The following is a 72,089-nucleotide window of genomic DNA, read 5'->3' on the forward strand; positions in this document are numbered from 1 at the left end:
GGAAAGGAAGTGGAAGAAATGAGAAAAGAAGGGAAGGAGGAGCAGTTTGAGGAGAAAGGACAGTACGATGGAGTTGAAAGGAAAGGGGAAGAGGAGTGGAGGGGTAAAAGGGAGAGGAGAGGGAAGACAGAAGAAGAGGGGGAAGGAAGGAGAAAGAGGAAAGGGGAAGAGGAGTGAAAGGATAAAAGGAAGAGGAAAGAGAGAAGAAGAGGGGGAAGGAAGGAGAAAGGGAAGATAGCAGGAGGGGGAAGGAAGAGGGGAGGGGAGGGGAGGAGAACGGAGGTAAGGATAGGAGAGGGGGAGGTAAGGGGAGGGGAGGGGGGTAGTATATGAGTGTGGGTGGAGTAAAGGAGGTGAAGTTACTCTCCCGGGAACCGATATTGAAAACGTGTGTCGCTCTAAGAGGCCCATGACACCACCCTGATTTAGGTGTGTGGGTGGGTGGGGGTGGGATGGGGCTGGAGTGGTTGGGTGGATGGATTCGGGTGGGGTGGTGCTGGGGTGAGGGTGGGTAGGGTGTAGGTGGGGTTAGGACTGGTATGAGAGTGGAGGGTGTGGGTGGGGTTACGGGGAGTGGTGTGGGTGGAGGATCTTTGAGGGTGGGGTGAGCTGACTAAGTAGGTGGAGCGAAGGTAGCGTAAGGGTGGAGGGCAATGAGTGGGATAAAAAAGAAAAAAAAAAACACGTAGATTTACTCTTACCTAACGCGAAAATCAAACAAAATAATCAAAGCTGGAAACAAATAAGAAAAATAACCATACACAAAAAGAGGCCGGGCATAAAAAGACCCAAATTGCCGAACACGAAAACAAAACGACACAAATAACAAAGGAATAAAACCCAAATAAATAATCAGACACAACAGGTGACAAAAACAGAACATTAAAAGAGAGAAAATCCAGACACAAACACCCTTCACTCGCGCAAATAATTCAACAGGGAGTGTGTAGCGGTGGGGAATAATTCAATGGTCAAAATTACAGTGCGGGTACAGGATTTACGTAAAAGTTATGGTGCGTATACGGGAATTATTTAACTTTTAGTACAGGTGACTTGGTGGTGGAGAGAGACGCCTTCACGTGTTGGCACTAATGTAACTGGGAGGATCGTCTGCCTGGCTGCACAAACGTCCCTCAACTCCCCCTACCTAATCTAAGACGGCAGTCCACTGGGTTCATAACCATATAAGCTTGGGGTTGCAATTGTCAATATCATACGCTGTCTTGCTATTCAGCTCGAGAGAGAGAGAGAGGGGGGGGGGGAACGTCACTTTATTGAAAGGACGCAAGATAAATAATAGAATTCTCGTCTAGTATTTTCCAGAATGTGCAGGCAACACCAAATTCATCCCAGCTTAACCACCCTAAAATCACCCCAGCCCAACCACCCTACCACAAAGCATTTTACTGAGAATTATTCGGAACAAATTACAGCGTGCAGAGCAGCGACGTCTAACCTTTTCTTGATCGTGAACACCACACCCAGTTTATTCCTAATCGTGTACTCAAAGGTTTTATTTGCTGAGAGAAAATGGAAAAGACTTTTACTTGTATTTGTAAACTCACTTTCAGTGCTTATGATGATGATGCAGGTAATGATGATGATGGTGGTGATGAATATGAAACAGGTAGTGGTGATGATTATGATTCAGTTATTGGTGGTTGTGGTGGTGGTGGTGATGGTGCAGGTGGTGGTGGTGGTGGTGGTGGTGGTGATGCAGGTGGTGGTGGAATGGGTCACACATCCATTTCCTCATCATTCAGGTTTTCAAAATTGTCGGCTTTAATTCACAGGCCAAACGATCCAAACAATAACACACTGATTACTAGCTGTCATAAAAGGGCCATTTTATCTACTAAAAAAAAAAAAAAAAAAAAAAAAAATGTGATGACGGTCCCTATGCATTTTTCACCCACCCATTACTATACACCTTCACTTCTGTAGCATTAACTCCCACACCTTGCTTACTGACCCCCACATTTACCATAGCCATCCATCTTCTTGGCCTTCTATGCCTTTCTCTGCCCTCACACTTATTTAGCAGTACGAGTATACCTTCTTCACCACCCTACTTACAGTACATCCCACCTATATTATCATAACATCTAGTCTCTTCTAACCTAAGACGAAGAAACTGTGTTCAATAATCCCTTCACAATGAGAGGGCCGTCTCAGTTGAATAATATCGTCTGGCTGTAACAATAAAATTACATCAGGGCCATGCTGCGGAAGGGTTCAACTACTCCTTTGAAGACGTGTGAAATCCTATGTATTGCGTTCCTACTATTGTTACATTGTATTATTGTGTTCCTACTATTGTTACATTACATTATTGTGTTCCTACTATTGTTACATTATATTATTGCGTTCCTACTATTGTTACATTGTATTATTGCGTTCCTACTATTGTTACATTATATTATTGCGTTCCTACTATTGTTACATTACATTATTGCGTTCCTACTATTGTTACATTACATTATTGTGTTCCTACTATTGTTACATTACATTATTGTGTTCCTACTATTGTTACATTATATTAAACTTAGAAGTGGCTGTTGGCCCTCTGTGGGTTATAAACAAGCTCTATGTAAACAGTGATACAACAAAAGCTCTTCAAAATCTGAAATAATTTAAATGCTCTATCCTTGCTATCGCATTTTTTTTTTTTTACTTTATTCTCTTCAGGTTAGAGTTGCTTCCCACACTCCAAAGGTTATACCACGCAAAATTACAACGTGTTCACGTTACATACACCCCTGGTCATTGAAACACACAGCTGACTCTAACCTACCTGCACGTGTAATTTTACTCTACCTCCTGTTTATCTTCCTCGACAAGCATGCCTAACACAATACTATTAACTTTTCTACTCTATCAGTCCCATTACATTTACTTCTTGACACCTTTTCAATATTTCCTGACCATCACAAAACAATTTTCTTCACCACAGGAGTAACAGCCCATCCTCTAAGGGTTAAACTTAATAAAAATGACTAAATAAAAATAACGTCCCCTCGTGCTGGAGACGTATTCCCCCATGCAGTACCACTGATATGACCACGTGGCTCAATGACCTGGTTATACCAATGTTCCTCAACTACTCTATCCCCCAAAAGGAGGATGGTGGACCGAAGGAGAATGGCAATTTAAGCCTACAGTCCACTTGATTCACATTTCAGGTAAGCCTGGGGTTACGTCAACAATTAGAAATCACTTAGAGAGAGCATCCATCAACCCCAGTAAGCCCTGCATCCGGATCCGGGTCCACCCCAAAATCAAATCCACTCTTCCTTGACCCACTGCTCAGCTATCCACTAAAATTCACTTATCCAATAACAACTTTTTGAAACACACACTGCCAAACATGCAGACACGGGTGAATACAAAGCCTCCTCCAACTTCACTGGTAGAGGTAACAACATGTATTTCCCATCACTGGCACACTAACACTGGTGACTTTAACCTCCCTCTGATTATACCCTCCCTTCACCCTGTTTTCTGCTGCTGTCACTCACCTAACACACACTGACCTTCTATCTTAACTCCTGAAAATAACAGGCATATCACACACACGTGGCATTTACACTTCAGATCTCCTCTGCCATTTACCTAACTCTTCCTATATAAAAAAAAATAAATAAAAATAAAAAATAAACCACACTCTTTCAACTCTCACCTATACTCTTTTTCTCTCAATTATTCTCTTTTTACTCTCATCTATACCTTTTTCTTTCTCATCTGACCTAAAACTGCCATCGCTGCATCGTGAAGTCTGAGTTGTAACTATATTTACCTAACTCTTCTTATACAAAAAAAAAATTTAGCTGTATTCATTTTACTCTAACTTGGCCTAAAATTGACTTCTCTGCTTCTTGAGAACGAGCTGTAATAACAGGCAAACACTTGAAAATGATGTCAGTCACGAAGAAGTGCTATGGTATGGAAGACAAGCCGTGGAGAGGATGCAAAGCAGTAGAATTCTCTTTTTGCCACTGAGTAAAAAAGAAAAATAAGAAAAAAGAAAGAAAAAAAAAAGGGTTACCAAAGGACGAATACCTGGCCCCAGTTAACGTAAAAAAATTGTAAAATAAAAATATCTGGGCCTGGTTAGGGTGAACGATATATAAAAGGAAGAATATGGGCCAAGATGAAAAAACAAAAACAAAAAAAAAAATCTGCGCTAAGTTGAAAGAACTATAAAAATAATGGTAACAATTAACCCCTTATTACCATCTCTCAAGCGTAGGGGCCCATGTCTAGGCTCACAGTAGAAAATATTTAACCCTTTCAATCTGGTGATACTGAGACGAGTATTGCGATGGGGTAATTACTAGGTCAGTCTTAGTACTGTGGCAGAGTAATTAAAAGAATCTTAGTACTGTGACAGGGTAACTAAGAGGTCAATCTCTGTACTGTGATAGGGTAATTAAAAGGTCAGTCTTAGTACTGTGAAAGGGTAATTAAAAGGTCAATTTTGACTGACAGGGTAATTACAAGGTCATTCTTAGTACTGTGATCGGGTAATTAAGAGGTCGATCTCTATACTGTGATAGGGTAATTAAAAGGTCAATTTCGACTGATGGGTAATTACAGGGTCAATCTTAGTACTGTGACAGGGTAATTACAAGGTCAGTCTTAGTACTGTGATAGGGTAATTAAAAGAATCTTAGTACTGTGATAAGGAAATTAATCTTAGTACAGTGAGAGGGTAATTACAAGACTGGTTGAGTGATAAATTGCCTCTTATACCATTATTCCCTAATTAATCACGGGGCCTATTAATAAGCTAATTACACGACTAATGAACCCGGCCTAGTTGCGCTAATGTAATCCCCAGTGGGCCGTGGTGCTGGTGTCGGCTGGGGTAATTAATTCTTGGCCGCGGCGTAATGAGGTAATTAAGGCCAATTTACACCCCCCCCACATCAACAAATTCATAACAAGTGAACGACCAACAAAGACAAAGTGAATTATGGGTCACCTCCGCCATTTTGGTACCGGATATAACCAAGATATTTTCCGGGATCAACAGGGAGTGGTATATTCAGCACCTTGCCCTTCCTATAAAGAAAATAAATAAATCGTTTTCTCGTTCGTATCCTTTACAAAGGCTCCAACATGCCTGTATACATTAGTCTTGGTCACCTAACTGCGGCTCTCCACGCTGCTCGATCTCTGGCAGCTTCCCTATTCAGTCCCTTATCCCAAGTATTTCTCGATCTGCTTTTCACAACCCTACCCCCGACATTCACACTTCTCACTTTCTGATGTTAATCTATTGTTATATCTTAGCATTTAACAATAATGTAATCAGAAACTGGAGAGAGAGAGAGAGAGAGAGAGAGAGAGGAGGGGGGGGAAGGGAAGGAATATTATTCAAGTGAGACGGAAGGGGAGGGGGGGGGAGAAAGGCGATATAAACACGCCGGGGGGTGGGGGTGATGGAGGGGAGGGGACGGGGGTATGTAACTTAATTCAGCGTGGTTCGGTGGTCAGTGTTTGGGAAGCAGGGATGGATCTGTTCCCGGGTTCTGTTTTACATTAAGGAAGGGGAGAATCTCATAACCCTTCAGTAAACTCTATATAGGGGGGACAGCCTCACCCTCACCAACCTTTCATCAAATTTACCATTCTCTCTCTCTCTCTCTCTCCTTTAACAGCGCCCCTACTTTCTTTAGACTATTACACGCACCCCCTCTTCCTCTATGCTTTACATCTTTCCCTCTTCCCCTTTCCTATGTTACTTCTTCCTTTGCAAAGTGTGTTTTCATTCGTACATAAACAAAGAGAATTCTAAACTAAACTAAAAACCTTACTCAACAAGTTATGTATTGCTACAGTGTTGTGGTGGTGTCCTCAAGATTTTTCTCCCTTCCTCTCTCCCTCCATTACTTTATTCCATGACTCGCCTCTTCCCTCAGTACTTTCAGCTCTACTCCCATTACCCCCTCACTCCCCCTTATCATTTCCGCACTCTCCCAATTCTCCCTTCCTCCCTTAATCAATTACTTTACTCCCTTACTTTCCTCTCCCCTTAACCCTTTCTACCCTTTTCCATTCCTCCTCCTCATTTAGCATTCCTTCCCACCCTTCTCCTGTCCCACCCTCCTCTTTAACATTGCCTCCCTTCCTCTCTCCCTCCCTCCCCCTTAGCATTCCCTGCCTTCCTCCCTCCATCCCTCCTCTCATCACTCCCTCTCTGTCTGCCATAACTCAGTGTCCCCTCAACCCTAACAGGCGGGTGGACATAACAGGGTCAAATTAACCATCATCTGGTTGGTTACGTCTGCCACTAACAGGGAGGAAGGATGGCCACACCTCTCATCCACTTACTACCACCTCACACTCTTACCCAATTGAATACTCTTTCCACATCCTGCCCTCCTCCACATCCCACCGTCCACTTCGTCCCTTCCTCCTCCCTCCTCCCCTCTCGTACTCTCCATCCCTCCCTTCCTTCCCTCTCGTTAACTCCATCCTTCCCTCCTCCCCTCTCGTACACTCCCTCCCTCCCTCCCCCTCCTCTCGTTTACTTCATCCATACCTCCTACTCTCACCTCTCCCCCCCCCCTTTCCTCATTCCCTGTCCCCTCATCTCTCTCTTCCCTTCCTCTCCTTTTCTCAACACAAGTGATACCCGTAAAAATTTGCACCATTTGGCCAGCACATTAATACACAAGACGGATTCCGGAAAAGCCACACACACATGTCTTTACCCTTACTGCCTTTCTTCCCTTTAAAGCCTTAACTCCATACCTTCCACTAGTATCATTTCAACCACCTTTTACAGGCCATTTTCTTTTCCTTCCGTCTCTATTGCTATTGTAAACACAGGTCAAATATTACCATAATGCCGTTATTTCAAACATTAATGGCAGACACTAGGAAAAACATCAATATAAACATCACTTCACAGTCACTTATACACGAATGTAAGGAGTAACGAATCCTTTTCACCTCTAACTTGAGTAAATGATCGTTTTCGTACTCACGTGAGATGAACCATCCTGTCAATCTAAAGTTACCCCAGATTTGTGCAAGCCAAGACAACTTACCCTGAAAAAGGGAAAGAAAAAATAGGTTAGTACTATAATTATAAGTTTTTGGCTTTTGATTTTTCTCTCTCTCTCTCTCTCTCTCTCTCTCTCTCTCCAACCAAGCTCACCACCATCACCACAAAATTCACACGATCTGCCTTCCATCCTGACTCCATGTAGCAACAAATCCTCCATGCATCCTAACTCTACCAATTCTTTGTTCCAATCCTAACCAGTTCCACCCCATCCCAGTGTCACCCAAACCCAATCCTATCCTACCCCACCTTAATCTCATCCAATTTCCTAGCCAGTCCTTCTGCAATTACCCACCCCAATCCAACCCAGCCCCCTGTGCAAGCCTACCCAATCCAAATCCTACACAACACCCTGTCAAGTCCAAACCATTCCTTGTTCAGTCTTATCAAAACTTACCCAATCTCAGATTACCTATCAAATCCTACCCAATACTCTATCCAATTCTCCCTAATATTGTCCAATCCTACTCAATGCTCAATCCACTCCTACCTTATTCCAATCCCACCCAATACTCAGTGCAGTCCTCCATCCCAGTTTCACCCAATAATCCAATCCTACCCAACACCCAATGCAGTCGTCCTCTACCTCAGTCCCATCCAGTAATCCAGTCCTACCCAACACTCAGTTCAGTCCTACTCCACCCCAGTCCTGACCAATACTCAGTCCAGTCCAACCTAATTCCAATCCCACCCAATCCCCAGTGGCCAAGTGATGGAAGCTATGGCGTGTGAGGCATTTGGTCGCCCTGCTGATGGCGTTTCGGTCACTGGAGTTTAATTGTCTGTACATTTCACCCCTAGTGCCTCCAGTCCCCTGTTTCCTCTTTGGGGGAAACAACAACAAAACAACCATCACCACCTCTACAATCAGAATCAATATCACCACCACCAACCAGAACAAAAACACCAGCACCACAACCACCACTATCACCAACCACAACAAACACACCAACACCACAACTACCACTATCACCAACTACAACAAAAACATCATCACAACCACCACTAACATCAGCCACAACAAACACACCACCACCACAACCACCAACAAAAACACCATTACAACCACCACTATCACCAACCACAACAAACACTAACACCACAACCACCACCATCTTTACCACCACTATCACCACCATCCCACACTGCTTTACACTTTCTTTTTTACACCTTCCCATGTTCTCCCTCTTCCTTGCATCCACTGTTCCATACTCTCTCTCATTTACACTTCCCTATTTTACTGTTTCCTCCTCACTTATGATAAGGGATACAGCAGTGGCAGAACCATGCATTACAGTACTTAGACAGGTCTTCATGGTAATATACTTCATTCTTTTTCTGTCCCTGCCCTCCTCTCTTCCTATTTCTCCCATCTTTCCTGTCACTTCTTATTGTTTTTCTTTCCTTTACAGGTGGCTTTACATTGAGTGACAAGCCAAATGGTTTCCTGTAAGCCAAGAAACCATTTACAACGTTGGGTAGTAACCATATACGTGCTCCCTATGTGTTAACAAGTGGGTTGGTGGAGGGTTAGTGCCCCTCCCTGTAAAACAAATAACTCCGAGTCAAATGGCCACCCCTTACGGGATTATGGCATCTGGCAATAGATAGATAGACTTACTGTGAGGTGGCAGTGGGGATGATCGTTGCTGCCGCAGTGGTACTTGCAGCAGGGGCAGTGGTGGTGGTGTTCCTGTGTTACAACTTGAAGTGAAGTCCACAAATAAACTTCACACAACAGCGCCATTTATGCATGCTGTGAAAATATTTGGTATTAGTAAAGCTGGTATTCATCATCATCATCTAATCCTGAGTTAGGTTATTAGTATCTATTATTATTAGTGTATGAGGACCTCAGATTAGTGCAAATGCATTATATTTACAGGTACTTCCTAACACTTCATGATTCTTTTTATATGGCAAGTTTAAAAAGTCATTACTTCATAACCTTGCTAAATACGAAAGGACATTAACACAATAAAGGATTAAAAAGAAAAAAGAAAAAGTATTTCTGGTCGCACATGCCTATAGCACCTTCCAGCCAAAAGGTTGCTTCATATCCCCCCCAAGAGGAGGATGGCGAAGGCATCACTTTAAGATGTTACCAGACCTCTACTTAATATTACCATGTATTTACATCACCAACCTCCAAGTAACGTCAACAAATACCTGTCAGCAAACCTCCACCTGTCAATAAGCACCTCTTTGTCACCAAGCATAAGCCTAATTATAATGCCACCGAGCAAATCCACTAAGAAAATAATCTAATGTCATCATTCCATCCATCATCCAATCCTGTCGCCCCATAGAAGTGCGTAGGAACCCGGGGCTAGGCATGTTGGTCTTGACATTTAAGATGTGACCAGCCTCACTCATCCCTGAGAGGCATAACATGAATAAACCTCAGCCACACCTTGGATATAAACTTACACAGGCGTCATCCCATTGGAGAACCTTAATTACTCACTAAACCACCAGGCGCCATAATTTGCGTATATGTTACTACCCAGCGTAGTAAATGGTTTCCTAGGGTGGCTTGTCACTCAGTGTAGAGTCACCACAAGCAGAAGGAAGAGGAAAGAATGAAGGAAAGACAGAAGAGGGAGTGTAACGTCACCCGTAGGCAGGAGAAAGATGAAAGAATGAAGGAAAGACTGAAGAGGAAGGATGGAAGAGAGGAAAGGGTAGACAGCCAAAGTAACACTACAGTACATTGAGTGGATGGTTAGCGCCTCCACCTACCACGTGTGAAAAGACTATAAAAATGAAACATGATTAAATACAAAGGTCTGCATCGTCCACGTACGGTAAATCTGTCAAGTTTAGTGACGGGAATATGGAGTTGACTGAAAACAAGTAGCTGAATATGAAGTGTAAAAAAAATGCATCATTCGTGAATGTCTGGGTCGAGTTAAGATGAAAAGACCATGGAAACGAGGTTATTGGATATAAGGGATAAAGCAGTCAACCTATGGCACACCTGGGAATTGATAGTTGTGAAAATGAGCGAAAAAATACACCATCCAGTATGACGATTAACGAGATTTCGAGTCGTAATAATTACAAAGAACGATATTTGCACACAATTACAGGGTACCCCATATATGACAATGCTTCATCCGTGATTTGGAATGATACGGACGGTAAGATGGCAAATACTCTTTAAGGTTCAGTATATACACAATGCAGTATCTTCCTGTCGATACTGTAAATGATAAAGACGCTGAGACTATTGAGAATTAAAACTAATATTCCAATATCTTTGTCCCACTTTCACATTCCTGATTTTTTTTTTCTTAAATAGTTCTCCCTCTTATTGGTCCCCCCCCCCTTTTTTTCTAAATACTTGAGCCAGACATCCTCCCTCCTTCCCATCTTTCCTCTGCTCATTTCTTACCTTCACCTTGTGTCCTCTTCTCTCCAAACTGTCAAACTCCTTCCCCCCTCCCCTTTTTTCCCTTCCCTCTCCCCACCCCATCCATTATGCTTCTTTCTTCAATCTCCTACCCTCATTTCTTTCCCTTTTCTCGCTTCTTTTCACTCGTTCCTTCCCTCCCATTTCTACCTTCTCTTCCGTTCCCCCACAGAACACTTCAGAATGAAACCTACATCCTCCTCCAGTACATCATAATAAATCATCCGTTTTCTTCCTGTCCCCTCCTCACTCCTTACCTTCTCTCCCTCTGTGATCCAGCCTACACTAAAGCGGTTAACGATATAGATCCTAAAAGGAAACTCTGAATGTTCTGCCATATGCTCCATTTCCGTAACCTTTCTCATTACTCATACGTTATTCACCCTTCCAAATACTCCCCTTACGTCCTTTCATATTCATTTTGCCTGTATTTTCCTTTTTCCTCATGCATGGGCGTCCGGAGGGGGCAGTCCCCCCCCCCCGGAATTCTACGGCTTCAGTTCTTGTATAAGGATGATCGAATCGTTTCATGCATTTGATGTAACTCACTTAAGTATACGCCTATGCCCATTTGGAGTTTCAGTATAACCGCACATATTTTATTCCCTCCCCCCCCCCTTTACAAAAAAAATCCTGCGGATTGCCCTATCCTCATGCTAACTCCATTTATTTCTTCCATCCTAATACTGTACCTGCTTCTAGTTATTCCTGGTCTTTTGTTATTCTTCCTTTTCTAACAAATTTCTGCCTTTCCCGTTCCGTTAACCCCTCCCTTACCCTCACTTCCTTTCAATTTCACACCTTCCCTCCCCTCTAATATCCATTACCCACTCCCCCTCCCGCTACACATCAATTTGTCTTCCCTCTGCCCCTGTCTGGTTTTCCACTGCTCGCTCTATCCCCTCTACTGTTCCCTTATCTCTGCTACCCCTCCCCCCTTCCCTCCAACTCCCACCCATTCTTCCCTATAGCTCCCCCCACCCCAACTCCTTTCTCTCCACCTCATTCATCCCTCATTAACATTTGCTTGGAGTGCAATTTTCTGGTTTTCAAATAGGGACAGACCGCTTCCTAGGCCTCCTGGGGGAACGAGCTTAATCTGTACAGGATGGCGGACCCCAACTGCAAGCCCCTCTTCCCGCCTTACCGTTAACCCTAACCCCTTTGCCTCTTCTTCCCTCCCTCATCCTCACCATGCACGAGAAGACAACAGCAGAGGCTACCACAAGTAATACTAATGGCGACATAACTAATCTTCATAAACCACTTTAAACTTACCCCTACTGCTGGGATCCGAACCCAACTTGCAGGGCAAACATCATGTGTACAGTACCCACAACAGCTCCATTAACTAATTCTTTGATCTTGTGCTTGTTTGAAGATGTGCGTCTGAAATGCGAACTCATTGCACAGCAACGCAAAAATTGATATATCAACAAACTTTAGCGCAAAAGCTGATCCTTTGGGGGGGGGGTTGAATCTCCTATGAACAGACGAAAACAAATATCATGCTTCTATCAATAATGATACACGGCACAGTACTGTATGTCAAACACTCTTTCCTACTCTGCACCTGTCATATCCTTCCAACCCTTATACCACGTTAATAGCGGCCAACCTACAATACCCACCTTCACTGGGCATATTACCTCCCTGCAACTTCAACACCCACCAATATTCTTGTCAGCAACAACCACTTAGTCCTTCTTACCCCACCCTTTCACACAAAATTCTAAGCCTTTAACATTCCTGCTGCACTCAACACCCTCATACGCCACTCTTCCTTGTGCATATTTAACTATATGCAGAAACACACTGGGTATTTAGTTACACATATATGCAACATTTCCATTATTAAGCCATCTATTCTATGCCTTTATCAAATACATAATGCGTGTTTGTCTGCACTGATGTTTTATACAACACAATACAGTTTCTCCTGTAGATGTTAAACATTGTAGTAAAGCAGAGTACAGTATTTTCTTTCATACCGCACTGAAACATTACAGATAATCATCATCATCCGCATCTCCTTTCCCACCCTAGGGCAGGGTGAGTAGCAGCAACATCCAGACAGCCCAGGCTTGCCCAATCAAATGAGCCTGTTCCCATTTACTCATCATTAAAGTCCCCAGAATCCTGGCCTTTTGATATGCCAAAAACTTCCACCACATTCTGCAGCTTCTCATACAAGTAACCGAATGAGTAAATCCAGTAAGACTTTAAAAATAGGTGCCAAATCCCTAACACACACTTCTCACAACATTCATCCAGCCAGCTCGATCTCTTAAGTCCCCGAGCCTTACCGACTTCCATAACTCTCTTCCTCACACACCATATCCCTTCAGCTTTTCCTCAGTCTACCTTGCCCTTTCCCCCCTTCAAATTCACTCAGATATACCTTTTTCACCACTCTATTGTTATCCATTCTCTCCACATGACCATACCATCTCAGCACACACTCTCCAATTGTGGTGTCCACAGACTTCCTCACTCTGTACCTTTCACGAATCATTATTTTGTGTCCCATCAACTCTCTCTACTCCACATACATTCCTCAGCAGTCCCATCTCCACTGCTTTCACACTTGACTTTTCATTTTCATACAACACCATATCCTCACATCCATATGGAAGCTTGCCCTAACACTCCATATAAGCCTCAGGCACCTGCAACACTTGGGCATCTTGTTTCTTAAGGCCTTCATAGTGCCAGCTACCTTCCTTGTGTCACCCTACTTCCCACTGTTTTGGCAAATTTTCCTCTCTTCTATCATAGTACCCAGGTACTTGAACTCTCACCCATTCCAGTCTCTCTCCATTCACTGTAACATCACTCTGGGAGTCACCTTCTCTCTCGATTACCATCACTTTACTCTTTTCTGTATTTACTCTCAAGGCACAACGCTCACATACACAGTAAAACTCTGCACTAGTCTACCAAGCACTTGCCCGGTATCTGCATGCAGCATTGCATCATCAGCATAAAACAAATTTCAGATATTCATCACCATTACCAACGCCATCCTTCTCTCCATTACTCACGTTTTTACTTATCACCCCATCCATGTATATATACTGAACAACCACGGGGACATCACACAACCTTGTCACACACCCACACTGATCGTGAACCATTCACTTACATGCCCATTTACCCTTACACATGCCTCACTACCATCATAAAAACTCTTGATGGCAGTAATATTGTAATTTCATTTGTCTAACATTTTTAGGTAATTTATGTCAGAATAAATGTTATAGTCAAATTTAGGATTTTCATGGCATTTCTTTTAGGTGGATAAATAAAACTCCCACTCTACTCAACAAGAAAGTACTGAAGAGGGATGCCTTCACACAGTGGTACCATTATGACTGGGTGGCTCCTCTGCCCAGTGACTGAACATCCCTCAACTCCTTATCCCACAAAGGGATGACGGTGGACTCCAGAAAGACAACTAAAGCCTGCAGTCCAGCAGGTGTATGTACAAATAAGCCTGGGGTAATACCAACTCTTACACACTGTCCTCTTCACAGTACAGTACAATATATTTCGACTACTTTCTGAAAGCCAATTTCCCATTAATTTAGTCCTTAGGCTACTACTATAAACCCCATCTACACCTAAAAGATACATATCTCCATTTACAACTTTATTTACTAATGAAACTTCAATATTCTGGCTATTAATTTACATAAGACATGCACGGTCTACCTCCTAAACACCAATATCTTATTATACATCTAAATCCCACAACCAGGAGCCCACCTGAAACTACACAATACACAGAAGTACAGTACATACATTATTCTATTGTACTTTTAAGACCATTTTACAATGACATTTACAAATGGTTTTCATTCCAAAGCAGAAGTGATTTCAAGCTGTTTTTTGATGCATACAATTTTATTACCTTATCACTGCACTCTGGTCTTAAATCATTACTATGGTACACAGTACTTCACTTTGGTGTAATTTTCAAGTCACAATTTACCAGGGCATATTAATAGACCACATCTAATTTTATATATTCTACAATGTCACTTGTTCTATCTACAGTAATCAACCAATTCTTTTAAATAACCATAATATTCATACCTATCGACTAACCATCTGAAAAACAAATTTATTACCACAAACAGTATCAACCGTGACAATGATTACTAAGGGACTGTGTATAGACTATTATAGTACAATATGAGCAATAACCTAAACAGTACACTATACGTCCAAATGGAATAAACGTTTTTTTTTATTTCTCATGGTGATCACGTAACGGTTTATATTACTGTACTGTCCTCTCCCCCATCAGTCTGATAATTTACAAATTCCATAATGTCTAAAGACAGATTCTATCCTTACCAATGTAAATGAAATGACTCGTGTGTTTTCATGAAAGTTACCTCTTTTATCTATCAGTTACATATAATTCAAGTATCATTAAAAAATGCTCTGTCATTTCTGTACTTTCACTCCATTTCAATCACCGGTCACAAGATTTCAGTCGGGGTAAGTGCACCGTGTCTGACACGACTGAATCATGTGACTGGGAGTGCAAAAGTTGTGAGGTGACACACAGGCCTTATCATTAAACTAAGTGCACAAAGGCATCAGCAAGCCCCTACTCACATTTCAGAACACCTGTGATGATAGAAAAATGGTCAGACAGCATCCCACTTTGCATAATGCAATCAGCTATGAGGCAAAAGGAGCAACCCCCGCCTCCACTTTTCTTCATCATGTTCTGCCAAAATGTCTGATTTAGAATGTTTATCTTCCCCTTTGCCATCTTACGACTGATAGTAAGTCCATCAAAAACTGGGTGTTTGTTTTATCACTCTGATAAAATGTCCATCTATCACTTGAGAGTTACTGGGGTCACAACACTGTGATTTAGGGACGGGAGGAGTAGGTTCTTAAGGCGAATCAGGAGGTGGTAGACAAGGCAGAAGGTAAAGAGGAGGAACTCTATCACCGTGATGAGACTGCATCCCAGAAACAGGCCCATATAGCCTCCAACATCACCTGTTCAGGACCTCAGTGTAAGTTTTGAGTCGTATTATGTACAACAGACGAGTTCACAACATGACGACTCAATACGAGATACGTTGGACAGTGCAGTACAGGGATGTGACAAAGACATGCTCACAATAATTTTACATATAAAAAAAGAAAAAAGAAAAAAAGAAACATTTACAATTAACCCGTGGACTATGAGCCACAGCTCAGGCTGGGTAGCGTCGCGTTGCGAGTCACAGCTCAGGCTGTCCATCACTGTTATCTATTCCACCCCTACACAAACTTACGCATGGCGCTACGCAAAGACGGAGAGAGAGATTTTTTTTTTCTTTTCACCAGATGATGCTCTGGATGTTTATCTTCAAGTTTATTATTAAAAAAAAAAAAATAAATAAATAACTACTTCCCTATGTAAACCACGCATGGCTCTACGCAAAGACGGAGAGAGATTATTATTATTATTATTTTTTTTCCACCAAATGATACCCTGCATGTTTATCTTCAAGTTTATACATATTATCTTATTTATGCGCACCACGGGATGGGGGGAAGGTAACTGTGCAATCCACGGGTTAATAAAAACAAATAAATAAATGAAGCAAGAAGTTTTGTTCACAACAATGAGTTTACAACAGCAGTCTGGTCCAAGAGGTGTTAAATGGTGCAGAACATAATTAGCAATAACACAACACTTGTATTAATAATTCAACAGACGATTTATAACAGGAAGCAAAATACTGTTAATATGGATAAAAGCAGACGACGCAATACTTTGGTCAGAGACAGCCAGTATATTAGATGATGTGGCACAGGATTCAGAGTAACAAGATACTATTAGTTAGTGTGAAGATAAATTATATACAAATAACATACAAATAAATAAGCAGGGCATTAAAAATAAAGGGAGGTGGGACCACAAGAAGCCACAACATGAAACCATCAAACTAAACATAAACATACTCAATATACATAAACTAACCAGGTAAAAACACAAAAAACTACACCAGACAACTCTATATTCTCCTTAACCCCTTCAGTCTGATATTTAATTTCTACTTTGGCCAATGTCAGAGTATTTAATCAGGCTTCAGAGCAATCCAATGAGTGAAGGGGATAAAGCAAAATACAACTAAACATGATAATATACCAGACATCCAAAGGTCAACAAACTACTGCCAGTGAAATATTAAACACACTACAACATGCACACTATACAAGCCACTACAACATACAGTAGTTCCAATGTAAAACCCTCTTTTAAATATCTTGCACATTTGAAAACCTAATCCCTTTTGTTACATGGCTGTTTTACCACAAAGAAATTGCATCCAATAACTGCCCCAACCTGTACTGCATAGTGTTTAGTGAGAAGACCATCTCAACAATGCCAAAAGTTGATGACATGAGGCACTAACGCTCAAATGTACTGATCATTATTTTGGAATATGTATGGAGGAGCACATGGCAAGGTCCAGCACCCCTTTATTCACTTGATAAGGCAGGTGCATATGACGTATATCTGTGAAGAAATGCCACCACCCATTCAACTCCCATGAGTTTCAATTTGTCTGAATGACTGTCTGGCCCAATTTACTAGTCATACTGTTGGTAACTTCTCCCACTTTCATAATCTTTCGTTGTTCCTTGATCCTGCCTTGTCTCATCTTCAGATTGGTAAAAAGTACAGGATTATGATTATGATGTAAGACACTGACCCCCAAAAGCATTATGGAAAATTAAGAACATACATGTACCTAACCTATCTCATGACAAGAGCCCCCAGTAGAAAAATCTATTATGCAGAGCTGCAGTGCAAGCCTCAATCTCCTCTATCATGTATGGCACACCTGGCAGGAGTCACCCCATGGCCACCCAACTTTATCAAGAAACAGTGATCTCACCCTTGTTTAACATGGGGACACTCCACAACAATGTGGTGAGGCACAGATCACTACCTCACCCCCCCACCCCACCCCATGATTAAGGCAGAGAAAAAGTCTGCCTCACAACTCATCTTATTATGGATAAGTTTTAACAAAAGCCTTGAGGTTCCTTTCAAGGAAACTCCTCTTTGCACTTATAAATTAATATCATGTAAAAACCTATTGCTTAAATTCATACCGGCACTACCTGCCAGGCAGTTTTCTCTAACACTTACCTATCACTTATACTTTGGGCAATGTCAAGATGGTCAGAAAACTAATCACTACAGATGAGGCTGTAGTCAGTGGATGTGTTGTTTATAATACAGTTAGGTCCAAATAATACAGTCCACTAAGAAAGCTCATGTAATAAAAGATTTTTTTTCATCATATCATTTAAAATAACTTATCATTTAAAATAACTTAAGCATTTTTAAGAAAACTTTAATAATCTGGTATATGAATGAAATTAAATAAAAAGATTACAGCCATATGGCAACAACATAAATAGTCCTGTACTCACTGATAAGATGGAGCATGGAATCTTTGTAGAGCTTCACAGCATTGTAGGTGTAGGAGGGAAAGAACACTGTCACCAATGCCACACTGCTGTTCCTGTTTACAGAAAAATACCATAGCTATCACTGTAAGTTCAGACAAAGAGAATGTTATCATCAATGCCCCACTGGTAATCTTGTTTGTGGAATATTAACACCAAATTTTGGCTAAGAGAGTATCGCCACCATTACTCCACTACTGTTTTGTGTATATCAGCTTCATCACAACCAAGCTATCAATAAAGAGCACACACACCCCTTACACCACAGTTAACAGTTAATACCAGTTACCATGTAACAGTTCATGATGGCCAAGACACATTACTGTGCATAAACTCAACTAACACAACAATTATCAGTCCACACCAGTTACCAAAGTCCAGCTATCAATATCACTTTAAGACACACCATCTTCATGAGATAACAACTCTGCTTTATATTTATATATACTGTATATTGATATGCCCATCCATCATCCAATCCCATCCTGTCCCCATCACAATTCATCCATCCATCCATCACCCAGTACCTTGTTGACTCAATCACAATCCATCATCCAAATCTTTGTTGCCCTAATGGGAACACACAAGTCCAGGGGCAGACTACTCAGTCCGACAAGGTGAGGGGACCTAGTACACACTGCTGAGCAGTACTGGGTGAGCAAGACTTACCACCCTTGGGAGTTAACTCGCTGGCCACATCCAGCTGGACCACCACAACCCATCAGACTTCCAGGCATCCTGCTGTCATATGTCATATGGTTGCCAATAAACATAGCAGGATTACTTACACAAAATTTACAATAGCAATTCATATCTGATAGTGCCAGGATTACAACCAATACAAAAATAATTTAGTAGTAACATACCTACGATTTAACTGTAGGTCATGGTACAAGTCTTGAAGGAAGGCTGGGCGCAGGGTACTGACTGTGCTGGTATAAGAATATGTCAGCTCCTCACACACATCTTTACACCTGCTTAGCTCTGTGGTGGAAGGAAAGCCAGTGTTACGGGTATGATCAATACAAAATTAACGGAAAGAAAAAAATGTGTATAAGGATGTATGGGTGGGAATGCTCAGAGAGGTGAGGGGCTTAGTCTCAGACCCTTCAATTCCAGGATGTTATCTTTACTAGCACCACCACCACCACCAACTCTTTCTTCCTACCCAAATAAGGAGTGGGGTAGTTAGGTCCAAACAGCAATAAGAGAAACACAGTATGAAACAGCAGCATATTATTCACACCAGGACTCCAGGAGGCTTTAAAACTGAATGGGTTATACTTGGCTTTCACTAAGCCTCTAGCACAAGTCATTTCTAAATTGAATGAAATCACCTGAAGGTATCAAGAATAAACTCAAACAAGATCTCCCTGGAATGAAATTTATAAGACAGCAGGGGTACATGAGGGAAGAACTGTACACAATTCACTGCTGACTAAAAAAAGATGCTGAGATCTCAAGCAGCATGTGGAAAAATGATAAATGAATGTACCAGCATCTGTTCAATTTCCAAACCTACTTCTGATATTAGTCTTACAAATCCCAATTTTAAAAAGTACGTGATTCTGTTTACCAGTTTACAATAATGTACAAGAATTCACCACTTGTATAAAAAAATAAAAAATAAATAAAAAGTACAGTATTTCTAGATCAATGGATTCTTTTGTACTGGTGCCACTGGACTGTTCAAAGAAAAATGTCTGTGACTCTGATAAGTAAATCAGTTATATTTGGTTCTCTATTATGAAAGTTCCTCACTCGCCGCTGACCTACCAGCCATAACCTTTTAATTTCACTTGAATTCATTACTGCCTGTACATCAACAACCTTTAAAACATACAGATCACTGGATATTTTGGTAAATACCAGCTGTAACTGGAATATTAAGATGTGATGCCTTATCCACCAAGGTAAAATCAAATCTCAACTTTTTCTTTTGTCATATTCTACTCTCTGTTTTGAAAGTTTCTGTTGTTTTCTTAACCTTCCAGCAATGTCCTTTTACTTTCATTCCTAAGTGGGCTACTGGGCCCCCCAAAAAAATCATGGACTGGTCCAAAAACATAGTTGTTATAATTTGGCAGAAAAATATTACACTGACCACAGACCAGCAGAACTGCTTCTTTAAATCCATTCACTATGATGACATATTTTGTTCTATTTCTAAAGGCGATTCAACTTAGGAAAGACCTGGGGTTAGCAAATGGAGTATGCAGCACCCTTAGACCCTATGCAGCACACAAGAAACATAAATAAGCTCTTCTCAAGTTTTGCAAAACTGCAGTAGCTAATATACATGTAACCAGGAAATAATCATGTCAAATATTTCCCCTATTCATATGGTGTGGAGCAGTACAAAGGATTTTTGGGGCGATAAAAACGGGGACATAAACCAAAAACAGTTCCAGGTACAATACCCCTTTCATCGTCCAGTAGGGTATAAGAGTACATACTATACAAGTGCCTCGCGGCAGGACCCCTATATCTGTGCTACAAACAAAAATTTCTAGACACCCTATCCCACCCCTCTAGTCACTGGAAGTATTATGCCATATATAGACTATGTGCTTACTGCTCTTTCTTCCCTATTCCCTTGGAGAAATCAAAATACTGGGTGCTAGAACAGAAGGGTCTAGTACAGAAAATTCTCACTAGATGTAATATGTGTTCCACGATATCACAACTTTTTCAAAATATTTGGTACTGTTAATTGTGCAAACTGGAAAATCAGTTTCACAGGTTCCAATACAACCTTGATAGGCAACTTTTCTCTTAGTTATTGTGGACTGTGGTGGGGGGGGGGGGAAACACACACACACACACACAGTCACATGCATCAATGGTTAACATACCTTCGATAAGACAAGTCGAGGCTAGCCGAGCAAAAGTAGTATTCTGTGTACTTAGAGTGACAGAAGGAAGTCTGGCCATTCTGCTGAACTGCTGGTAGATCTGCCCAAAGCACATCACAGTCTTGTTCAAGGTGCACATCTGTCCAATTGCTGCACAACATACAAAAATTTATGACAACACCATTACCAGTATCACCATCATGGTTCTTTTCCCATCTACAAAAGGGGTGCAGTAAAGTACAGAAACCAAGGAAAGTGAGTGGGAAAACTATCAACAGTATGCCCAATGAAATAAGCCATTCAACTACACATAACAGAAGCCCCCAGAATCCCAGCTACATCTCACAAGTCTAACCATCGGCATAAATTTTTGGTATCATTTGTTACAGATACATATCACATAACCAGTTGGAGCAATTAACTGTCATAATACATGGTGACAACAGGTGACATCACACTGAAAACAGCAGTACATACTGTGCTGTACAATGATTCACAGAGCTTTCATTTCGTTTCGTTTTTGTAGGCTCCAACATGCTTGCATGCATCAGCCTTGGTCACCTAATGGCGGCTCTCCATGCTGCTCGATTTATGGCAGCCTCCCTGTTCAGTCCCATAACCCTGGGGTCTCACTCAATACCCTCATCCCACGTCTTGCTTGGTCTACCCCTTGCAACCCCACTTCCAATATTAAACACTTCTCACCTTCTGCACCCAATTCTCATCCCCCATCATCTCCACATGCCCAAACCATCTCAATCTACCTCTCCTAATCACAACACCAATACACTCCAGTCCCATCCTACCTCTCACCTCTTCCATCATAAACCCAGCCCTCCCAGGCCTTGCATGCAGGGACGCATTGCACATCCCCCTAATCATTGTCATATTTGTACATTTGAGCCTGCGAATATTCTCTTCCTTTACTGCCCAGGTCTCACTACCATACAGCATCACACTCCTAATACATGCTGCATACAAAGACCCCTTAGCATGAAGGGAGAGTCCTCTCAATGTCAGGAGAGGCAAAAGCTCCTGAACTTTTTCCAACCACTTCTCACCCTAGCCACAGAGCTAGCTCCAGCCCCACCTCCAGGAGAGGCAAAAGCTCCTGAACTTTTTCCAACCACTTCTCACCCTAGCCACAGAGCTAGCTCCAGCCCCACCTCCAGCACATATCTCCCAAATAACAAAACTCTTCCACACATTCATGAGACTCACCAGCAAGTTCAATCCTTTCACATCTGACAATCTCCACCTGCTCTCCCTGACACACCGCACACATAAAATCAGCATTTTCTCCCAGTCTACCTCTAATACCATTATATCTCTTGTGAATCCATTTATCACAAACACTGCACAAGATGGAATTACTTCCCAAGCCCTTGTGGCAAATTGCACATGGCCACTCTCCCTCTACTCTAACTGTACTGCCACCAACCCTAAATATCATCACTTTTGTTTTATCTGCATTTACCCTTAAGCCCTTGTGCCCCATACCACCTCTCCACTTCCTAAATCTTTCCTCCACCTCCCTTTCATTCTCTGCAATCAACACCAAATCACCAGCATATAACATCTCCCATGGAAGTCCATTTCTGAAGTCACGTGAGAGGGCTTCAAGTACGATGGTAAACAACAAGGGACTCATACGGACCTCTGATGCACACAAACATTCATGGAAAACTCATCACTCAAATTTCCATTCACTCTTACCTGGGTGCATGCCATAACCACCCTAACCAGCCATTCCTCCAACCCAAGCTTTCTCATTGCCCACTTCACCACCTCTCTAGGGACTCTGTCAAAGGCCTTTGCCAAATTAACAAAAACAAAATCCAGATCCCTTTTCTTTCCAATATGTTTTTCCTGAAGCTGTCGAACAATGAATATGGCATTTTGTTCCCCTTGCCTGGCATAAACCCAAATTGCATCTCACCAATATTCACTCTTTCTCTAACCATACCTTCTAGAACTCTCTCCATTACCTTCATTATCTATTCTTCAACAGAGAAATTAGTTGGAAAAGAACAGGGAGGCTTTAGGAAGGGAAGAGGTTGTGTAGATCAGATATTCATTCTTAGATCTTTAGTGGAAAAGTTTCTAGAGAAGGGAAAGAAGTTGTATGCGGCTTTCATGGATTTGGAGAAAGCATATGACAGGGTGGATAGACAAGGATTGTGGAAAGTGTTAAGAATATATGGAGTAGATGGGAAGTTGTTGAATGCTGTGAAGAGTATGTACGATGGTGCGAAGGCTGCAGTGCGTGTGGATGGTGAACTAAGTGAATTTTTCTCTGTGAAAGTTGGTTTGAAACAGGGATGTGTCATGTCTCCATGGTTGTTCAATCTGTACATGGATGGGGTAATAAAAGAGGTACAAGGTAGGGTAGTGGATGTTGGAGTGGCCCTGGTGAGAGAGGATAGTGTTTGGAAACTCCCTGTACTGTTGTTTGCAGATGATACTGTGTTGTTGAGTGAAGACGAAGGGGAGCTGCAAGGCTTGGTGGATGAGTTTGAGAGAGTGTGTAAGAAACGGAACCTAAAGGTGAATGTAGGGAAGAGTAAAGTGATAGTCTTTGAGAGAGGTGAAGTCAGTGAATGTACAGCAAGGTTGGATGGTGAGGAATTGGAAAATGTGAGTACGTTTAAGTATTTGGGTAGTGTGATGAGTAAGGATGGAGGTTTGGAGGGTGAAGTGCTTGAAAGGGTACAGCAGGGAAGAAAGGTTGCTGGTTCCTTAAAAGCAGTGATAAGAAACAGGGAAGTGAGCATGGAAGTAAAAAAGTTACTACATGACAGTATTGTGATACCAACTCTAACGTACGGAAGTGAAGCTTGGACATTGTTGGAAGGACACAAGTCAAGAGTGAGAGCAGTAGAAATGAGTTATTTAAGAGGAGCCTGTGGAGTCACGTGGAGAGACAGGCTGACGAATGAGGATATAAAGGAGCGTTGTGGTGTGGATGTGGATGTGATAGGAAGCGTTGTGAGGAACACACTGAGGTGGTTTGGCCATGTGGAGAGGATGGAGGGTGAAAGACTGACGAAGAGAGTGTATGTGAGTGAGGTGGAGGGTGGAAGAGGGAGGGGGAGACCGAGGATGAGATGGAGGGATGGGGTGGAGAGGTATATGAGAGAGGGGGGTGTGAGTTGGGAGCAGGGCAGTGAAATGGCGGGGGACAGGGCGACTTGGAGGCGATTTGTTTGTGGCCACCCCAAACGGGATTGAGGCGTCTGGCAATAGATAGATAGATAGATCTATTCTAAAAGCTTTATACCTCTATAATTTCCTCCTTCCAGGGCATCACCCTTCTCTTTGTACACATTTACAATTACACTCTCAGCCAATCATCTGGGACAACAAACTCATATACAATCTTATTTATCAGGTCAGTAACTAACCTCACCCCTATAACTCCTGAGGCCTTCAACATTTCAGCAGTCAACCCAGACACACCTGCTGCCTTCCCCACCTGCATCCTGCCAATTGCCTCATTCACAGCAGTAGCATCAATTAAAGGCCAAGGGCCAAACACTGGATCTGCTGGCTACAAACCTTCCCTGTCCCAGTCAAACTCCTCATTCAACAACCGGCTATAATGCTCTCTCCACGCATCTTTAATATCTACACTGTTCACCACTACCCTTCCTTCATCATTCTTCACACACTGCTCACCTATAATATAACAATTATCCCTCTTCATCTGATTTGCCACCTTAAATATCATAGTTTTCCTTTCCTCATGATTAAGGTTTTCAAGTAAAAGTCTCTGTGACTCAAACTTCACCCTGTATACCTCTCTTCTAGCCCTACACTTGGCAGCCAAGTATTCTTCCTTGTTACCACCCTTCTTCCACTCCTGAAAAAGCCTTCTTTTCTCCTTACCTGCAGCTTCTACACCCTCATCCCACCATTAAGTTACTTTATGTCTTGGTGGGCCTCTTGTCCAACAGCATATTGCATCAGTAACTCCCAAGAGGTTGTTCTTGAGGGCTCTGTACGGTTCATTAACGCCTCTGTCTACGTCTCCCTGTTCAGCCACCACTCTCCTCATCTCGCTATAGAAGGTAACCCTTACTACTTGGTTTTCCAGCTTCCATATTTTCCTCCTAGGTACATAAGTCCTCTTTTTCATCACTCGTTCTTTAAGCACCAAGTAACAAATTAATAGTTTGTGCTGCTGCACACACTCCTCGCTTCCTATAACTTTAACATCCCTCACTAACCTCCTATCAGCCCTTATATATATATATATATATATATATATATATAAATAACTCCCTCTTCTGTCTTTCTTTCCTTCATTCTTACCATTTCCTTCAGCCTGTGGGTGACTCTACACTGAGTGACAAGCCAAATGGTTTCCTGTGCACCAGGAAACCATTTACTACACTGGGTGGTAACCATATAACCAAATTTTGGCGCCTGGTGGTTTAGTGGGTAATTACCGCACTCCAATCGGATTGACCCGGTGAAGGTTTATATCCAAAGGGTGGTTGGAGCTTATTGCTCATATAATGCCACTCAGGGATGAGTAAGGCTGGTCACTCTCATCTTAAATGTTGGGACCAACTGCCTAGCCCTGGGCTCCTATGCTCCTCATGGGGCAATGTAAGACTGGATGATGATATAGATATATATATATAGATATATAGATAGACAGATATATCTATTTATCTATCTATCTATCTATATATATATATATATACCTATATATATCTATATGTGTGTGTGTATATATATATATATATATATATATATATATATATATATATATATATATATGTGGGGGGGGGGCTTCCCTCACCCTTACCCAACAAAAACATGCAGGCAAGCACAGATGGAGGCAGTGGAGGGACCACCACAACATAGCTATCAGACAAGGTAAGGTACCACTAGGTTTGAAAAAATATTGTACAAACTGCCCTTAACTACTGTCATCTCTAACACCTGTCTCCCTCCTGGGAACACCCCAACATATGGCCACAACAGAACTGCCTTCAAAATAATTTACCCTAAAATACCTCTCTCATACTAAGAAACTCCTCTTCCTTCACTCTTGATGTACTGTTTCATACTATAATTATGATCTGTTTCATCCAACATTAACCTCACTCTCAAAGAATGTGTCTGACAACTTATGCGCATTCTTTGCATAAGTTCAAACCATTTTAATGTATTTTCTTCAACTCAGTAATTCCACCTCTCATATCACCATTCTGTCCATTTCAAAATCCTTCTAGTATAATACTGTACATACATCATCAATCATCCTTCTGCCTCCAGGTGTTCTGAAAAAGGCTATTTCTACAGCCAGATCCTAAAACGATGTCATTCCCTGCTCATATTTCACTCCCAAACAAGTTTCTACAGACACATATTTCCAAGCAGCAATCCAAATGTGAAAACTTCTCAAGTGACCAGTTCTCCACTGCACAGCCTTAGTATGTATGAGTGATGATATACCTGCTGTAAAGTTTCACATTATGGCATTTACTCTTATTTCATATTTTGACATCAGCCACTCTCTCATAACCACAAATTCATTTTTCTCAACTCCTCCTTCATCCTCATTTACCTTCCCTATTTTTCTACGTCTAATAGTATCACCATTCTAAAACAGCTAATCCCATCGCCCCTCCCCATTAAGTGTAGGGGGTGAGACTATGTATCCTTCTCAAAAACATTTAAGAGCAGACAACCAGCCTACTCCCTTTGATGGCATTACTTATTCAAAACTACAGTAGGGCTGATATATGCAAACATTTTGAGGTCTTTATAAATGAAACAATGAAGATTCCCCAGTCACCTCTCAGGGATCAAATCTATACAGTGCATGGCAAGGCATTCCAATTGGAACATTGTTACCATTAAACCACCAAGACTTGTTCCACTGAACCTTACCTTGCATTGTATACATTATTCCATAGAAGTAGCAGTCACACAGTTTGAAAATACACTTGGTTATGGCTCCATCCATACAATTACAGGAAGTGGAGAGGAACGAGTCACTGAAGAACTGGAGGCTGGCATCACTTGGCTTCAGGCAAGGTTGTGTATACATGTCTATGAAGGTCTTAAGGCCCTCTTTGTTGACCTGTCAATGAAGGTTAAGAAGAGATATTAAGCAGAGAAGGGGTGGAAGGGAAATGGATTGTGGAAGTTTACATCAGAAATGAAATACAGCTACCATGGAGTCGATCATGATGAAATGTAGTTATGGTATTTAGCAATGGATTAATTGTGACCCTCCCAGTTTGAAAAGTCTCCCCTGGAATAAAAAACTGGAGATAGCAAGAATAAACTTAACTATTATATTCAATATGCCAACAGACTGACGGGCTTAACAGAGCAGTGGCAATGACTACACCACCTTCCTGTACTTGCTATAAACACCTGACTGAGTACTTGATGCTGATCAACCTATCTGTCTGGCCAAGTAGACCTGTCAACCACAGGCAAGCAACTGCCCCTGCAGGGCCATCCCATGCAGTGAACCAATGTTCCCCCACGACTGACACTGCCTTGCCGCAGCAAAGAATGGGGAAAAGTATGGAGGCTTATTTCCTGGGCGGATGCTGCATTAGCATATTGCCACTCAATTAACAGGGACACCATAGCAGATTCCACTTAACCCTGTGATCTAGTTATCTGGTTCCCACCCAGAACTGTAAATGTTTCCTGACTCAGAGGTAACCAAGACTTGGCACTCAGTGCAGAGCCACCTGAAGTGGAAAAACATATAATAAAGTGATCTCTTACTCTAAGAGCCTATTATTTCATTCAGATTTTTATTATTATTATTATTATTTATTTATTTATTTTTTTTTTTTTTTTTTTTTAAGAAAAGCATGAAACAGGAAGAAATTCTGTATTGCAACAGCAAGTCCAGTAACACAATTACTCAAGCTTGTGGAATGAGTTGCATCTCACAGGCCTAACCATCTGTACTTTTTTGTTCTTGTAATTTTCTTTATAGATGTACCTCACACATATCTACCAGAAAGAATCAAATGAATATCATGCTATAAACAGGATGCCAAACCTTTGGTACATATTCCCCAGATGAAATTCATCCAACTAACTCAATCCTTTCAACGTCCCATTCTCATTCAGCTTCACACCTTTCTTCTCCACACAAACTTACGATGTTCATCCCCCTTCTTGGCATACCATGCTTCCTCTCACCTTCAAACTCATTCATGCATTATCTTTTAACAACCAAACTTACACTGCCAACAGTACCCCTTGTAGCTAGTGCTGTTAGCTACAAAACTGCTGGCCTGTTAGCACCAGTTTTTAAATCCAGGTGCACACTGCAGGCAGCACTCAACTCAGTCATCCACACTTTGTGGATTGGTACCTTAGGTAACACCTAGGGGAGATTTGTTTGGTAATCTCGATGATGCAGTGGCCTTGGATCCTAGGACAATGGATGAAGAATGTACGACAGGTCTGAAGGTCTACGTTACAGAGATGACCGCAGCTAAAATCCACATAAAACGTACCACCACCTTTACGTACACACATTCTCTCCATATGACCCTACAACCTAAGTACACTCTCCTCAACCCTATAAACCACAGGCTTCTTTACTTGACAGTCTCATATACATACATTCTTTCATGCATCATCTAATCCACTGTTGCCCCATAAGGAGCATAGGAGCCTGGGACTAGGATAGTTGGTCCTGACATTTGAGTGATCAGCCTCACTCATCCCTGATTGACATTACATGAGCAATAAACCCCAATTACCCCTAGGATATAAACCTCCACTGGCTCAATCCAACTGAGTGCCTTAATTACCCACCAAACCACCAGGTGCCAATATTTGGTTATATGGTTACCACCCATCACAGTAGATTGTCACTCAGTGTAGTCACCATAGATAAATGGAAGAGGAAAGAATGATAGATGGATACACAGAAGAGGAAGTAAGAAAAGAAGGGCAAGCAACTGACAGCAGCAGTATATCGAGTGAGAGGATGCTGAGTGCCCCCGCCTACCACTCAAATACATACATAATCATATATACACAAAATATAAAATTATCCTATTCACTTTACCTACTTCAAACACATTCCTTAATAATCCCACTTCAACTGTCCTTACTCCTGACTTATTCTCAAGCCACACAAATGTAGGCACTATAACAACTTCCTACACTTCTCTTGCAGCCTCCAAAATATAAGTTATGTTTATGGTGATACCTTAGTTAGTAAGACTGGAATGGAAGTAACAGCATTTTCAGTGAGAAGGGTGCCCCGGCCAGTGACTAGGAGGCTGGGGTAGGTGAGGTTGCTGGTCACAGTCACTTGCATCTCAGACTTCACCATGCGTGATACATCAACCAACTGTGGGTATAACTCTGAAAAGGAAGGGATTAATAATATTTGCTGGATCTGTTATTCAATACCACGATTTAAACTCCCAAGTAAGGAGGAGTTAGGTATCCCCATAAGCATGACATGTTGCCAATGTGCATTTTAAAATACAAACCACATTCATCAATGGCTCTGGTTCTACCCTCACCCCAGACTACATACCCTTTCATCATCTCAATTTAAGGGGGTGGGTGGGGGGGATGGGTGGGAAGCATCAACATAACCATTACTATGACCCTAAACTCGTGTTACACTACCTGGAGAAGACCTGCATGAACATGCCACAGTTCAAATCACAGATGGCGTAAGGTTAATCCATCAAGTCATCCTTGATGGGGAACATGGGGCAGTCCCCTACAGCTAAAATCATTTGAACTGCCGTCTCCTAGCCTTATACCATCCTACAGTACATCACAGGCTGTTCAGCACCCATAAGGGGCAGTTACTCCCCCACCCCCCAAAAAAAAAATGCTAATAATCACAAAAGTTTGAGAAATTTTACCTGTCAGCACATCAGCAAAGTATAATCATTCATCATGTAATCTAGTGTTGCCCCATGAGAAGCATAGGAGCCTGGGGCTAGGCAAGCTGGTCCTGACATTTAAGATAAGAGTGACCAGCCTCACTCATCCCTGAATGACAATATGTGAGCAATGAATCACAACCATCCCTTGGATGTAAACCTGTACTGGCTCAATCCGACTGGAGCACCTTAATTACCCACTCAACCACCAAGCGCCACAATCTGGTAATAGGCTTACCACCTAGCGCAGTAAATGGTTTCCTGGTGTACAGGAAACCATATGGCTTGTCACTCTGTACATACACCCACAGACAGAAGTAAGAGGGTAGAATGATGGAAAGAAAGACAGAAATGGAAGGAATGGAGGAAGAGTGGAAAGGCCAGGCACCCGAGAGCAAGACTACATCACGAGAGTGGATGGTGAGCTCCTCTACCTACCACTAGCAGAGTATAATGTTGATTAAATAGCCGAGTACCATTACATAAACACCAATAAGCAAAAAGCTCAAAAATAACTGTCTTTATCCCTGAGGGTATGTGAAAGATTACTGTACCCATGTACTTTCTGTTCTGAATAAAATGGGCATATCCCTATTCTAATTTTCATTATCAGATGATACCCCACATACAGGGGACATTCATAACAACCATTTCGACTCCACTGTTTTCTGAAACCTCTCCTGTCACTCCTCTTACTTCTCTTTCATTAATATTCACTTTTTCCCATACCAAATATGGTTTTATCCCATCCTATATTACCACCAGTTTTTCTTTGGCACCTAAGCTACTGTATAAGTAGTCTCTGAACTTGTCCAAGTTATATCAATGTATCTATCAATTTTGTATTATATCAATGTACAGTCTCTATCAATTTTATATTCTACACCTCACTCCTACAGCAACTTCAAAATGTGCATCCATCCTGCTCGTTCTTAAAGCTTCTCTAAAATAGATAATTTCTAAACCTATAACCTTCAAAGCTATCAATCACTGCCCAAGTTTCACTCCGGCACAAGACCATCTAAAGTACCATAATACACAAACACAGGATCCCCCTCACCTATCTTCCCCTACAGATAATTGCCATGGTATTCATTTTTCTTTATTTTCACTTTTTTCTTTTTAATACAGAAAACATGGTTACTATTTCTGCAGCCTTATTTCAATCAATCTAAGAAGGTACTTACCAACAAAGTCATTTTGGGGCATCCTAATGTATAGAGTAATGCCATGGTATTCTCCCATCATGGTCTGACGCTCCTGGTCACTGGTTATCCATGAGAAGCAGAGGCCGCTGGTGGTGGCGATGGGGGTGACACGCTGGCAACACTCACTACTCTCATATGACTGCAGCCCAAATGAACACTTCAGTAAAAGCTCCTCACAGCTGCACAATGAAAAATCAAGCAAACATTACCCTACTGGGATCTGATAGTCATTTACATTCAATGAAACCCCTTCAACCCAGTGATGTTATCAGTTTATTCATGCTACTGCCAGACCAGTTATTCATGCTACGCCAAATCATTGTGTTAGGTTAGGTAGATCTTTTATTGTTAGAGTAAATGAAGACTATATCTAACCTCTTTAGTTTGAAAAGCCTAAAAAGAAAAAACAATCTGGATAGCAAGAATAAATCAAATTAGATCAAACTGATGAGGTTAAAGAATTTCACATCAACTATACCATACAATTAGTTTAGTTTCTCATAAAGAATTCATCTTGAAATGTGATGGGATGAGAGTTAAATTATGTGACATCCAGTAACCAGAAAGTAAGTCAAGAGTAATGTGTAATTCAACTCCCCAAAGGAGGTGGTGCCAAATATGGTCTCCTCACAAACATAAATAAGTGCTATATTAATGATAAATGGACTGCATTTCCATACATGGCAAACACTCAAGTAACTGGAATAAACAGTATCATAATCTCTTTCACTAGTACAACAGTGCCATATAAGATGCAAAAATACCAGTTTTTCACACTAAAATCTGCCATACTCTTACCTGTCTATAACTCTTCCAAACTAAATGGTGCTAAGAAATCGCTCATACCAGCAACAGTGTAAGTAAACAGACTAATTACTCTACATATTTTTAGTTTAGATACTGATGGGGGGGACTAATACTAAAGCCACCTCTCCTGCTTACCTGTAAGACATAGCCTGTATCAGCTGAGGGATGGTGAAATTCCGTTCATTCAATATTGCTGACACTTGCCGTACTGCGTGCTCGGCCAGCTTCTGAACTTTTGGTGAATTTAGGTTGGCAAAGCGCACTAACCCTGGGCTGATCATGCCTACGAGAAAGGTTGCTGTTTTGCTGTCCATGCCTAATTCTGAAAAATAAGGACACCTTGTCATAATATGACATGTGACAAATACTTTAATTACTTAACACCTTGTTAATGTTAACATATAATTTATAAGCCCCACATAATCTTTCATTCAGATTGCCAATAATGTACATTTCAATATTGTATTTACTGTATATACCTGGGAATAAGGAAGACAATACTGTCCATGTATTGCTTTCTCTGCTTTTCAAACAAGTGATAAAAGTAGTGATGTGACCAGAATACCCATTACCCCCAAACTGGAATACAGAAACCTCGGACTTTGATCTCTGGAACAGTTAGGCTGACTTAATTGTAGGCATGTGTCGGTTCGGACTCTGTAGCAAGGATACAATATATGGATTTTACAGTCTGAACAGTTAAGGAGCCTGTACATGATGCCACGTGTACCCTGGGTGAAGCGAAGCAGCTGCAGCGTCCACCCAGAACCTAACCTCCTCATCTTCCCTGCACCTTGCTGTGGGAAGGACCCTAGCCCAACCTTAGCACAGTTTACCACAACGGGTTGAAGCAATTGCAGTTTTTAATCTATCTATTGCCAGACGCCTTAATCCAGTAAGTGGTGACCACAAACAAATCGCCTCCATGTCGCCCTGTTCCTCGCCATTTCATTGCCCTTCTCCTAGCCCACACCCCATTCTCTCATATACCTCTCCACTCCATCCCTCAATCTCATCCTTGGCCTCCCCCTCCCTCTCCCCCACTCCACCTCAATCACATACACTCTCTCACTCTCCACATAGCCAAACCACCTCAATGTGCTTCTCCTAACACTTCCTATCACATCCACATCCACACCACAATGCTCCTTCACTTCATTTTTCAGTCTGTCTTTCCATGTAACTCCACAAGCTCCTCTCAAATAACTCATTTCCACTGCTCTCACTCTTGACTTCTGTCCCTTCAACAACGTTCAAGCTTCCCTTTCATGTGTTAGAGTTGGTATAACAATATTGTCATGTAGTAACTTTTACACTTCCCTGTTTCTCATCACTGCTTTCAAGCAACCAGTAACCTTTCTTCCTTGCTGTACCCTTTCAAGCACTTCACCCTCTAAACTTCCATCCTTACTCATCACACTACCCAAGAACTTAAATGCACTCACATTTTCCATTTCCTCCTCATCCAACCTCACTATACATTCACCAACTTCACTTCTCTCGAGGACCATAACTTTACTCTTCCCTACATTCACCTTTAGATTCCGTTTCTTACACACACTCCCAAACTCATCCACCAAGCCTTGCAGCACCCCTTCATCTTCACTTAACATAGTATCATTTAAAAACAACAGTACAGGGAGTTTCCAAACACTGCCCTCTCTCATTAGGGCCCGCTTGAACATCCACTGCCCTACCTTGTATCTCCTATAATCTATATACAGATTGAACAACCATGGAGACATGACACATCCTTGCTTCAATCCAACCTTCAAATACAAAAATTCAGTTCTCTATCCACACACACTGCAGCCTTGCACCCTCATAAATACTCTTCACGGCCTTCAGTAACTTCCCATCTATTCCATATAATCTTAATACTTGCCACACTCCTTGTCTATCCACCCTGTCATATCCTTTCTCCAAATCCATGAAGGCCACATACAACTTCTTTCCCTTCTATAGAAACATTTCCACCAAAGACCTAAGAATGAATATCTGATCTACACAACCTCTTCCCTTCCTAAAACCTCCCTGTTCTTCTCCAACTAATTCCTCTGTTGCTTCCATAACTCTGTCAATATGTATCCTACCATATACTTTTCCTATTACACTAAGAAGACAAATACCCCTATGATTACCACACACTTCTTTTTCCCCTTTTTCTTTGTACAGGAGAATAATTATACCTGACTTCCAATCCTCCGGGACTCTCCTCCCAGGCCAATCTGCACGTCTTCCACACCCATTCTACTACTTTTCCCCCCCATGCTTCAGCATTTCACCGCACTCCATCAATTCCTGGGGATTTCCCCATTTTAACGTTCTTTATTGCTTCCACAACTTCTATCCTGCTGATTTCTTCCTCTCTTCTCATATCCCTCCTTCTCCCAGCCATTCCACAGCCACTTACACTCGCATTCCTTTCATTTTCTATGTTCAACAATTCCTTAAAGTGTTCTCTCTCCATCTGCTCACTTTTTCTCCCTTCACTCCATCTGCTCACTTTTTCTCCCTTCTCCACTCCATCTGCTCACTTTTTCACCCTTCTCCAATAGTAATCTACCATTTTTATCCTTTACTCCCCAACTAACTTCTTTGGCACCCTGTCTAACTCTTTCCAGAACATTTTCTTACATTCTCTCCACTTTACACTGAAATTCCTTCCAAATTCCTCATACTCTCTAACAAATTTTTTCACCTTTCTCTTCCCCTCTACATATAACTCTTCCGTCACTCAACTTCTTCCACACCCGTTTCTCATCCACTCACTACATGCTTTCTTCTTTTGTGTCACAGCCTCTCTCACCTCTTCCTTCCACCATGCTGTTCTCTGCAACCCCTTTTGTCTTCTCTTCATTCCACACACCATCTCACAGTCATGCTGCACAGATTTTTTCCGTGAATATCTTGCACACACCTTCCCCGTCCCCCATCCGCTCCAATCCATATTTACCCAATCGCTCCTCCACTTCCCTCTTATAATCTGCCTCTTTTCAATCCTCTTGTAACCTTTCCACCCTTCTTCTATTTCTTTTCATTTCATTTGGACTCTGATTCTGACCACCAAGTGGTGGTGAGAAAGTCCACTCCCCCAATTTCTATATACTCTTGCATCCGTTACACACCTTCTCATCCTTTCATCCACACACCCACATAATCAATCATTGCTTTCCGTTCACCACCCACCCTTCTCATCACTCGCTGTGTATACCTATGGATCATTTTCAAATACAAACTCAGTCCTTGGACCATTTCAAATACAACTACAGTACTAGGCTGAATTTAAAAATAAAATTATGAATACAATGTTCATTAACATTTCAACTGCAGTCTGAATATCAGAAGTTCATTTATTACAAGCACAAATTATTACAGCCCACGCTCAGAACCACCTCAAAAGACAACCATCATGTTTGCTGGTTGTAAGGGTAAAATACCTGTTGAAGAATGTCTCAATGTCAAAGAAGCACACATAAGATCCAAGACAGTCTACAGTATGTTTACTACAAGTTTTTCATTCATTCATTGCCAGACGCCATGTATCCCAAATGGGGTGGCCAAGGGCTTAGAGTTAATTGTTTTACAGGGAGGGGCACTAATCCTCCACCAACCCCACTTGACACGTAGGGAGAACGTTATGCCAACAGCATCTGGTGTTCCCAGGCGGTCACCCATCCAAGTACTAACCAGACCCAACGTTGCTTAACTTCGCTGATCGGACGGAAAGCGGTGTACTCAACGTGGTATGGCCGTTGGCACTACAAATGGTATATCAAGCTGAGAGTTTTGCCAATAAATTGTCATTACACTTTATCATTAACTGAGCCCGGAAAAGCTGCGACACTAAGTTGGACCCTGCTGGCTGTGAAATAATTTCCAGCAATGATAGGAATTACTAGCTGAGACAGAGCTGATGCTGCAGTACACCTTATCAGTTCCCCTGTATGGTTCATCAGTGGGTGCAAAGCTGGTGGCAATTCTATCCAGTAGAGCTTACCATTTCAATATTTCTGCATATTTTGGGTGTGATAAATTACACTTATGAAACCTAATCCTTGTCAAACTTTTCAAAGTGTGAATGGCATCTCTCCTTGATTTTGTCCCTATTCATTATCGTTAACATCCACACACTGTAATCAGTACAAAGTACTGACCCAATTGCTAATTGGGAGATGCTGGAATCGGCAGAGTACCAACTTGTGTTTCACGCAACTGTTTGAATGCCTGAATATTTGTGATGGTAGTTGATGATATTTGTGCGCTTATGACGGTAAGTTTGTCCATTGTGATACATCAACTGCCAAAAGGAAATCCCAAGGTCCCATGGCTGTATGAAAACATGAAGTCAGTTTTATAGCTTCGGGTACTAAAATACTTGAGTTTAAAAAAAAAAAAAAAAAAAAAAAAAAAAAAAAAAAAAGGTATCAATATCTTGCCAAGATGTCAACTTTCTTGTGACATTTCTTCTGCAAATAAAAAAATGATGCTGTGGGGTCTTTGATGTGGTGTCATGGTTTTGCAGACATTTATCTCAACTTTTTTTTTCCATTGTATAAATAAACAGAAGCGAATGAATTTCAAGCCATTTTAGGCATTAACCTACCTGAACACCACTTAACCTAACCTAAATCCATGTCATTCCAACCTAACCAAGACCAAATTTCCAACCACATCCTTAGTCGTCTGTGGAGTCCATCGTGATTCCGATTTCAATTTTGAAAGCAAGCAACAGACCCACTTCTGGCCCTCCAATTGGTCAAATATGGACTATAATGCACCAGTGAAAGCAATACCGCCTATGATCATAATGCATCACTGAGAATCAAAAATGCTTCTTGGTTACTTTTACTATGTGGAAGAAACATCACAGAAGCTGACTTCGAATTGTGCAATACATTGATCAGCATTATTATTTATTAGGAATGTCAAGTCATGGTTTTATAAAACATAATCTGAAACTTGGCTCGTCCTATTGTCTTCAAAAAACATCCGAAACTTGGCTCATCTGGTGCTATACTTTAATCTTCATAAAATATTATCAGAAACTTGGCTAAAACTTTTATCTCCATAAAACATTTTCAGCAACTAGGCCCAAACTTTTAACTTCATAAAACATTATCAGAAATTTGGCTCGTATTTTTATTTAACATCAAATAACATCGTCCGAAACTTGGCTCATACTTTTATTGAATGCTAAACAACATTATCCGAACCCTGGCTCGTACTTTTATTGAACGTTAAAACATTATCCGAAACTTGGCTCGTACTTTTATTGACCATCAAACATTATCCAAAACCTGTCTCATACTTTTATTAAACATCAAACATTATCCAAAACTTGGCTCATACTTTTATTAAACATCAAACAACATTATCCAAAACTTGGCTTGTACTGTATTTTTATTAAATGTCAAACATCATTATCCAAAACTTGGTTCATACTTTTATTAAACATCAAACAGCATTATCTAAAATTTGGCTCATACTTTTATCTTCAAACAACATTATCCAAAACTTGGCTCGTATTTTATCTTCAAACAACATTATCCAAAACTTGGCTCGTACTTTTACTTAACGCCAAACAACATTATCAGCAACTTGGTTTGTACTTTTATCTTCAATTTCAAGTGTCAAACTTAAGCTGAAATTCACAATTTTCACAGGAGCTAAATAATTGTTCTTAAAACCTGGCTTGCATTATATATTTTCCACTTCTCAAAATTTCAATTTTTGGTACAAATTTACATTTATTAGGTATCTTTCACTTAAATATACCAATTAGCTTCCACTTCCATGTCTTAACCTAACATTCTTCATACTCTTCAAAGCCTGACTTACTTCTTTTAGTGGGATATAGCCCAGGACTGTTGAACAAGTGATATGTTGTTTTCAAAATGCATGATTTTCTTTTTTTTTCTTAAATTTTATATAAAGGGAATACCCCGAGCTAGACTTTGATAGATCATATAGCCCTGCTAGGTGTTGGGAGAACACTACCTCTCCCAGCAGAGCAGCTACCCAGGCAGGGCACAAACTCTTGACCCTTTGGTCTTGAGTCAGGTGCTCTACCAGAGTCACCCTGTCCCCACAAACTGCAGGAGAGCTCCCATTAACAAATGATGACAATCTTATGAAAAGGATTACCTTTGAAAACTGTAAATTCATTTGACACCCAGACTCTAGAGATATTTGTTACTGATGATTGTATAATTTTCACAACACCCAAATTCTGCAAAAATACCATGTTACTCAAGAGAACAAATTTAGGTTTGCTGGCAGTGGTGATGGCATCATATAGAAGGCAATGGACCGACTCAGACCTCAAACACATTGTCCTCAAATCATTCGTTAGGTTAGTTAAATTATGCTGGGTTCAGCTGAACTGGGTTAGGTTCGGTTTGGTTGGCTGGGACAAACAATTAACAACACTGAAATTGAACCTGAATCGTCTTAAATGTGCTACATGGCAGGTGTCCACTTACCAGTTTCAGTATCTTCAAAATTACACCTTTCTGCAAATATTTAAAGCTGGCACAATGATAAGCTTATTGCAGTTTAGCAAGGGAAAAAAATACTACAAACTTTAAGCATAGAGAGCTCTCCTGCAGTTTCACTTCTCCCTCAATAAACACCTAATGGCAAAAAATTAGTCAACATAGTAAAATCTTTGCCTTCTAATTACTGGTCCAAAAATGCTGGAAAGGAAAGCGAAATAATTAATACGGGAAATAACCAAATTCAGAAAATGCAGGAAACAATCTGGGCAAATTCAAATTGAAGCTGGTCTAACCTTCAGTTGAACAGCTCCTTCCGTTAAAAAGCTCCTAAGTTGAAAAGCATCTTCTGCTGCAGCTCCTCTATAAAACTCAACCATCATATTACCAAAAATCAATAAAAAATACAGAGAATCTGAGTAAACTGCAAGCAACCTGGAAAATATTGGGAATGCTTCTTAAAATTTAAATTATGTGGTCTGGCTCTGGAACACTGACCAAACTCCGGTGTGCCTGAAATAAGATCAGCTTTTAACCATCCTCACCTGTTACTTTGGCCATAGAGAAGAAACCACGGTTGCAGAGGGTCAGTGTGGGGAGCTGGAGGCCAGTTGTTTCTGCCATGCTGCTGCTGGTCTACGGAAAAAAAACAGATAATATTCGGTTCACTCTCACGCCATTTGCAGCATCACCGGGAGGCGACGCGGAATAATACATCTTCCACATCACCGCACGACGATCGACACAAATATTAACCCAGCAAACACCATATTTTTACATTATTAGCATTCTAATGCTATTTTATTCACTTACTGATTACGTAATATATGCATCATTAAATGGCTAATACACAATACTGCACAAATGATTGACAGAATACCGTAATTCACAATATCCGCCACGGAAACTAGTTCCCAAATCAACCGTGAATCACAATATCCGCCACGGAAACTAGTTCCCAAATTAGCATGGTTGGCTATAAAATTCACTTATAAAATTGAAATATCAATAATAAAATCATAACCATATTGTTTTATACATTTTTCAAGTTGAACACCAAGCAAATACTGTCTAATTAGAGAATTTCCATCCTTACCGCTCATGTCGCCTGCTCTCGCTTAACTGCCAAAATTTGAATTCTAGGATGGTGTCACGATTACTTGAAAACCTGATCTTAGCACAAACACACACCAGTATTGAGGAATTTAATACATTTCATCAATAAAGCGCCACATGTTATTTGCTTAATGAGTGTTCTGAGGGATATGTGAAAAATCCTTCCTTCACTCGTGCGTGGGAAATTAACTCTTCCATTGAGAGAGGTTTACCTTTCTTTGGTGCGTCTGGACTGGAAGGCGGTATTCTCGATAGGTAATGAAGCTCCCTAACACGTCTTCTTTAACGATTTATTCGTGTATATGGCTGGTAAATATCCACTGGTATGTTATTGATGTAGAGTATGGCGATGTTTGAAAGATTTATGCAACACAGGAGAGTAAGGAGCAATATGCAATATAAATCGCTTAATAAAGGCTGTACACAAGAATATTCGAGACATGCTCAACTAAATGAGGGTTCACTGACCTTCATTAAGTTGTCAGGTAATAGTCACAATAAAAGTAGTTGCAACCACCGAAGGAGGTAGCCCTAAAAGGAAGATTTATGCCCATACTCCCCGGGTTGGTAGTCGGAGGAAAATATAAGGGCGGCGGTGGCCTAGCACGGTTAGGTAGCTTATAACACCTCTTCCTTAATTTATTTTTTATTTTGATCCTTTACTATATTCTTGTGTTATTCATGAAATCTATGTCGACCCTGAAAATAGGTAAAGAAGAAAACCAAGGGATACTGATGAGAAGTTTCGAGAATAAATCGTTTAGGAAGAGATGTTAGGGAGTCTCCTTACCTGAATAACGGCGTTCGTGAACATATTGTACTTTTCAGGCACTCCATCAATGGTAAACACGTAAGGGGTGGCAAAGATTTATAACTGGAGGTTGTTAACGGTTATGACGGATTGATGTATGGCGATAGCTTGACATGAAATATACAACATTTCAGTCTACTTGAGCAAAATCCAATTCCAATATAGATGTCACAGTCTACACATTAAGCTGCCCTTTTCCCTCATACACTATACAATTATGCCTGTTTGTTACGTATTTTACTATCCTATTACACATGGATCATTATACGTATCAGACATTTATCATATACATAATTCGTGCACAGAAACATCTAAAAAAACAACTACTTAGCGACGACTGACAAAGACGAATTACATACAACCTTCATTGATAGTTTCTGCTATCTTTATACTATATATTAGATACTCTGTAAATAGTAGCGTATCTATACAGTATTTTCATCTTAAACTGGCCCAAACTTTCGTCCTTTTGCTGTTTTATTTTGCGTAGCTCACTGGCAAGATAGTTCTATATCCTTCCCACAGCACTTCTTCGTTACTAGCATCACAGTGGCTATATCCTTCCCATAGCACTTCTTCGTTACTATCATAATGGCTCTACGAGTATATCCTTCCCATAGCACTTCTTCGTTACTAGCATCATAATGGCTCTATATCCTTCTCATAGCACTTCTTCGTTACTATCATAATGGCTCTACATCCTTCCCATAGCATTTCTTCGTTACTATCATAATGGCTCTATATCCTTCCCATAGCACTTCTTCGTTACTATCATAATGGCTCTATATCCTTCCCATAGCACTTCTTCGTTACTATCATAATGGCTCTATATCCTTCCCATAGCACTTCTTCGTTACTAGCATCATAATGGCTCTATATCCTTCCCAAAGCACTTCGTTCCCACCATCATATTATAGTGTTAATCTTATGTTACAACTCTTCATTCAGTAAGAGATGGCAATGTTGGGCCAAGTACAGTAGAGCACAAAAGGCAATAGTTTTTTTTTTTTTTATGCAAGGAAGAAGGAACCAAAGGCCAGCAGCCCGCAAAACGTTCCTTAAAAAAAAAAAAAAAAAAAATACAAGAGCCAAATTCAAGATCCGTTCATAAGACAAGTGAGGAGTTGCCAGAAGCCGCCAAAGGTATTCTGCATTACCCCGACAGGGCCAAACCACTGAGATGAAACTGGGTTCCCCCTGGTAACGAGTAAGAAGAGAAATAGTAATAGCGTTGAAATGCAATACCTATGCAGTGTAGAGGAAAGCCCAAGCACACGCAGGAGGAAGAACAAGAAGAGAGTGAATGATGCAAATGAAGACAGTGATGCAACAAATGATACGCAGCAGCGGGAGCAGACACACGAGGTGGTGAGGGAGGCCCAGAATAGAAGCGAGTCGACAGAACCCCATGGGGATACACTGAGGCTGTTGTTTCCAATCGACTTCCCGCTGGACGTTCAACACAAAACACTGTGGACAATAAAGCTGGGGAAGGATTACAGGCCATTTTCGTCTGTACTGAAAGAAGGCAAACATACGCCATACATCACAGCCGGTTTGCAAGAAGCTGTGGACTTCCTTACTACTGAAGGATATAAAGGTATTGTGATGCAAACCCGCGTGATAAACCCCAAAAAAAATAAAAATAAAAATAGGAAAATTATATTAGAATTCCAGTGTGGAGAGTGGCAGACACAGTGCTGGATGGTTAAAGAATACTGTGGGCAAATAGAATTACAGTGAAGGGAGAGAAATAGTGAGGTGGTGGCTCTCATAAAAGATGTGGCCAACAATGTATCTGTAACAGGACCCGGTTACAGGCACGCAGAACAGTATGTAGAGCCTAAAACCTGCCCAAGGTGCTCCAGGCGGGGGCATAGAGCATGGAGTTGTCAACGCGACCCTAGAATGCAGATTGTGGAAGAAGGCATCACTCAAAAACCTGTGGAGACAAAATTAGCGACAGGACGACAATAGGGAGGAGTAGGCCAAGGATGAGATGGAGGGATGGAGTGGAGAGATATAAGTGAGGGGGGTGTGAGCTTGGAGCAGGGCAATGACATGGCGGGGGGACAGGGCAACATGGAGGCAATTTGTTTGTGGCCACCCCTTACGGGATTAAGGCGTCTGGCAATAGATAGACCGAACGACAAGAGTGGAGCCCCGATGCTGTAACTGTGGGGATGAAAATGCTCGCTCCATTGCCAGTCCCATGAGGCCTAAGGTGGTTGGAGAGTAGGAGGGAGGTGGTGAGGAACGCCAGCCAAGAATCCATCCCAACTTCTTAAAAAAAAAAAACTCCCTCCACCAACACCTGTTCTCTCACTCTCTTACCTGGCATGGGGAGCGTACACCCCCTTGTTTGGGGCAGATCAAGCATTGCATATACAAAAAAATACATACATTAACCAAAATACACGCAAAAAATATCTTACTGCATTTATTCAACTTACATTTCTCTATATTATTGTATTTCTATATGAGGGAGGGGGGAGTGAGTTGGGGGGGAGGCCAGTCAAATGATGGGTGACAGCGACTTGGAGGCGTTTTGTCTGCGGCCACCCTTTGCGGATTAGGGCATCGGGCTATAGATGGATAGACAGATAGACTATGATTGAAGGAAGCAGAGTGTATTTTGAATATTTAAATGGATTAATTGGCTATACTCCTAAGAATCCACTCCCTCTTTCTTCAAACTTCGTAAATCCGGCCCTGCTTACCCACCTACCTACCTACCTACTTACCCACCTACTCACCCACCTACCTTACCTGGCCTACTCACCACACCCCTTCCGGACCTCCCCTCTTCCCTCCACCAGAAAATGATGTAGATGAAGGTGAAGATTATGGCACAGGGAGTACCCACACCTGGCAGTCTACCCCTTCTTATCTCTTTACATTATACACACACACACACACACACACACACACACACACACACACACACACACACACACACACACACACACATTACCGAACGAAGTGGTGTGCCAAACTATTCACAAATTTAAGGATATGTATGATAAAAATGGTTTAATACACGGGACAGTACGAGCTTGACTCATTCCTGTAAAGATACAATTAGGTAAGAACACACACACACACACACACACACACACACACACAAACCTGGGAGTGTGATTTCCACTCAAAGCCAATATTTCCCTGCGTGAGGGTGAAGATGGGGGCAGCTGCGATGAAGTGAATGATGGAGGACAAGAAGGAAAGTGGTGAGAGGAAGTGACAGTGCCGTGGAGGAGGAGGAGGAGGAGGAGGAAAAGAATAAGAACATTAATGACAAACTTGAGACTGCGCTCCCCTCTTAAAGAAACTAATATTCTCAAGCGCGATGGCTCTGAAGAAGATGATGATGATGATGATGATGATGATGATGATGAAGAAGAAGATACGATGATGATGACGATGATAATGATGATGATGAAGAAGAAGATACGATGATGATGACGATGATAATGATGATGAAGAAAAAGAAGAAGACGATGATGATGGCGATAATGAAGAAGAAGACGATGATGATGATGATGAAGATGACGATGATGAAGATGATGATGATACTGAAGATGATGATGATGAAGAAGACGATGATGATGATGATGATGATGATGATGATGATAATGAAGACGAACAACAACAACAACACTAAACACACACCTGGGAATGCACATCCCTCCTAAAGAAGCCAATATTCTCGTGGGCGACGACTGAGATGAGGACCACGGCGAAGAAGAGCGTGACGGCGGCCCACAACCACCGCTGCCACCTGCCCGCGTTCCTGGCCACGTGGGCGGGGCCGTGGCACGTGGTGGTCTGACTGAACGCCAGCAAGATCTCGCCAACGCTGCAGCTGCCCTCCATACCAGGCTGTTAGAGGTCACGAAAGGGGTCACTTGAGGTCGATCTAGGCCAGTCTGGGGGTGGTTTTTGGTTAGGTGGGTGGTATTAGGTCAGTTTTGGGGTGGTTTTAGGTCAACTGGGTCGCTTTTCTGCATTTATTCTAATCTCACACTAACCCTATGACCAGCTCACTCTTAACTCACTCTAACCCCACCATGATGATGATGATATTGCTCAGAATGATGCTAAATAATGATGATAATGATGAAAATAATGCTAAATAAAGAAGATAATGATGAAAATGATAAAAATGAATAAAGATAACGACGAAAATGATGGTAAATGATGAAGCTAATAATGAAAATGATGGTAAATAATGAATATAATGAAAATGATGGTAAATAATGAATATAATGAAAATGATGCTAAATGAAGAAAATGATATAAAATGATGTCAACTGATGAAGATGAAAATGATGTAAACTGATGAAGATAATGATGCAATACGATGAAAAAAGATATATAACTATGGCGACACATAAATGTCAAGTTTCATATCATTCATTCATCATATAATCTAGTGTTTCCCTACTGGAGCGTAGGAGCCCGGGGTTAGGCAAGTTGGTCTTGACACTTAAGATGAGAGTGACCAGCCTCACTTATCCCTGAGTGGCACTGCATGAGCAATCAACCCTAACCATCCCTTGGATATAAACCTTCACCGGCTCAATCCGATTGGAGCGCAATAATTACCCACTAAACCACCAGGCGCCATAATTTTGTTATATGGTTACCACCCAGCGTAGTAAATGGTTTCCTGGTGTGCAGGAAACCATTTGGCTTGTCACTCAGTGTAGAGTTACCCACAGGCAGAAGGAAGAGGAAAGAGTGAAGGAAAGAAATAAGAGGAAGAAAGGAAGAGAGGAAGGGGCATGCATCCGAGGGCAGCACTACATCCAGTGAGTGGATTATTTGTTTATTTACCTTGCCGGGTGTAGGATGCTTGCTGGCTCTTTTCTCAGTCCAGCCTCCCTGCTCGGCGCTCTTCTCCATCTTCTGTCACTTTCACTCCGGTACCCTGTAACAAATATTAAATGACTCTGCTGTGTTTGTCGGTTTGTGATTTCTATATATCTATCTACTGCCACACGCCTTAATCCCGTAAGGGGTGGCCACAAACAAATCGCCTACCTGTCGCCCAGTCTCCCGCCGTTTCTTACATCCCCCTCTCTCATATACCTCTCCACTCCATCCCAATATTTCATCCTTGGCCTCCCCCTCGCTCTCCTCCGCTCCACCTCACACATACACTCTCCTCGTCAGTCTCTCGCTCTCCATGACTGGAATATCGTTTTTTTAAGAGTGAACACTACATACAGTACACAGCAACTGAAGGGGGTGTGACCAGCTACACCATCACCAGATAAAAACACCTGGCAGAGTGAAAAGCAGGAAATACACAGGTTAGATATAGAATACTTAAATGTTCAAAGATATAGCAATAAAATGGATAAAAGTAAAGTATATGCCTCAGTCCTTTATTCTCGCCTTATTATCCTTGCTTTGTCGTTTGATATTACCTGTGTTGGACTCTCTCTCTCTCTCTCTTTCTCTCTCTCTCTCTCTCTCTCTCTCAGTCATACCCCCTCAATCATTCACTCTCCGCTATGCCCACTTCCCTTTCTGTCTGTCTGTCTGTCTCTCTATTTGACATACTTTACTCTTATTCATTCTTGCTTGGCCTTCGCTTATATTATTCCCGAGAGAGAGAGAGAGAGAGAGAGAGAGAGACAGACAGACAGACAGACAGACACAGAGAGAGAGATTAACATCCTTACCTGATCGAAGCCAGCCAAGTACTAATCCGTCACACACACACACACACACACACACACACACACACACATGATTACACACATCCATCGACTCGCACCATTATTGGCAGACAGGTGATGTTTAAAAATGAAAGAGAGAGAGAGAGAGAGAGAGAGAGAGAGAGAGAGAGAGAGAGAGAGAGAGAGAGAGAGAGAATGTGGCTGATAGCAAGGCAGTGAAAATTAGACTCAATGGTTAATAACAGTCGGTGGTTCACACACACACACACACACACACACACACACACACACACACACACACACACACACACACACACACACACACACACACACACATTTTCTGATAACTAACATCTCTCTCTCTCTCTCTCTCTCTCTCTCTCTCTCTCTCTCTCTAATCAACAACAACACATAGTTGATCAGAATGTTGGCCTGTTGACTCTGTTGATTACCCTAGAGAGAGAGAGAGAGAGAGATGGGAAAATTAAAGAAAAAAGAGAAATGGGAAAATTAAAGAAAAAAGAGAAATGGGAAAATTAAAGAAAAAAGAGAAATGGGAAAATTAAAGAAAAAAGAGAGAAAATGAAAGAGGAAGAAATGGGAGAAAGAGAGAAATTGTGAAAATGAAGGAAAAGAGAGAAACAAATGGGAAATGAATGACAGAAAAAGTGAAAAAAGAGAAAGAGACGAGGGAGAAATGAAGAGAAAGAGACGAGGGAGAAATGAAGAGAAAGAGACGAGGGAGAAATGAAGAAGGAGACAAGGGAGAAATGAAGAGAAAGAGACAAGGGAGAAATGAAGAGAAAGAGACAAGGGAGAAATGAAGAGAAAGAGACGAGGGAGAAATGAAGAGAAAGAAACGAGGGAGAAATGAAGAGAAAGAGACGAGGGAGAAATGAAGAGAAAGAGACGAGGGAGAAATGAAGGAGAAAGAGACAAGGAAGAAATGAAGGAGAAGGAGACAAGGAAGAAATGAAGGAGAAAGAGACAAGGAAGAAATGAAGGAGAAAGAGACAAGGAAGAAATGAAGGAGAAAGAGACAAGGAAGAAATGAAGGAGAAAGAGACGAGGGAGAAATGAAGAGAAAGAAACGAGGAGGGAGAAATGAAGAGAAACAAAAGGGAAATGAATGATAGAAAAAGTGAAACAAGAGAAAGAGACGAGGGAGAAATGAAGAGAAAGAGACGAGGGAGAAATGAAGAGAAAGAGACGAGGGAGAAATGAAGAGAAAGAGACGAGGGGAATATGAAAGAGAGAGAGAAAGAAATCGGGGAAAATGAGAGAAAAAAATGAGGGAAAATGAAAGAAAGAGAAAGAAATGGGAGAAAAGAAAGAAAGATGAGAAAATGAGAGAAAAAAGAGAAATAAATGATTGAAAATTAAAGACAGAAATGGGAGAAATGAAAGAAAAGAGAGAAATACATGAGGGAAAATGAAAGAGAGAAAGAAATGAGGGAAAATGAGAGAGAGAAATGAGGGAATATGAGAGAGAAAGAAATGAGGGAATATGAGAGAGAAAGAAATGAGGGAATATGAGAAAGAAATGAGGGAAAAATGAAAGAAATGAGGGAATATGAGAGAAAGAAATGAGGGAATATGAGAAAGAAATGAGGGAAAATGAAAGAAAAGAGAGAAAGAAATGAGGGAAAATGAAAGAAAAGAGAAAGAAATGAGGGAATATGAGAAAGAAATGAGGGAAAATGAAATAAAAGAGAAAGAAATGAGGGAATATGAGAAAGAAATGAGGGAAAATGAAATAAAAGAGAGAAAGAAATGAGGGAAAATGAGAGAAAAAGAGAGAGAAATGGGAGAAAAAAAAGACAGAAATGGGGAAAATTAAAGAAAAAAGAGAAAGACATGGGAAAAAGAATGAAAGAAAGAAAAAGCGAATAATGAGAAAGAAAGAGAAAGAAATGGGAAAATTAAAGAGAAAACGGAAAAGAAATGGGAAAATTAAAGATAAAAAAAGAATAAATCAGGGAGAGTGAAAGAAAAGAGAAAGAAATGGGAGAAAAGAATGAAAGAAAATGCAAAAAAGGAGAGAAAGAAATGGGAAAATTAAAGAGAAAACGGAAAGTGGGAAAAATGAAAGAAATGAGAAAGAAGAGGAGGAAATGAAAGAAAAAGAGAAATAGAGAGAAAAAGATAAAAGAGAAAGAAATGGGAAAATGAAAGAAAAAGAGAGAGAAAAATGGGAAAATTAAAGAAATGAGAAAGAAGAGGGGGAAAAAAGAGAGAGAGAGAAATGGGAAAATGAAAGACAAAAAAGAGCTAGGTGAAAATATACAAAGGTGAATTACCAACACCTCACCTGCTCTACACTCATTAGCAAGGCAGGTAAGTGATTTATTACCCAATTATCCCATTTATTCCCTTAATTACTGCACTGTTTATCTGTCGCCTCACCTGTGGACACCTACGTATTACCTGGTTATTTATGTTTATTACTTAATGGCTACCTGGCCTTGATGTAACTTACCTTTGTTTATCAGGTATTATTATCATTATTACTGTTATTACTACTATTATTATTACTATTACTATTATTATTATTATTAAAATTCCCCACATCCATGAGGTTTAATTGTTTTTGTCAATAGTATTCTTCTAAATAAGACATAAAGCGCTGGTATTGGCATGCTGTTTAAGCCACAGCCTGTCATTCTGGTTGGCCGCCTCACCTGACAAATATCTTCCTGATCCCACTACAGCAACCAGGATAGGATTGGAAAATAGAGTGACCCTAAAGTTCCAGATCCATTTCAGTCAGAAGGTGAAATTGTTAGAGCATATACCTGGGACATGGCAAGAATGCAGTGCTTAATATATTATGTGACTTTACACTCCCTCTTCTGTCTTTCTTTCCTCCATTCTTTCCTCATCCTTCTACCTACCGGTGACTTTACACTCCCTCTTCTGTCTTTCTTTCCTTCATTCTTTCCTCATCCTTCTGCCTACCGGTGACTTTACACTCCCTCTTCTGTCTTTCTTTCCTCCATTCTTTCCTCATCCTTCTGCCTACCGGTGACTTTACACTCCCTCTTCTGTCTTTCTTTCCTTCATTCTTTCCTCTTCCTTCTGCCTATGGGTGACTCTATATTGAGTGACAAGCCAAACAGTTTCCTGTACACCAGGAAACCATTTATTATGCTGGGTGGTAACCATATAAGTAAATTACGGCCCCTGGTGTAAACGTTTAGTGGGTAATGAAGGCCCTCCAATCGGATTGAGCCGGTGAAGGTTTATATCTAAGGGATGGTTGGAGTTTATTGCTCACATAATGGCACTCAGGGATGAGGGAGGCTGGTCACTCTGATCTTAAATGTCAGGATCAACTTGCCTAGCCCTAGACTCCTACGCTCCTCATGGGGCAACGTAGGATTGGATGATGGATGGATGGATTAGTAGTAGTAGCTGTAACAGCAGTAGTAATAGTAGTAGTAGTAGCAGATGGCCAGCCTGCAGTGTTTAATATAGTCCAGATCGTATCATTATTCTCTGCTATCGCCTTTGGTCCAGAATTGTGCACTGCTCCGGCAGACAGAGAAGTGACCTGATGCGACAGGAAAGAATACAGCCAGAGCCACCACACTGGCTACACTTACAGTATAGATCCTGATGACCTAAGGTGACATGCACAACATCAGTGACCTTGGCCTCTAGGTCTTTTTATGACTCGGCTTCTAGTAGGCAATGGCTGTGGCAAATTTTTCTTCACCAGAATTGTCTTCACACAATTTCACGTCCTTGAAGTCATCATTATCATTATTATTGTTACCGAAAAGGATGAAAGGGAGAGAAGCGCTTATGATTAGCCATTTTCGCTTTTAAGTGCTTGGCAGGTAAACACGCTAACATTGCTAACTCGTCTTCTCTTTTTTTCTCCCTTCTTTCTCTCCTTTTTTTTTTCTTTCTCTCTCTCTAATGGGTTACTCAGAGGAATTACAATATTGAGTGGGATATAGATTTGCGTGGCGATGTGCTGGTTAAATATTTAAACTGGAAAGCTGTGTTCGTTTGTGCTCTCTCTCTCATTTTACTCAGTACGTACCAGTGTGTCTTTATCGACTGACCACTTGACTTTAATAACTCACTCACTCTCTCTCTCTCTCTCTTCTCACTCTCTCTACCATCGCCCTCATTAATATCCTCCTAAATAGGCAAATTCATTACCATATCGAGAGGGTCGTGTGATGGGAGTTGGTATATTGTTGTGTGTGTGTGTGTGACGGGTATGGGTGGTGGGTACTGGTGCACTTTGGGTGACGTGTGGATGGAGGTGTTGAAGGGCTTAGTGGAATGAGGTGTGTTCTATTGATCTGGCTGAATTGTTCATGATGGTGGGGTGGTGAGGCGGGGTAGGGTTGGCAGGGGTGGTGAGGCAGGGTGGGGTAGGCAGGGGTGGTGAGGCAGGGTAGAGTAGACAAGGGTGGTGAGGAAGGACGGGGTAGGCAAGGGTGGTGAGGCAGGGTGGGGTAGCAGGGGTGGTGAGACAGAGTAGGGTAGGCAGGGGTGGTGAGGCAGGTTAGGGTAGACAGGGGTGGTGAGGCAGGTTAGGGTAGACAGGGGTGGTGAGGCAGGGGTGGTGAGGCAGGGTGGGGTAGGCAGGGTAGAGTACGCAAGGGTGGTGAGGAAGGGTGGGGTAGGCAGGGATGGTGAGACAGGGTAGGGTAGGCAGGGGTGGTGAGACAGGGTGGAGTAGGCAGGGGTGGTGAGGCAGGGTAGGGTAGGCAGGGGTGGTGAGACAGAGTAGGGTAGGCAGGGGTGGTGAGACAGGGTAGGGTAGGCAGGGGTGGTGAGACAGGGTAGGGTAGGCAGGGGTGGTGAGACAGGGTAGGGTAGGCAGGGGTGGTGAGGCAGGGTAGGGTAGGCAGGGGTGGTGAGACAGGGTAGGGTAGGCAGGGGTGGTGAGACAGGGTAGGGTAGGCAGGGGTGGTGAGGCAGGGTAGGGAAGGCAGGGGTAGGTGGTTTAATGCTCATTTATACCACAAGAATTACACCTGTCAATATACTACTTCCACCTGGCCAATTATCCCTAATGACCCTATTAACAACAGCTAATTACGTCTTTATTGACCTCAGGAGTTTGGGCAAGGCTGTGACGTCTCCCTAACACTATTTCTTTAGCGAATTATTATGTCTTGCATATCCTCTGTTATTTAACGATTTTAGAGTCGATATGACGAAGTACAAGAGGTCAGAGTGGCTTAATAGAGGATAAATCGCTTAAGAAAAGGTGTTAGGGTGCTTTTTCAAACGACGACAATACGGGACTTAAAAATCATTGTCCGGATTCTCGTCAGTTAAGGATGTTCCCCAACACCTTTTCCTACGCGATTTATTTTGCTTATTACACCTTACTGTTCTGTTCCGTGTCATATAAATCCTTCAAACGTGTAAAAGGGAATACTAACCAACCGTATCCAAGAGTAAATCGCTAAGGAAAAGGTGTTAGGGAGCTTCTGGAATAAAAGTCTCAGAATTACTTACTTCCTTTCCTTATAGACGTGTCCATGGGCGCATCCAGGGGGGGGGGACGAACTAAAAGGAAAATGAAAAATAACGAAAATAAATAAAACTACTAAAGAGGAGGACAGACAGACAGACAGACAAATAGAGCCTTGAAGGAAAACGAGAATTAGGGATGAACTGAAATATAAATGAATGTGTAATGAAATAAAACGGCAGTGATATGGCGGGGGACAGGGCGACGTGGAGGCGATTTGTTTGTGGCCACCCCGTACGGGATTGAGGCGTCTGGCAATACAGATAGAAATAAAATAAACAAATAAAATAAAATAACTACATAAATAAATAAATAAAATAAAATAACTACATAAATAAATAAATAAAATAAAATAACTACATAAATAAATAAGTGAAATAAAATACGGTAAAAATATAATAAAATAAAATAAATAAATAAATAAAATAATTACGGTAAATATAATAATAAATATAATAAATATAAACAAAATAAATATCTAAAATGAGATGTCAGTGAAAATGTGTGTGTGTGTGTGTGTGTGTGTGTGCGTGTGTGTGTGTGTGTGTGTGTGTGTGTGTGTGTGTGAGAGAGAGAGAGAGAGAGAGAGAGAGAGAGAGAGAGAGAGAGAGACTAAAGGCTGCCTAGTGAAGCGATAAGGGTGGCGGTGGAGTAGGGTGGAATTAGTGGAAGATGAAAATAAGTGGAAGACAAGTGGAATAAGTGCAAGAGACGTGGAGCACAAGAGAACCAGTGGAGCAGAAGTGGAATAAGACTGTAAAATAAGTGGACTAAGTGGCGCAGAGTGAGGTGATGCGGGTGGAGGCGGTGGAGGAGGAGAAGGGTAAAATAAGTGGAGATTAAGTGGAATATAAGTGAAGCAGAAGTGGAATGAGTGGAAAATAAGTGGATTACGTGGAGCAGAGTGAGGTGGTGAAGGTGGTGGTGGTGATGAAGGCCAGAATAAGTGGAAATTAAGTGGAACAGATGTGGAAAAGTGGAAAATAAGTGGAAAAGAGGCTGAGCAAGATAGAAAAAGTGGAGTAGGAGTGGAATAAGAGTGTAAAATAAGTGGACTAAGTGGAGCGGAGTGAGGTGATGAGGGTGGAGGCGGTGGAGAAGGATAGAATAAGTGGATGAGATGCGGAGTAAGTGGAAAAGAGGGAGAGAAAGACAGAATAAGTGGAGCAGAAGTGGAATAAGAGTCTAAAATAAGTGGACTAAGTGGAGCGGAGTGAGGTGATGAGGGTGGAGGCGGTGGAGAAGGATAGAATAAGTGGATAAGAAGTGGATTAAATGGAAAATAAGTGGAATAAGTGAAAAGAGAAGTGAAGGAAGAAGAATAAGTGGAGTAGAAGTGGAGTAAAAGTGTAAAATAAGTGGACTAAGTGGAGCGGAGTGAGGTGATGAGGGTGGAGGCGATGGAGGTGGCGTAGACGATACACTCCAGCACTGAGATGAGGCTCGCCCCCACCAGGAGGCCCATGAACCCCCCGAATTTACCTGTAGGAGGCGTGGGGTGAGGCTGGAGTACGATGCTAGTCACGAAGAAGTGCTATGGACACAATACAACCATAGGAATTCCACATCTACCTATTATCAATACTCCTTTCACTCTAACTTGGCCTAAAGTTGTCACCTGTTCGTCTTGAAACATTAGATTAACACTAGAATAGGATGCTAGTCACGAAGAAGTGCTATGGAAAAAATTGTGACAGGATTTCAACATCTACCTGCTATAAATAGAGAGAGAGAGAGAGAGAGAGAGAGAGAGAGAATAAGGACACAGACTTCGGTACCTACTGAGAGAGAGAGAGAGAATAAGGACACAGGCTTCGGTACCTACTGAGAGAGAGAGAGAGAGAGCAATACGTACTGAGCAACAGAATGGCCTCTTCTCGGTAGTAGGTGTGAAGGACGTACTGCTGGTCTGAGTAGTACACCATTACTACTGACACTGAACTGCTGTAAGTAGGAAGGTAAGTACATGGTTAGGAAGGTGGGAAGGTGGTTGACTTGGTAGGTAAGTAGGTGAGTAGGGAGGCAGATGGACAGGTTGGTAGGCAGGTATGTAAGTAGGTGGGTAGGTATGTATATAGGTAGGTAGGTAGGAAGGGAGGCAGACAGGTAGCTAGGTATATGGATGGTCAATATCAAGAGAATTTTACACAGAATGGTATAATATAAACAAACAGACAGATGGACAGATAGATAGATATATAACTAGATAGATGGATAGATAGACAAATAGATAGATAGACAGATAGATCAAATACACCTGTCAGCACAAGTAAGGCAGGGTTTAAGAAGATCGGAATTACGGATTGCAAAGTAAGCACGCGACGCTCTCATCTATTTCATGTTTTACGTCAGATAATAAGACAGTAAACAGTAAATAACAGAGATGAGAGAGAGAAAGAGAGAGAGAGAGAGAGAGAGAGAGAGAAGAGTTGAGACGCAGGCAACCCACTTACCCGTTAGTTCCCCCCAGCTTCCGAGAGAGGGCAGACTGAATGTGCTCTGGGATAGGGGTGGTGAGAGTACCGTGATCGAACCTCTGACCTTCGCACACCGTAGCGCACTGTACATCACCATACCAGTCTGTAGGGGCAGAGGGAGGGGGAGAATCATCATCATCATCATCATCATCATCATCATCATCATCATCACCTTTAAACAACTAAGGGTTTTAAAAGGGGGATGACAGGATGAGTTGGACAATTATTATCATCATGTGAGAGAGAGAGAGAGAGAGAATCATCATACACATACACACATGCAGAGAGAGAGAGAGAGAGAGAGAGAGAGAGAGAGAGAGAGAGAATCATCATCAGCATCATCATATACATACATACATGCAGAGAGAGAGAGAGAATCATCATCAGCATCATCATACACACATGCAGAGAGTGAGAGAGAGAGAGTGAGAGAGAGAGAGAGAGAGAGAATCATCATCAGCATCATCATACACACATGCAGAGAGTGAGAGAGAGAGAGAGAGAGAGACAGAGAGAGAGAGTCAATGAGGTAGGTACCCGAGTCTGCCAGTGATGGTAGGTAAGATGTAGTCTTGCCCAGACGGTGCGTAATTCTGCTGTAGCATTCTGTCTCCTTCAACACACTGCATGGCTCCTTCTCTGCCCCTGTTGTAAGTAGGTAGGTAGGTGGGTTAGTAGGTAAGTAGGTGGGTTAGCAGGTAGGTAGGTGTGTAGGTGGGTTAGTATGTAGGCAGGTGGGTTAATGGTAAGGTGGGTTAGTAGGTAGGTAGGTAGGTGGGTTAGTGGGTAGGCAGGTAAGAAGGCTGTTTTTCCACTCACGAATCTATTATTGTTATTGTTGTTTTTGTCTGTCTGTCTGTGTCTCTGTCTCTCTGTATGTATGTATGTATCTATCTATCTATCTACCTATTTATCTATCTATCTGTATGTCTATCTATCTACCTCTGTGTAAGTATGTACACGAATCTATTGATGCTGGTATTGCTTTTAGTCCTCTCTCTCTCTCTCTATGTATGTATCTATCTATCTATCTGTCTATCTACCGCATACTACACAGCAGACAAACTACCCACCTACTCCCAGGTCTTGATACCAGTAGGGGCAGCAGGAGGAGCAGACGTGGGAGAAGTGGGTGTACAGCATGAAGAGGAAGCAGTTTGGGGAGGCGGGCAGCAGGGTGGCAGGGTCGGTGAGGAAGTTGAGCCCATCAGTAGGTAAGCAGGGCAGTTCCGTGTAGTCCACCCACGTCTTTAAGTTCCTGGCGTCGAACTGGGTGAGAGAGTAGTAGTGGCAGTTAATTAAGCTCCCTTACACCGCTCCGTAAGCGATTTATTTTGGTTATTACATCTTACTCTCATCTACAAGTTATAGGCGTCGAACTGGGTGAGAGATTAGTAGTAGCAGTTAATTAACCCTCCTCAGGTACACCTACAGTTTCGCTTACAACTTAGGTACGCCTGGGCCTGTCGGACCCAGCTTTTTAAAATGCTGTAGTGTCACACAGGTTTTATATAGTGAGGTCCTGAATATCCTACACTGTATTACGTCTTATCAGTTACAAAACTATGTGAAGTTTTAATTCACTGAACTCCAAATATTTTTAAAAATGAAAAAAAATGCCAAACTAATTTATTTTCAGTCGCCATACACAAAAACAGACCACACTGAGTCTATCACTTGTGTCACCACTTGAGGGCTGCAGGACCTTCATTATGGGCACAGTGGATCCCACACAACATAAAAACAACATGCAAACTCACACTGAAAAATTCTCCCCCCTCCTCAGGTATATCTGGGTCTCACAGACCCGACATGCAATTCTGAGTGGTATATTGGTAAAACACAGAGACACGAAAGTAGCCCCCTACACCCTGCAGGGGCACAAAAAGTTAGGAAGCTATTGAGAAGGCCAGGGATCCCAGGCATCTGTAAGTTGCTGAACTATACCATCCAAAAAATGGCCCGGGTCTGCCAGACCCAAGTGTACCTGGGGAAGGTTAAGCTCCCTAACACCTCTTCCTATGCGATTTATTTAGGTTATCACACCTTAGTGTCCTGTTCTGTGTTACAAGAATCCTTCCACTATCACCACACTATCTGTTAATTAATCTCCCTAACACCTCTTCCTAAGCGATTTATTTTGGGTATGGCTGGTTAAGTGTTAGTAGTACAGTACTATACTTCTTTGTTACTACAGTTCACCTCAGCGTATGGCACTTTAGTGCAATCTCTCTCTCTCTGCATCACACAAATACACAAACTCCCTTCTCTCTCTCTCTATCTCTCTCTCACACACAAATACATAAACCCCCTTCTCTCTCTCCTTCTGTCTGTCTCTCTCTGCATCACACAAATACACAAACCCCCCTTCTCTCTCTCTCACCTTAATTAGCCTAACCTCCAGTGCTGTGAGGGAGCCAGGACTGACCCCACTGTTCTTGGAGGCCACAGCATAAACAGGCATGGAGTCGTTACTGAGGAGGGACACTTGGATCCCCGTAGTGGGCATGCGTTCAACGGCCACTATTTCCTTGTTTAGATCTGGTTGGAGAGAGATAGATTGATAGATAGATGGAGGCATAAACAGATAGATAGGTAGGTATGTAGGTGGTCAGGCAGATAAACACACTGATAGATAGAGAGATAGGTAGACAGATATTTTGTTTTTCTCTTGGAAGGAACAGTCATTGCGGGCTCGTGGCCTTTGGTTCCTTCTTCTTCCTCGCATAAAAAAAAGATAGATAGATAGACAGAGAGAAAGACAAACAGGCAGGCATGTAGGTAGTCACGATGATAGGCACACAGATAGATAGACAGACTGATAGATAAATAGATATAGACAGATAGAAAGAGACAGGTAGGTATGAAGGTAGTCAAGCAGACAGACACATAGATAAAGACAGATAGATAAGCATAGATAGATAGACAGATAGATAAATAGACAGACGTATAGGTAGGTAGGTATTTAGGTAATCAGGCAATTTCTGCTACCTAAAATACTCTTCACAATGCATCCCTTGTTCCTTTTCTGTCTTTCTAGCTCCTTAAATGCCCCTAAAATGCTCCCAGTCTCCCAAAACTCACCCAGAAAGAGATGGGTGACGTTTTTAAAGGACTTTCCGACTACCTAAAACACTCTACAATCATCCCTCGTTCCCTTCCTGTCTTCCTAGCTCCTTAAACGCCCCTAAAATGCTCCCGGTCTCCCAAAACTCACCCTACAATCATCCCTTATTCCTTTCCTGTCTTCCTGGCTCCTAAAATGCACCCAGTCTCCCCAAACTCACCTGGCACAAGATGGGAGACGTTTTAAGGACTTTCCAGCTCCCTAAAATCGCCAATGTTCCTTTCCTGTCTCCCTAGCTCCTTAAACGCTCCTAAAATGCTCCCAGTCTCCCCAAACTCACCTGGCACAAGATGGGAGACGTTGTTCAGGGCGAATATCAGGCCCGTGTACTCTAGATTGGCCAGCTGCTTGAGGTTAGGGTACTGTGGAAGGAAGTAGCACTGGCCCAGGATGGTGTGGACCGGGTACATAAACTGACAACACTCCCTGCCAAGCAACTCAATCACGCCATACCCACAGCTCGCCACTATCTCCTCGCAGCTGCAAAAGGAAAGTACATATCAACAGCCAGACGCCTCAATCCTACAAGGGGTGGCCACAAACAAATTGCCTCCATGTCACCCTGTCCCCCGCCATTTCATAGCCCTGGTCCCAGCTCACACACCCCTCTCTCATATACCTCTCCACTCCCTCCATCTCATCCTTGGCCTCCCTCTCCCTCCTTCCACCTCACTTCACTCCATCTCATCCTTGGCCTCCCCCTCCCTCTCCTTCATTATGACCTCCATACCTGAGAGAAATTTTATCGATGAGCTCCGGTAGTGAGACATTGAGGCTTCGAAGCAGTTCAGTCAAGGCCTCGTCATTCTCCTGCAGCAGACGCCTCCCCTCCTCCCCCATCAGGAGCTCCCATCGCAGTAGGAAGGACGTGCCCACCTTCACGGTCAGGTAACTCGCCAGGTTGATGCTGATACCTAGATCTGTTAGGTGGGGTTAGGTTAGGTGGGTCTGGGTTAGGTTTGGTGGGGTTGGGTTAGATTTGGTGGGGTTGGGTTACATTTGGTGGGGTGGGTTACATTTGGTGGGGTGGGGTTAGATTAGGTGGGGTGGGTTAGATTTGGTGGGGTGGGTTAGATTTGGTGGGTCTGGGTTAGATTTGGTGGGGTGGGGTTAGATTTGGTGGGGTTGGGTTAGATTTGGTGGGGTGGGTTAGATTTGGTGGGGTGGGTTAGATTTGGTGGGGTGGGTTAGATTTGGTGGGGTTGGGTTAGGTTTGGTGGGGTTGGGTTAGATTTGGTGGGGTGGGTTAGATTTGGTGGGTCTGGGTTAGATTTGGTGGGGTTGGGTTAGATTTGGTGGGGTTGGGTTAGATTTGGTGGGGTTGGGTTAGATTTGGTGGGGTGGGTTAGATTATGTGAAGTTAGGTTACCTTTATGTTCATCTAATATGTTAGGTTAGGGTGGAGCTGTCATGTATTATAGTTATTTCTCTCTCTCTCTCTCTCTCTCTCTCTCCCTCTCTCTGGCAGTTTTTAACACAGAAGACTAAAACCACACCTACCCAAATTAAAATCACACCTGCCCTAATTACAATCACACCTGTTCTAATTAAAATCACACGTTCTAATTATAATCACACTGTACAGTCTCTCTCTCTCTCCTTCTCCAATCACACCTGTTATAAAAAAAATCACAGCACAAAGGTAAAGACAATACTGGCGACTTACCTTGCAATTTATCCTTGGAAAAATAATCCCTGTTGCAAATCACTACGCCTGGCAACTGCAAGTGGTCGTGTGGATCCCGTGCAAGGGTTATCTGTAAGTACACGCAAATTACATTGAAGAGAGGGCATACACGCGCGCGCGCGCGCGCACGCACGCACGCACACACACACACACACACACACACACACACACACACACACACACACACACACACACACACACACATACACACAAAGTAGAGATGATACACAGATCCACACGCACACGCAAACATAAATATGGTATGCAGAACACATAAGCATACGCACGCAAGCACAAGAACTATACTGTACATACAAAGGCACACACACACACACACACACACACACACACAAAGCAACCTGTCTAATATAATCCCCCCCCCTCTCTCTCTCTCATACACACACACACACACACACACACACACACACACACACACAAAAAAGCAACCTGTCTGATAATCCCCCCCTTCTCTCTCTCTCTCTCACCTGCGTCTTCACCTCCCTCAACAGGAACTCACTCTCTCTCTCTCTCTCTCTCTCTCTCTCTCTCTCTCTCTCTCACCTGCGTTTTCACCTCCCTCAACAAGAAATCGTAGATATGGGCAAACGCGACCCACACAAGCGCTACGGTGAAGGACAGTGCCAGTGCCAGCCACAGTGCCCCTTTGACGGTGCCACGGTAGCGCCACACGTGCGAGGGGCCGTGCCAGCTGCTTCCCGTGCACGCCTCCTCCATTGCTGCCCAGAATCCCGTGCGTTTGGCTTTACGTGCATCCTTGGGAGAAATATATGGTTTTGTAAAATGGATGGGTGGGTGGGTGGGTGGATGGGTGGGTGGGTGGGTGGGTGGGTGGGTGGGTGGGTGGGTGGGTGGGTGGGTGGATGGATGGATGGATGGATGGGTGGGTAGGTGGGTGGGTGGGTGTATGGGTGGGTAGGTGGGTGGGTGGGTGGGTGGATGGATGGATGGATGGATGGATGGATGGATGGATGGATGGAGGGATGGATAAGTGAATGAATGAATGAATGGATGGATGGATGGATGGATGGACAGACAGACACAGACAGGTCGGCAGGTACGTAAGTTGACGGATAGATGGAGATTGAGATAAGAGGGTTGATGGAGAAATAGATACATACATCGATAGATAGACTAATTGACTGACTGATAGATAGATACACACACACACACACACACACACACACACACACACACACACACACACACACACATAGAGAGAGAGAGGGGGGGAGTTGAAAGATGAGTGGAGAGAAAGGGAGTGACGGGCAGGGAGAGAAAGTTTAACCAAAGGGAGGGAAGTTAAGAGAGGAGGAGAGAGGGAGAGGGGAAGGGAGGAAAGGAGGAGTGGGAGGGAAAGAAAAATAAGGGGAGTGAGGAAGGAGGAAAGACTGAGAGGGGAGGCAGGGAAAAGGGAGGGGGAATAAAGAGAGGGAAAAGGGGAGGGATGGCGGAAGGAAGGATAAGTCGGAGGGAGAGAAAAATAAGTGAAATGAGGAAGGAGGAAAGACTATGAGGGAGGAAGGGAAAGAAGAGAGGGAAAAGTGGAGGGAAGGTGGAAGGGAGGAAGAGTTGGAGGGAGAGGAAAATTAGGCGAGTGAGGAGGAAGGAAAGAATATGAAGGGAGGGAGAGAGAGGAGAACGGAGGGAGGAGTGAGAGAAAAATAAAAGGAGTGAGAGAGGAGCAAAGAATGTGAGGGGAGAGAAAGGAGAGGAAGGGAGGAGTGGGAGGGAGGGAAAATAAGGGAGTGAGAAAGACGGAAAAATGTGGAGGGAGGGAAAAATGTGGAGGGAGGGAAAGAGGTGGAGGAAAGGGAGAAGGGAGGAAGGAACTTTGAAAATAACAGTAGTACCGAGGTGAAAGGGTAGGAAACACAAGGGGTAGGAAAGAGGGAGGGGAGAAGGAGGGAGAAAAGTGATGGGAGGGAGAGGGAGGGGGGAGAAAAGAGAAGGGAGGGAGAGGGAGGGGGGAGAGACGAAGAGGGGAGGGGAGGGGGAGAGGAACAGGGGGAGGGGAGGATCCATGGGTGGGGGGGAGGGGGGTGCATTCTCACTCTGCATGCATAATGTAATATTCCCCGTATTAAAGAATATTTTGAGAGAGAGAGAGAGAGAGAGAAAATCAGACACATCATTATCATACATAATTATCTACTTAAGAGTTATTCATTCTACACGCGATAAAAGAATGAATGGGTGTATATGGAATGATAGATAAATAGATAGATAGTATAATTATGGAATGATAGATAGATAAATAGGAAGTATATGAAATGATAGATAGATAGATAGATAGATAGATAGATAGATAGGTGGCATGTTCATAATAGCAAAAGTGTGGCAAAAATATATACTCGTGTGTGTGTGTGTGTGTGTGTGTGTGTGTGTGTGTGTGTGTGTGTGTGTGTGTGTGTGTGTGTGTGTGTGTGTGTTTTCATGGTAGTAGCAAAACTGGCAAAAAATATGATATACTCGTGTGTGTGTGTGTGTGTGTGTGTGTGTGTGTGTGTGTGTGTGTGTGTGTGTGTGTGTGTGTGTGTGTGTGTGTGTTTTCATGGTAGTAGCAAAACTGGCAAAAAATATGATATACTCGTGTGTGTGTGTGTGTGTGTGTGTGTGTGTGTGTGTGTACCTTCAGTGGTGGCCGTGGGGTGGGTGTGACGTCAGCAGGATCCTCCCAGGCGTAACTCACTGGCTTCATTCCTGTAATAAATAAATAATTCAATAAATAATAATAATAAAAATAATAATAATAATAACAATAATAATAATAATAATAATAATAATAATACCGTAGTAGTAGTAAAAGTAGTAGTAGTAGCAGTAGTAGTAGTAGTAGTAGTAGTAGTAAATGAAAACGTAAACATAATAACAACGACTGTGATACTACTACCATTACTACTACAACTACTACTAATACTACTAATATTACTACTACTACTACTACTAATAATAATAATAATAATAATTATAAATTAACCTAGCCCCTGGTCCTTACCCCTCAGTGTCAGGGTTAACACACAGTCTTTCTCTATTCCCATCTCTCTCTCTCTCTCTCTCTCTCATACACACACACACACACACACACACACACACACACACACACACACACACGTTCATTACCCAGTCAAACAAGCCCTTAATATTTAGCTCCTCGATAGCAAACAAAAAGTGTGTGTGTGTGTGTGTGTGTGTGTGTGTGTGTGTGTGTGTGTGTGTGTGTGTGTGTGTGTGTGTGTGTGTGTGTGTGTGTGTGAGAGAGAGAGAGACCTTCCTTCACACCCGTTCCCTCAGGCCCATCCACCTTCGCAAAACACCTTTTGAGCACTCATACAGACTGCCTACAGTATACCAGTGTCATGAGGTATTTATTCATGCTATCCCTAACACCTCTTCCTTAGCGATTTATTTTTGGATACGGCTGGCTAATACCTTTCTGTATGTAATTTATGCAGAATATGGTGCTATTAGAATGAAAATAATATAGAAGGCAAGGTGTTATAAGCAAAAATAAATCGCTTGGGAGGAGGTGTTAGGGAGCTTCCTTAACCGACGCGAACACGGGTAATGGCAGGGAGTAATAGGCAAAATAAAATAAATCGCCATGGAAGAGGTGTTAGGGGGATTATATTGTACTTACTCTCTCTCTCTCTCTCTCTCTCTCTCTATCTATCTATCTATCTCTCTCTCTCTCAATAATAGGCAAAATAAAATAAATTGCTAAGGAAGAGGTGTTAGGGGGCTAGGTCGTACTCTCTCTCTCTCTCTCTCTAATAGGAAAAATAAAATAAATTGCTAAGGAAGAGGTGTGTTGTACTCTCTCTCTCTCTCTCTCTCTCTCTCTCCCTCTCCCTCACCTGTGCAGTGTTCCCTCCACCGTCTCACCTGAGTTATTGACACACCTCACCTGTTCCACTCACCTGCCTACCTCTGAATCGTTAGTGTTCTCACCTTCACTACCTCCTACTTCTACCTACTTCTCTCCACCTCACTTGTTTCCTCTCTCCATCTCTCTCTCATCTCTCCTTCTCTCTCTCTCTCCATCTCTCCCTCACCTCTCCTTCCCCCCTTTCCTTCTCTCCCTCACCCTTCTTTCTTCCCTCCATCTCTCCCTCACCCTTCCTTCCTTCCTCCACCTCTCCCTCACCCTTCCTTCCTCCCTCCATCTCTCCCTCACCCTTCCTTCCTCCCTCCATCTCGCCCTCACCCTTCCTTCCTCCCTCCATCTCTCCCTCACCCTTCCTTCCTCCCTCAAATCTTCCTCACCGTTCCTTCCTCACCCCTCATTCCCTCCCTCCATCTCTTCCTCACCCTTCCTCCCTCCCTCCATATCTTTCTCAACTCTCCCTTCCTCCCTCATTCTCTTCCTCACCTCTCCTTCCCTTCCTCCATACTTCCCTCCTTACACCCTCCTTCCATCTACCTCTCTCCCTCACTTCTCCCTCCTCCATCGCGAGAGCTGGTGTAATAAAATGAGAAAAACAAAACACTAACTCTTTAAACCAATAATATTTTTTCAATTTATTTTTACTACCATAATTTGAAACGATATCTTTTCAAATTATAATATACCTTTAACTTTTCTAATATATTTCAATCATTTTCTAGACCGATTTTTTGACTTTTGCAACACTTCTTCGTGACTAGCATCATATCCCAGTGTTCATCTCGTGTTACACCTCAGCATTATGGAGAGATGACAATTTTCTGTTGCTAAAGTGAATAAGAAATAAAGGACTTTAAATAAAATAAAAATAAAACTGAGAGACTGACGAGGAGAGTGTATGTGAGTGAGGTGGAGGGGGAGAGAGGGAGGGGGAGGCCAAGGATGAGATGGAGGGATGGAGTGGAGAGGTATTTGAGAGAGGGGGGTGTGAATTGGGATCAGGGCAGTGAAAGGACGGGGAACAGGGCGACGTGGAGGCGATTTGTTTATGGCCACCCCGTATGGGATGAAGGCGTCTGGCAATAGATAGAAAAATAAATCTGGTTCCAGCAAGAATAAATTACAACGGAAAGCAGCGTTTTGAAAAGGTTAAAATTCCAAATAAAAACTTGAAATTTAAATACCTTTATACATGGCTCAATTAAGGGTGGCTGTAAGGGCGTTTATAAGAGCGTTGTTTGCATGATAATGGAACTTATTGATTCTTCGCTAATGCCAACACGCTGCACAAACACACACACACACACACACACACACAAAATTAACACGACTGACATGACATAATCGGAGAGAGAGAGAGAGAGAGAGAAGAGGGTGAGCGTGAGGGAAGAATGGGAGGGGGAGAGAGAAGTGGAGGAGAGGGATTGTGAGAAAGTAGAAATGAGTACAAAGGAAAGCAAACAGCATAAGTCCTGTTGGTCCTTTTGTGGGTGTTTGGTATACGGAAGGTTGTAACTAAAAAAACATTCTATAAGTTAAAGACAAGGATAGACAAGCAGGAAGGACTCTCTCTCTCTCTCTCTCTCACACACACACACATACACACACACACACACACACACACACACACACACACACACACACACACACACACACACACACACGTTATTACCTCTTCCCCTCCCTTTTCCACACTTTCACTCCCACCCTTCTTTCGCCTGCTCCCTCTCCCCCCACACCTCCATTCCTCTTCTCCCCTCCTCTTCCTCCCCTCCCCACCTTTCTCCTCCCTTCCCCTCCCTCCAACACATACGCTTTAACTCTCCCGGGTCAAGCCAGGTCACGCCTCAATAATTAAACGGGGATAATCTCACCCCTTACGCTTCCCTCTTCCCTCACCTCCCCCTCACCCCTCTTTCTCTCTCTATCTATATTTAGCTACTGTATATATCTTTATCTGTCTGTCTATCCACCCCCTGTCTCACCTCCCCTTTCTCTTACCTCCACTGAGAGAGAGAGAGAGAGAGAGAGAGATTCCTTACCTACTTCAAATAATGTCTATTATTACCGTATTGCACACATATATACCAAACGGGTTTCTTTAACTTAGGAAAGACTTTTAAAACTGGAGAGGTTAAATACAATCTCAATCAACCCCATCATTCACAGCGCCCTCTCCTGAACTGAAAAAATCCGTCTGCTAGCCTAAAAAAAACGATGACAAAGACAACAACGTATAAAAAGCGGTTAAGATATACATAGATACTTAATTTTACGATACAGATACTTAATATACAAAGAGAGATACTTAAAAGATACAGGTACTATAATTCAACTGGTATACACAGATGTTCATTCAGCTATGCCTCTTTCACCTTAATCTGGCCCAGATTTTCGTCCTTTTGCAGTTAATTTTGCGATGCTCAGTGTCAGAATAAGGCAATACTGTGACTGTGCATCATTTCCATAACACTACTTCGTGACTAGCATCAAATTCTTGCGTTAATCTCTTACTACAAGGATTCTTAACGGAGATGGCAATTTTCGACAAGGTTAGAGTAAAAAGGGTATTGTTTGGCATTGTATAGGAGCCTGAAAGTGTTAATACCGTCATCATTAACCCTTATACGAAAGGAACAACTCTAGTACTCTATCCAACTAAACACCAGACGATTATATTCAAATGAGAGTTATTGCAGCCCGTGTTCAAACTTCGCCATCAATGTTTACGAAGATGTGCAACCGTTTTGTCCCTCCTTCCCCTCCATCTCTCTCTCTCTCTCTCTCTCTCTCTCTCTCTCTCTCTCTCTCTCTCATTTTAAGTAACCTGAAACTTACTTTAATGTGCCAAAGTCAGGGTAAATTTACATCAAAATTCAAAGTGTTAGATCAAAAGCTAGTTCAAAATTTTCAAACAGGAAATCTAGTTCAAAACTGTTACAGCATAGGTGAAGGGAGGATTGATTTGAGAGAGAGAGAAAGAGAGAGAGTGTTAACTTCTCTATTTCACTTTCCCCTCCCCTCTTCTCTCCTTGTTCGTTTTCCGTCGATTTCTTTCCCTACTAGAGAGAGAGAGAGAGAGAGAGAGAGAGTCAGTTAACATTCTCTCCATTCCTTCCTCCGTTCTTTTCTCTCTCCCAATTCCCCTTCCTTTTCTCACCTTCCCTTTCCTACATTTTGCAATGATTTTCCTTCCCATTCCTCTCCTCTTTCAAGTTTATATTCCTCTCTCCATACTCCTTTCCTTCCTCCTCCCCATCCTCTCTCTCTCTCCTTTACTCTTCACTCTTCTCTCCCGTACTTCTTCCCTTCCCGATCCCATATTGCATTTATTCATTCCTCTCTAGTTTCATTCTCTTGTTTCGTAACCCTCACTTTCAATTCTTCGTTAACCCTCCCCCCTTCTCTCTCTCTCTCTCTCCATTTGCCCCTTCATCTTAATTCTACTTTCATTTTCTCGCTCCCTTGCCCATGTCACTTTCATTCTCTTCCATTTCTTTCATCCTTCCTTTTCTGTCCCTCACTCACCTTCCTCCATATTCGGTGCTCTCTCTCTCTCTCTCTCTCTCTCTCTCTCTCTCTCTCTCCCTCTCTCAAATAAATATCAGCATAGAAAACCTGTATATAATATAACCAGATAATTACAAATCATCGAAGACAGTGAGGTTTGAATTTTGAATGAGACATACAATGAACACGGGTGAGAATTTTGAAATGATTCCCATATATTTTTTCTTTTTCATGCTTAACACAGGTGTGAGTTGAGACTGATGTTCATGACCCAGCGCCTAATACACTTTCTGATCTTATACCTGAGCCATTATATACTGTAATGTTAAGGTATGAAAGAACTACCCACATTATGGCATTTCATTTTCAAATCAGAGGTACAGAAATAGCCAGATCCCTCTCCCTTGTGCTTATTTTCACTTTAGAGTTAATAGTTCCCATACATACAAGTATATCAATGCACTATGTATCCTTTGCGAGGCATTTCAGAATTCCTGGAAGACGATACCGAAGACTTATTTCAGATCTAAGGAACACTAAATAATTTCAAATGTTTGACAGCGTCAACCGGCACAATTCAAATCAAAATCTAACAAATTCATAACTTCCCTCAAATAAATATAATCATAACTAGATCGTTTCCTTCTTTATGTACCTGCTTAGCGAATAATTTCTAACTTAAAGAATGATTTGTATAGCCCCAGTATCGATGTTTTCATGGGTTTTCAGACTTTCAAATTTTGTCTTAAGTTCAAAATCGTCAGTCGGCGTCAAGAGTTGACAGGAGTAAGACCTCCGCACCCACACTCCGTAATTTCCCCGCGTTTTTCGCCGTTTTCGCTTCCTAACTCCCATTTCACCATGAAGTGAGTACTTAACACTTATTCTACAATTAAGCTGACTATCTTCCATCATTAATTTCTTGCGAGATAATAATAAAATGCAAAAATGTCCAGCTCTAACGAACAACATTTCAAACATGGCTTGCCGGCAGAGTTAGTCTTCATCAGAGTCGCGTAAAACCTAGTGTTATATGCCAACAGCTTAACACAACCCCACTTTGTGTTTGGTCAAGTAGGGACAGGGTAGTTATTAATTTCAATCTTTGATTTTTTTTTTCTTAGTGGGTTTTCGCATTTTCGGCATTATTTTACTTCCCCTCTGAATAATTATAAGATTTTTAATGAGGTTTTCGTATTTTCACATAATTGTTTTGCCTCATCGAACGAATTAAGAGTTTCAGTGTTTTTTTTTTTTTTTCGCATTTACTTGCCATCCAATGATTCTTAAAACTCTGAAGGTGTTTTCCGTTTATTCGCCATTAGTTTACTTGCCACCCAGGTAATTATGAGAATTATATTTTTCCAGTCAGTAGCTTAGTTTTCTTATGTCTTTTCCCTTTAACGCACATTAATAACGAGTTAAAATATTATTAGGCTGCGTACACTCCTACGTGTTTCACTGGTTCGTAGACCTTGTAAATATATTACCGGTAGTTATAAGATACGGAAAAAAATCATGTAAGTTTAAGATTTGGTAACTGTCAGATATAAACATAGGAAAAAGGGTAAAAATGCAGGTTTGGACAGTCAGGGTTATTTTTATCTAGGAGCCTAACGTAGTTTAGTCAACGTAACCTAGCAGACCTACTCCAATCTAACCCAGTCTAACCTAACCTAACAACCATGATGCGTGACTGTCCGAAACTTCAGAAATACCGAAAAGCGAGTGGTATAAAAAAAAAAATTGCATGACGGTAAGTAAAATCGAATGTCTGATGGTCGTAAGACAACTAAACAGGGTGCGTAATCGGGTGTGAGGCCAGCGTCTCCTTTGATACATCAGAAGTATCATTATTGGACTTATCAATACTCTTTTTACTTAAACCTGGCCCAAAACCTCCATCTGTCCATTTTTATTGAGTTGTAACGCTAAACTGACACCAGAATATGGTGCTAGTCGCGAAGAAGTTCAGTGGAAAGGAAATGGAGCCGTAGCACTGTATTTTACCACCGAGCTATGTGAAATAAGCTACCGGCAGAAATGGACAGGCCAAGTTAAGATGGAAGAACTGTAGCATCATATTAGTTTGTATGTTAACCAAGCAGCAACTGTATAATCTTTACTCCGCAGATTGGTGTTGCTGAGTATGGTGATGGTGGCCTGGTGTTTGGTGGTGTATGAGGCCAACGTCGCCCCTGTGCACTCGGCTGATGCTGCCAACGCGACAGCGCCAGGGATCGGGGAGAAAATCAAGAACTTGTTCAAGTGAGTTAGATTAATTATCAGTGTTATCACGGCAGGACTTAATCTAGGTTCTAGGAACGGTGGTTATAATGCAGTCAGAGATACGAACATGCCTAATGTTTCACTGGGTACTCTACACAATTAGGACATCCGTCACTTTCCTCCCAGATACATATCAGAAAATCATCTATGAGCAGAGACAGCAAGCCCCTCAACTTAGGACCAGCCAGCAGAGGACAGCAGAAAGTAAGAGGTGAAATATTAGGCAACTTTTATCCCCAGCTGTACACCTATGCCAGTCGGTTACCATGATTATGAATTAAAGAAGGGAGAGAAAGTTTGTCTATTGCCAGACGCCTTAATTCCGTAAGAGATGGCCACAAGCAAATTGCCTCCATGTCGCCCTGTCCCCTGCCATTTCACTGGCCTGCTCCCAGCTAACACACCCCTCTCATATACCTCTCCACTTCATCCTTGTATATCATCCTTGGCCTCCCCCTTCACCTCACACACACTCTCCTCGTCAGTCTTTCGCATTCCATATGGGCAAACCTCCTCAGTGTATTTCCAACATTCCATATATTAGAGATGGTATCACAATGCTGTCATGCAGCACTTTTTTTTTTTTTTTTTTTTTTTTTTTTTTTTTTTCCCCATGCATACTTCCCTATTTCCTATCACAGCTTTCTAAGAACCAACAACCTTTCTTCGCGGAGAAATTAATTCAGCCCCCACCCCCCCTTACTCAACCTGATACCAGTTAACCAAATTCTTGTGACTTTTAAGGTGTAGGGCATTGACATAAGTTTCATAATCTCTGACGTGTGATGGAGCCTAGGCAGTCAAAATACAGAAAGGTACTAATTTACTTAACCTTAACAAATATGCTGCTGATCCCTTCCTGCTTTAGCCACAAACGCTTCTTCATGTTTGAGGTATATAAAGCTATATTTCGAGGATTCTAAGCGTTCAGAAACACTTTAATGTCATGCTTACATTACAAAGAATTAGGCCTGTGCTAGAAGATAGCTTTCCCCGACATTTCGTACTGTGTAGTTTTTTAATAGCATGTATGAGAAAGACGAGAGCAGAACTATGGTAAACGTAATAGGATTTGGCGGTATATAAAGAATGTGGAAGAGGTAGAGGTGAGGAATGCTGTGAAGTAATTGAAAAATGGGAGTGCTGCAGGGGATAATGAGGTGCTTCTATACTATACGCAGAGATTGTAATGTATATACAGTAATATAAAATATTAGTGTGAAATGTGCTGGATCTGCAGTTACGAGCATGCAGCTGTGCCGGTGCCGTGAAACGCAGATTCTTTTGAGCAAGTGTGGGTGACCGGGGTGACTTGCCATGGGATGGTTCTGCTCAGCTACTCATGTCGTTAAGTACAGGGTCATTCATAATGGAGGGAAAGACGAAGTATGATAGACTGATATCAGCAGCAAGCCCAGGGAAATACTCGTATGTCAAACTAACTAGATTCATATTCCACGAATTCAGACAGCCTCACAGGCATGGCCATTCCCATATACATATTTTCTATATGTTTCATGTCATTTTTCAGATGACAACCCGTCGACTTAAAATGGAGGTACTAAGCCATCTGACATGTTCTTAACCGTTCCAACCAGTCGGTCCCCTGACAGTTCCCCTAGTAGCATCAGGTTCCCCTCACATAGAACACTCGACAAAATGCACTTCACTCTCCCAGCACAGGACACAGCAACCCATTGTTATCAGAATTCCCTGTCCCTCCAACACCAAGTTTTCCCTTTTACCTATTGCTGTTGTCGGCATTTCCATGAGAGCATCGTCCAATTATAACTATTAGCTAGGACATCTTATCTTTTAACTTCATGTTCGCTGCATTATTGCTCTAATCATCTGGGAGTTAGTTCTTGTCTTTAATCCTTGGTGGGTTCCATAAGCAACTATAGTCAGTTTTAAAGAGCACAGTTTACAAGAACTATTGCCCAAGTACCACGTTTCCATGTTTACTTATGTACTGTATTTGTAATTTATTTTTGTCGCATGGATATACAGTAGTTTTCTGATTGCTGTGGTTTATTGTATATCAGCAAACCTACATATGTTGCTGTTTAACAAAGGTTCATAATCTTTACAGACCTCCCCAAAAAAACAGCAGTAACTCCAGCCTCGACAGTACCCAGAACTCGCCTCTCCCACTCGTGGATGGACTAGATCGTGATACTCCAGGGTATATTTCAGCCTTCAGTACCAGGCCTGGGTGTGCGGACGGTGATGAGGATTGGGACCAAGAAAGTACAAGTGACTCTGAAGAGGCTGGCAAGGACTCAGACACTGTGGTACACGAGGATCCAGAGGAAACTTCCACAGAGTCTGACTCAGATGATGAAGGTATAGAAACTGATTCTACTGACTCAGATGAAGATGCAGAAACAGACTCTACAGATTCTGATGAAGAAGGTGTAGAAACAGACTCTACTGACTCAGATGATGAAGTATATGATGCAGAAACATACTTTGAAGATGACGTAGATTATGCTGATGCAGGTGACGAGGAAGATACAGACACAACTGATTCAGACATTGAGCAAAATGAACCAGATACAGATTCGACTGAATCAGACAATGAGGAGGCTGATACAGACTCGACTGACTCCGACGCAGAGCAAGACACAAACTTGAATAGCTTGAATGATGCTAATTTAGCTGAAGATTTCGATTCTGGGTTTATTGATTTGGATGATGATGTAGACAGTGAATTTGTTAATGTAGATGACGAGGAAAATTATGATGACACAGACTCCACTGAATCGGATGCAGAAAATGCAGACACTGATTCAACTGATTCAGACAACGAGGAAGATGCTGACACAGATTCAACTGATTCAGACGTTGAAGATGCCGCTGACACCGACTCAACTGACTCAGACAATGAAGCTGATACGGATTCAACTGAGTCAGATGTTGAGGACGATGCTGACTCAGATTATGAAGAGAATGCTGACTTGGATGATGAAGCAGCTGATACGGACTCAACCGACTCAGACCATGAGGAACCAGCTGATACAGATTCTACCGATTCTGATGAAGAGGAAAACACGGCCTTGGATGGACATGATTTTAATTCCGAGTTTCATAACCTGGAAGACGATTTTGATGCAGGTTTCATTGAACTGGATGATGAAGATAATGCAGATACAGATTCCACTGATTCAGACGATGAGGAAGCTGCTGTCACGGCCTCAGCCAACTCAGGCGATGTGGAAGCTGCTGACACAGACTCAACTGATTCAGACCATGAGGAGGCTGCTGACACAGACTCTACTGATTCAGACAATGAGGAGGCTGCTGACACAGACTCTACTGATTCAGATGAGGCAACTGCTAATTTCGACAATGAGGAGGCTGCTGATACAGATTCTACTGATTCAGATGATGAGGAAGCTGCTTATTTCGACGATGAAGGAGCTGCTGACACAGACTCTACTGATTCAGATGACGAGGCAACTGCTTATTTCGACAATGAAGGGGCTGCTGAGACAGACTCTACTGATTCAGACGAAGAGGCAACTGCTTATTTCGACAATGAAGGGGCTGCTGAGACAGACTCTACTGATTCAGATGACGAGGAAGCTGTTTATTTCGAGGACGAAGAGGTTGCTGACACAGACTCTACAGATTCAGATGAGGAGGCAGCTGCTGACACAGACTCTACTGATTCAGACGAGGAGGCAGCTGCTGACACAGA

General features: G+C 42.1%; 1 protein-coding gene and 1 non-coding gene across 2 annotated transcripts; both read right to left on the reverse strand.

Annotated features, from left to right (window-relative positions):
* Positions 1 to 15,348: 15,348 nt before the first annotated feature.
* Positions 15,349 to 45,104, reverse strand: LOC145395886 (bile acid-sensitive ion channel-like). The gene is made up of 11 exons (XM_080269409.1): positions 45,036 to 45,104; positions 43,869 to 44,078; positions 38,815 to 38,905; positions 31,908 to 32,094; positions 30,945 to 31,144; positions 29,061 to 29,218; positions 26,753 to 26,945; positions 20,846 to 20,995; positions 18,857 to 18,974; positions 17,955 to 18,046; positions 15,349 to 15,515 (listed from the first exon to the last, which is right to left on the reverse strand). Exons 1-11 carry the CDS (start codon positions 45,102 to 45,104, stop codon positions 15,349 to 15,351), a joined length of 1,635 nt encoding a protein of 544 aa, XP_080125535.1.
* Positions 35,414 to 35,532, reverse strand: LOC145395947 (5S ribosomal RNA). Its single transcript, XR_013896675.1, has one exon. It is a non-coding gene; the product is annotated as a 5S ribosomal RNA (ribosomal RNA).
* Positions 45,105 to 72,089: the final 26,985 nt, after the last annotated feature.

Source organism: Coenobita brevimanus, chromosome 33 (assembly GCF_032717465.1).
Source record: "Coenobita brevimanus isolate Jiangsu-jjx chromosome 33, ASM3271746v2, whole genome shotgun sequence".
NCBI classification, from domain to species: Eukaryota; Metazoa; Arthropoda; class Malacostraca; order Decapoda; family Coenobitidae; genus Coenobita; species Coenobita brevimanus.

Excerpts from the sequence above, each read along its gene's own strand:
- LOC145395886 (XM_080269409.1), bottom strand. The coding sequence starts at position 45,104 with ATGGAGAAGAGCGCCGAGCAGGGAGGCTGGACTGAGAAAAGAGCCAGC. Across the intron at positions 32,095-38,814 it reads CTCTATGGCCAAAGTAACAG|AATTAGGCATGGACAGCAAA; the intron begins GTGAGGATGGTT and ends CTTATTTTTCAG. Across the intron at positions 20,996-26,752 it reads AATAATGTATACAATGCAAG|CAATTGGACAGATGTGCACC; the intron begins GTAAGGTTCAGT and ends TATGTTGTGCAG.